The sequence below is a fragment of the Pinus tabuliformis genome, chromosome 1_2, assembly GCF_031772625.1.
Source record: "Pinus tabuliformis cultivar Carrire ecotype Pingquan chromosome 1_2, CPIR1, whole genome shotgun sequence".
NCBI lineage: Eukaryota > Viridiplantae > Streptophyta > Pinopsida > Pinales > Pinaceae > Pinus > Pinus tabuliformis.
The window spans coordinates 97,992,226-98,064,314 of record NC_142298.1 but is presented as its reverse complement, the minus strand read 5'-3'; positions in this window follow the sequence as shown (position 1 = coordinate 98,064,314).

The window sequence follows — 72,089 nt, the reverse complement described above, 5'->3', positions numbered from 1 at the left end:
GTTTTTAGGCGCAAAACCCGCGCACGGGGGTCCGCAGGTTTAACATTGCGGACCCGCGGACCCCGACTTTTTCTCCATTGGGAAAAAGCTCGAGGTCCGCACCTTCCGTGTAGACAAAGTGCAGACCCACGCACTGTGTCTAACTCGAAGGGTGCGTACCCCGCCGCAAGCGTTTTGAACCCAAAGATTCTAAAAAATGGACCAATCAAAATATTTTCTAGCAATTTAATTAATATTTATACTTGATGCAGAGAGTACATCATGCTAGATTGGCGTGAACGAGAGCATGAGGACGTGGATGCTGCCGCATGGAATCATCAGCCTTCACTTGATGCTTTGAGGGCATGCGGATTGTACAAATTGTGGACCATTCCTGGCATGAGGGCTCAGGTGGATTTCTTACAGTTGCTGGTTGACAGATGGAGCATACAGGACCAATGATTTTTCATTGGCGGCCACCAGCTCGAAATCGAGCCGGCGGACATTTATTTCTTGACTGGTTTGCCTAAGAGAGGCGAAGACTTGACTCTGCACGGGACTAGGCCAGGTGGCCAGTCTGTTGATAGCCTCCGGCTAGAGTACTGCAACAGCGAGGCTAGAGACAAAGGGATAGACATAAAGACCATATCCCGTCCTGAACTCATGGTGATTGCGTTTACTATCACCAGACTTTGCGGAGCTGCCGCATTACATATTGCCACCGGATCCTAGATGCGTATGGCAGTTGATTGCTTTCGAGGCACCATCTTCAACTGGTGCAATGCTGTGCTGGCCAATGTGAAAGGCCAACTGACCAGGGCCAAGAGCGGACGACTAAAGACCTTTGGTTATGGGGCTTTGGTCGTGAGTTTCGGCCTGGAGAGGGTTCCTATGCTGATCCCACAGCACCTTACTGTTGGAGCTGGGCTTCCTCGAGAGCCCAAACTAATGCGATGGGTCGCAGTCATGGCCCGTCACCCGGACGAGAGGACAGAGGTTGCTCGGTTCAAACCTGAGTATTTCCAATGGTTGGAAAACCAGGTCTTTTCCATTCAGGACTTCCCTTACGCTGGGATAGATTTTCGTGGTGACCCAGATATGGCTCTTCCACCAGGAGAGCAGTGGGACGAGTCAGGTAAAATCCTTTTCAACGTTTTCCTATTTTAATTTTTTTTATTTTTCCATCGTCTCAAAACTGATAGTAAAAATTTCAAATGCAGATGTGGGTCCACAGCGACCAGCCGCTCTCCGGCCTTTCGAGAGGAGGCAACCAGTTGCACCCGCGCCAGCCCCACAGGACGAATCAGCAGAGGTTTTGGTCGAGTTGGAGGGTCATCTCAAGCACTTGACAGGAGATATTCCTGAGACCACTATAGACCACATTCCTCATCGACTTCAGCGCTACGTGATTGGAGTCCCAGGACCTTTTAGGAGGTTCCTTTGCAAGGTGGCCTGTGCAGTGGTTTCTTATAGAGAACATCACCAGTGATAGGATGATCGCCTATTGTGGGCACATGTGACATTTTGTTTTTTTACTTATCATTTTTGCTGATCATATGGTGTTTTTCAACCTATGATCGAGGACGATGTATTTTTTGACACACTCCTATATATATATCACTATTACCAGCTTATCTTGTAAATCATGTTATGGAATGGTTTTAAATTTACATGTATGATTATTGCAAATGTCTATTTAACATTCGAGAAGCAATTGCATCTGCTAATGTATTTAAAGACCTTGGAATATGTTGATATTCAATGTAATCAAACTCACGTTCTAAGAGACGCACTCTCAAAAATAATCTTAATAACACTGGATTTCTAATGGCATACACTCTATTAAGCTGTAATACAACGAGTTCAGAATCTAACCTCACTATCAAACTCTGAATCCCAAATGAAATAGATTCGGACAATAACTCAATCACTGCAATATACTCTGCAATGTTGTTTTTTGTTTGACCGAGGCTTACCCCATGCATAGAAACTAACTCGTCAGAGGGTGAATAGATAACCCAGGCTGCGGAAGAGATGTTCCGTGTATTACGACAAGCACCATCAGCAAATCCAATGTATGTTTGGAGACGCATCGGCATCTGCAATATCAAGACTAAAACCAAGATAAGCAGAAATAATGACGGAAAAACACTCTCTAAGCTAAGCACACTTTTTAAACTAAAACACACTAGCTAGAAAGAAAAGCTAACCTAACTAACAAATCTCCATATCCATTCTTTTGAGCATAATACCTCTTCAGGTAAAGACCATTTCTGGGTTTACCCAAAGAGTCCCCATCAAAGTCTACCAATTCATAAGCCCCTTTGGCTAGCTTTCGCTTGACAACATAGGGACCATGCCACATAGGAACGAATTTTCCAGTTCCTAATTTATCATTAGCTTGATCATAAACTAAGACTAGATCCCCTTCCGAAAAATTTCGAGGGGTCACATTTCGATCATACTGAGCTTTCATTCGTTTTGCGTGAGTCTCGATCACCAATGCAGCATCACGTCGATTCTCATCTAATTGAGCCAAGTATAACAAATGCTTTTCCTCTTCAGAAGTGGCTGGAAGTAACTCGATGGCCATTTGCAGTGACGGGATTTCACATTCAATGGGTAACGCGGCTTCCAAACCATAGACTAGTTGGAAAGGAGTGAACCCTGTTGATGTTTTTACTGAGGTTCAATACGCCCAAAGCGGTGAAAATAGCATGTTGTGCCAATTCGACTGATGAATCCCAATGATTCGTCAGATCATGATAACTAAAACTTTGTTGATGGATTCAACCAGACCATTCGCTTGTGGATAATAAGGGGTTGAACTATCGTGACGTAAACCAAGCTGGCCTGTAAGTTCGGTCATCATAACGTTTCGAAAATGATTCCCATGATCAGTGATTATCACTTGTGGGACACCAAACCTAGCAATTATATGATTGAACACGAAAATTGCAGCTGTTTTGCCATTTGCCTCGAATGTAGGCATCGCCTCAGCCCACTTAGTAAAATAATCTACCGCAATGATGATATACGCATGCCCCCCAGCCGAGTGAGGGTTACATGTAATAAAATCGATACCCCATTTGGCAAAAGGACCAACGGAAATTATAGGGTGGAGAGGAGCAGGTGGAGTGCGCATCTTACGATCAAAAATCTGGCAGTTGTGGCATTTTCGGACCGCCCTAATGCAATGTTTAAACAATGACGACCAGAAATAGCCAACATGCAATATCTTTTGGGTTGTGGCATACCCAGACATATGACCGCCACATGCTCCAGAGTGACAGTCATTTAGAACCCTTTCAGCCTCTTCGTGAGTTAAGAAACGTCGAAAAATAGAGTCCGCCCCACGGCAATAAAGAGTATCTCCAATAATTTTGAATTGTTGGGACTGGAATCGAATTTTCCGACTTTCCGACCTTGAAATTTCTGGCCGAAAGGATTGGGTCTGGAGATAGACGATGATATCCCCATACCACGAATCTAAAGTGCTGATTAGAAACAAATATTCGTCCGCAATGGGCTCTTCTACCACAGTTTCCGTGTCAGCACGCGGGAAGTCACACATTAACTCCGCAAAAACTAAAGATTTATTAGACTTAGATTTCTCAAACTCCAAGTCGAACTCCTGCAGGATAATGATCCATTTAGAGTACTTGCCCCCTAGCAATTGTTTGGTGAAAATGTAGATCATAGGGTTGCAATCCGAAATTACCGTAGTTTTACGTAGTAAAATGTAGTGACGAAAATGTTGGATAGCTTGAACGGCTGCCAATGCCAATTTCTCCACATGTGAGTATTTTAGCTCAATTGGATTTAACGTTCGACTAAGGTAATATATCACATGTTCCGTTCCAAATTCATCTTCCTGAACTAAGACCATTCCAATGGTGGAATGGGAGGCGGCGAGATACAAGAAGTAATCCTGGTTGTAGTTGGGAGGATGCAACAACAGTGCATGGGTCAACGCATGTTTGAGTGCATCAAGAGATTTCTGAGCTATCTCATCCCAAGAGAATTGAGTGTTTTGCTTCAACAACCGGGTAAAACCCTTTGTAACCTCGGCGTAGTTAGGAATGAATCATCGTAAAAATTTTGCTTTCCCCTGCAAACTTTGGAGTTGGCGAAGACTCGAAGGAGGAGGCAATTTGATGATAGCTTCGACCTTTGAGGGATCAACGTGAATGCCGGCTTTCGAAACTACAAATCCCAGCAATTGACTCGTTTCTATACAGAAGACACATTTGTGTGGGTTCAACCGAATACGATAATGCCTACACCTCATAAATATTGCTTGTAAATGGATGAGGTGATCAGCTCGATGTAATGAATGAGCAGGCAAATCATCGAGATACGGTTGCACAATGTGTTTGATGTCATGAAATGCATAAGACATCACCCTTTGAAAAGTTGCTCCGGCATTCTTAAGCCCAAAAGGCAATTTGCAATAAGCAAATGTCCCCCATGGACAAATGAAAGCCGTTTTTGGTTGATTGGCAGGTAGAATGTTGATTTGATTGTATCTGGAAAAACCGTCCATAAAGGAAAATATTTCGCTGCCGACACAATCATTAATGATTTGATCGATATAGGGAGTTGGGTAATTGTTCTTTGGATAGGCTCGATTAATGTCCCTATAGTCGATGCATATTCTTATTGTTCCCTATTTTTTGTTAACCGGAACAATATTCGATACCCAATCCGTTAGCGGGATTGGATAAATGAAACCTGCTTTCAATAGTTTTTTAACTTCTTCTTTAATTGCAGCAGCGTTTCGTGGGTGAATCTGACGCAAACATTGCCAGACGGGTTTAGCGTCCGGGTAAGTCTTGATCTCATGAAAAACAATCGCGGGATCAATTCTTGGCATTTCCTCATAGGACCAGGCAAACACGTCGCGAAATTCTTGAAATAGGGCCTTATATAATTGAATTTCGTCATCTGTACACGAGGCACCTATATGAATGTTTTCAACAATTTCGGGCTTAACCGAAATGTCAATAGGAAGAGTTCGAGAGATGTTTCCCAAATTTAACTCTGAATCGGGATGTTTCATTGGATTCTGAGGTTCCTTGACATATTCAGTTGTAAAAATTGATGAGAAATCATTTTCTAAACGATCATCCTTAGGTAAAAATGAAGATCGGTGATGGAGATCTTCCCATGGTAAATCATCTACACATAGGATTTCATGAATTTTCTCATCAGAGTGAACAAGTTCAGAAAATGTAGTTAAATCCGAGGTTGATGTGAAAAGTGATTCCTCATGGACCACATTCATTAAGTCATTTTCGTTTGAACACGAATCGGCAAAAGACTGCACCGCTTCATAGGCAATTCCATATGGACTCAAAGGCATGGAATTACCAAATGAGTCTATCTCAGATTCAGAAGGAACGATCCAAGGGTCTTCATAAAAAATTGTGTCTGATGTAATCATATGAATGGTTGCAAATGAAGATGATGCATTTATTGGAGGAAAAGGAAAAGTTCCCAGTAAACCGACATCTTTAACTAATCCTACTCCAACATCCTTATATGGGATAGTCGTTTTACCAACATGCTGAATACTCTCCGAAGAGGCTAGGTCGGATGAAAAGTAAGCCAGCTGGTCTATTGTTACGATCTTTCCATTATGTGGAAACTTTATTACTCGAAAGACCGATGAAACGACCGTTGTCATAGCGTAAGACCAACTTCGACCCAAGAGAAGGTTGTAATCTAGAGGGGCATCAACCACCTCCACATCTAGACTAACAGTTTTTCCTTCAACCCCTATAGGCAAATCCTGTAGAATGCCGAAAGGATGAAACCCACGGCCATCAAAGGCCTTAAGAATTGTCGGGGATTGATTTAGTGAAGGAGAACTAAGCGATCTCCAACACTGTATCAATATGGGTTCTTCATTGGCACTCTAGGAAGAACCTATCATCTTGTTGTCTTGACTTTGAAATGGATCCTTCAAAACAGCAGGAGTTCAGGAACCTTTGACGATCTTCGCAACCTCTGCACGATGAGGGCAGTCTCTTGTAAAATGTTCTTCGTAACAAATGAGACAAGGATAACGAGGTTTGCGCTTTTCATCATTGGATTCCGCCTTTTCAGGTTTCTCCTTTGAAATTTTGTCCGTTTTATTCTTCTTCTTTCCTTTCTTCTTCCCACCGGATTTTGATTTAGCCGTAGATGACTCTACAACGTGAATATCGGCGGAAACCTCTACAGAAGAATCTCCTGTCGGGGAATCAGGCAAGGTTATGATAGGAGAAGAATTCTTGGAAGACTTCTTCTTACTTTTAGTGTTAACCGTACCAATCATACCGTCAGCAGCATGCGATCCCGAAGGAGCTGCAGCGATTTGATTTGACTTGGGAAGATCGGGGATCTTTTCGTGTAACGTACCTGACTGAGTATAGACCAAGTCAAGGTACTGTGCTTGAGCAATCACTTGCTCCTCAGTAACAACTCTGGCTTTAGCAACATCTTCAGTGATCCTTGGCAAAAAAGATTTTACAAACCACTCAGCCAAGATTTGATCCGGAATAAATACCTTCACTAAACATCGTCGACACTCCACTCGTGAATATGATCTGAAATGTACGTGGATGTCGATTGTTTTAGTGAAGTTAACAATTCCGTGCCATTGTCATATCGGACTAGCAACTGGAAATGAGTTAAAAACGAGGTAGATAACTGACTAAAATTATAAAAAGTGCCTCGCGATAACTCAATGTACCACTTGGCCGCGAGACCAATTAGAGTGCGCTGGAAAAGTCTAAGACTGATCGAATCATCAGTGATGGAGTTAGACGCACACCAGACGTGGTAAGTCATCACATGGTTTGACAGGTCCTCTCCAGATTTACCTTCGAACTTGGGAATGTCACTGGGCAACTTATTCGGCATTGGCGGCCAAAACAGAAGATAATTAATTGGATCGTTCGTTAGGTGCGACAAGTCAGGTAAGTCCAAAGTTGCGATAAATGGTAACTGCCGATTAGGATCCCTAAAACTCTGGTTCATGAGACCAGCCCCAGGAGGAGGATATCAGGGATAACTAGGAATAGGAATCGCGTTCGGGATATTGTATCCTCCTGGAAAGCCAGGATTAACCGGACCGTACTGGGGTTATTGATAAGTATACCCAGGATACGGTTGATACTGATAAACTGGCTGCTGGGCAGCAGGACCGAATTGGTACTATCCCTGCTACGGTTGATAGGTGAATTGTGGTTGACTTGTGACAACCGTACTTAAACCAGGTTGTCCTACAGGCATCTGAACCATAGTTTGAATCGTGGATCCAGACGGTGGTAAAGATGTCTGAGGAGTAGATACAGGAACAGTAGAAACCAAAGCTGTCGATACTCCAGAAGTAGGTGGGGTAGATTGAACAGATGTTGCGGCAGTTGCAGCAGTCGTTTGAGATGGAGCACGAGGCGCAGTAGGCCCAGACTGAGAAATTACCGAAGGTACAGAAGTTTGAATGTTAGACTGGACTGGTTGCTGGGGTGTACCAGAAACTAAGGGTTTTCCAGTTTGAGATGACAACTGTACACTTGGCTGCAACACCTGTTGGGTTTGCGATGGATCCCACACTATGCTCATTCCGGGGTACTGACCCATAACAGGTTGAGAATATTGAGGACCATAACCGGGTTGAGGGTAGGATTGATAATTGAAAGGTACATTTCTCGTTCCTTGAACATAAGATTGACCTTGGGGTGGTTGGAAACCTTGGTTCGAGTACTGACCTTGGGGTAGATACCCTTGAGGCACGTACTGATATTGGGGTTGACCTTGAGGTATAAATTGATACTGGGGTTAACCTTGGGGTACATATTGAGTCTGGGGTTGACCTTGAGGCACGTACTGTACTGTAGGTACGTACTGTCCTTGAGGTTGTCCCCCAGATGCAAATTGTGTACCTTGAGTGTTGTCGGGAAAAGTATCCAATACGGAATGACCCTATCCCACTCTAAGGGTGATAGTTCCTTAGCAACAATCAAAGCAAGGCTATCCGAGATTACTTCTTTATGAGATGTAAGAGAGGGGGAGAAAGAGATCCACTAACCGATGTCTTCCGCTAATGATTGATCCAATCTTCTCTCTTTGTTGCTTGCCCTCAGTTCCTTGCTCTTCCACTGGCCCAGCTACACCAAGATCCTGCAAAATGGAAAGAGAGGGAAACTACAAGAAGCATACATTCATAATTGATTCAAGGATTAGAATAAATCAAATATACAAGCATAACAATACAATTGAGACACATGCATATAGAAGAACCTCAAATGCTTTATTAATGGAAGAAGTAAGGTTCAGGAAGTGATACAACCATAAAAGGCCCAATCCAGCATCACCTTCCCAGCAGAAAGAAATCTCCTCTTCACCTCCTTCAAAGCAAATCACCCAATAGTTCTAAACTCAAACCAACAGCACTTCCTTACATTCACAAGATTCCAGCCTCCCTAGACCTCATGAGAGAGATCTATATATAGGGGTTTTGGAGAAAGGATGAGTCAACTTGAGGCTGGCATGAAGCTGACTAGTGTCCTCTCCCACTTCAGTTATTCTTCAGTTCTTGAGTCCACTTGGAGGTTCTTGCTTCCACTTGGAGATCCAGCCCCTCTTACTCATCACCAGTCGAATTCCTTGATCCAAGTGTCATTTTGGAAGCTTCCTGGGCATTGACACCTTGAGGAATGACTGTGCCACATGTCCAAACTCGCCCAGCGCAGGTAGCCTTCTTTGCAGTTGACATTCAACACAGGTAGACAGTGGAGCAGTTGACATTCAGCGCAGATGCTCAGTGGAGCAGTTGACATGATCCATAATTGCCTTGTTTTTGAGTGCTTTCAGGTGGAGAACTTTTATTCAGTGCTGTGGTTTGCTTACCTTGTTCCTCTAGGGGTAGGAACAACATGTTTAGGGACTTTGGATCCCTTAGATTATGGACATTTAATGCTTCATTCTGTAAGGCACAAAAATGTCTATAACAGTTGCCCCCTAAAGTATGAGGTCGTTTATCAGGTGAAATGCTTTATCAAGAGGATCCGAAGTTCATTCAATTGCTGAGAGGTGACCTGTAATAAAATACAATACAATACATTATTTTTCATTCTGCTTTCATGATCTAGCTGAGGCGGGCATTCCCATGCTCAACTTTATAAATTCATTTTGGTACATAGAACAGACGATCGTCTGATGGTAGACTGATAATTCTCTGCTGAAATTATCATCCTTTGAGTAGGATGATCATCTGCTGCAATGATGTACATGTCAAATGTCTTTATATTTCCTGAATATATATCGCAGCCTGGATGGATGAAACTAGAACCGGGGTCTTCAAACTCGTTCGATCTTCACTCTAAGTACAAGTCGATCCATGTGAGAATTGCGCTGAAGTCGAACATGGAAAGACATCGCTTGATTACCGGTCAATGATGTAAACCGTTAACAAGCGCGAGAGGAATCACCGATAATGATAATGACCCTCAAGGTACTGCAGTACAATTTACGTGGTGTGAATAAGGGACTTGGCGTCGAACACCATGCAAAATCTTTCGGTCGAAGGTCATTGATGTATACCTGTCACCGGAAGTGAGAAACTTGCCATTGAGGCATGCAAGCTTCAAAGTACTGAGGGGTTTGTTCCTAGATCAACTTCTTGGATAATGAGCTGAAGTCGACAAGAAGTGATCCGTCAAAGGAGGGCCTTAATGAATCCCACATCAGTGACACGGAACGGAGCTAATGATTTTAATGGAGGTGAAAACAATCTGTGAAATATGATTCAGGGTGGCGGTCATGGATGGATGAAGGATAATGTATGGCAGTGGATGGGACACGGTTGACTCTTTCTGAACAACATCTCTGGAACATATAACGACACTGATGCGATGGATCGGTAGCATTACCCCAAATGTGGATGGTTTGGCGAGACCATGGTGATGAGACCGGTGAATGAAACAACCCAACCCGATGTGGTACGGAGGAAAAGTGTCATGTTCAAGAGCGACTTGCTACCATTAAAGCTTTGAGGTTCTCCCAATTTTTCCCCAGTCATTTCTGACCAGTACCTCTTTATTTTTGTCAAGCTTGAGGAGGATAACATATGCTTGTTCTATAACCTACCCTTCGGGCAAGCCCATCGCTATGTTTTAACGAGCCTAGCGATAGGGAAACTCGTTCTCGTCTAAAGACAAGTTTGTCACTATTTAATCATTTTAACGAGTCTAACGACAAAGAAAACTCGGTCCTTTTCATTTTTAGAGAGTTTGAAAAGGTACATAAAGTCAACTCCAAAATTCCTTTTTCATCATCTAATCCCTTAAGTCCGAAAAAGTATAAAATAATACAGAAGGGATGAGTTTTCGATAACTTTAACGAGCCGAATAAAACAAGCGCTCGACCTTTTTGTGCAATAATCCCTCAGGTCCAAAAAGATTAAAATCTAGAGGAGGGATAGCTCTTCTGGTCCTTTAACAAGCTGGAAGGCCAAAACTCGGCAATATTTTCATATTTTACGAGTCAGTTGAAAAGAGCTCAAAGAAGACTCGTCTTTTGAGGAACGAGTGATAAACAGGGATAGCAACTGATTCCAGGTACAGGTTGGAATTTTCCAATCACGGCAGTGTCACAAGGATGGCTAGGTGAAATCACTCTTCGCAGCTGTTCCTCAAAATGGGTAAACAATCATATGGAGGTGAACGATCGGCCAAATGAAAGTGGAGGTGGTAGGTGCAAAACACGACCAAGGCTTTTATGGCTGATAAATTTACGATCACAGCGGTTATCTACCGGGATAGGTTCATTTTTTATTTAAAAATGAGCTTAAACTCTGGAGGAAACATTGCTCACTGCTTTTATTTATTTTTTAACGAGCATGAAGACCGCGTTAAAGCTGCTCGGATCTTATGTTTATTTTTTAACGAGCATGAACTATGTGCTAAAACTGCTCGAATCTTATGTTTATTTTTTAACGAGCATGAACTATGTGCTAAAACTGCTCGATATACCAGTCATAAGATAAGAAATGTCCCCTGTGAGATCTCTATTTTCTAAGGAGTTTCATCTTCACTAAGCTTTACTCCATCTCATCCTTTCTTTATGCAAGTTCGGAAACGGCTAATCCTACGAGTTTAAAGGGTTAGACCTACAGGTTTAAAGGGAGGACCTAAAAATTTAAAAAATAAATAGTCGCCCCTTGCTTGCACTCCAAAAGGTTGCATGCCCCCAGGTATAAAGCAGAGTTTCAAGGTTACCTCTACTTCTCTTCCGCCAAAACATTTGTTTTAACGAGAGAGGTTTACCTCTTTCAGGTTACCCAAAGATTGTCTTGTTAGTAGTTTAAACAAAACACTTCCTTAGCAATGTCTATCGGAATAGACAAAGGTGGGTGAAAAATAGTTTATTTCACTCACATAACTTTGACAAAAGAATCCTGTTCCAGAACAACCCCTCTTCCTCTATGGACGGGGTATGGACTAGTCATATTCTCTCGTAGAAATTCTATCTTATACCCAAGGTTTTCTCTGCCCAAAACAGACTAGGATGCATGCCCTGTTGGAAAGGAGTGAACCCTGTTGATGTTTTTACTGAGGTTCAATACGCCCAAAGCGGTGAAAATAGCATGTTGTGCCAATTCGACCGATGAATCCCAATGATTCGTCAGATCATGATAACTAAAACTTTGTTGATGGATTCAACCAGATCATTCGCTTGTGGATAATAAGGGGTTGAACTATCGTGACGTAAACCAAGCTGGCCTGTAAGTTCGGTCATCATAACGCTTCGAAAATGATGCCCATGATCAGTGATTATCACTTGTGGGACACCAAACCTAGCAATTATATGATTGAACACGAAAATTGTAGTTGTTTTGCCATCTGCCTCGAATGTAGGCATCACCTCGGCCCACTTAGTAAAATAATCTACCGCAATGATGATATACGCATGCCCCCCAGCCGAGTGAGGGTTACATGTAATAAAATCGATACCCCATTTGGACAAAGGACCAACGGAAATTATAGGGTGGAGAGGAGCAGGTGGAGTGCGCATCTTACGATCAAAAATCTGGCAGTTGTGGCATTTTCGGACCGCCCTAATACAATGTTTAAACAAGGACGACCAGAAATAGCCAACGTGCAATATCTTTTGGGTTGTGGCATACCCAGACATATGACCGCCACATGCTCCAGAGTGACAGTCATTTAGAACCCTTTCAGCCTCTTCGTGAGTTAAGCAACGTCGAAAAATAGAGTCCGCCCCACGGCAATAAAGAGTATCTCCAATAATTTTGAATTGTTGGGACTGGAATCGAATTTTCTGACTTTCCGACCTTGAAATTTCTGGCCGAAAGGATTGGGTCTGGAGATAGACGATGATATCCCCATACCACGGATCTAAAGTGCTGATTAGAAACAAATATTCGTCCGCAATGGGCTCTTCTGCCACAGTTTCCGTGTCAGCACGCGGGAAGTCACACATTAACTCCGCAAAAACTAAAGATTTATTAGACTTAGATTTCTCAAACTCCAAGTCGAACTCCTGCAGGATAATGATCCATTTAGAGTACTTTCCCCCTAGCAATTGTTTGGTGAAAATGTAGATCATAGGGTTGCAATCCGAAATTACCGTAGTTTTACGTAGTAAAATGTAGTGACGAAAACGTTGGATACCTTGAACGGCTGCCAATGCCAATTTCTCCACATGTGAGTATTTTAGCTCAATTGGATTTAACGTTCGACTAAGGTAATATATCACATGTTCCGTTCCAAATTCATCTTCCTGAACTAAGACCATTCCAATGGTGGAATGGGAGGCGGCGAGATACAAGAAGTAATCCTGGTTGTAGTTGGGAGGATGCAACAACAATGCATGGGTCAACGCATGTTTGAGTGCATCAAGAGATTTCTGAGCTATCTCATCCCAAGAGAATTGAGTGTTTTGCTTCAACAACCGGGTAAAACCCTTTGTAACCTCGGCGTAGTTAGGAATGAATCATCGTAAAAATTTTGCTTTCCCCTGCAAACTTTGGAGTTGGCGAAGACTCGAAGGAGGAGGCAATTTGATGATAGCTTCGACCTTTGAGGGATCAACGTGAATGCCGGCTTTCGAAACTACAAATCCCAGCAATTGACTCGTTTCTATATAGAAGACACATTTGTGTGGGTTCAACTGAATACGATAATGCCTACACCTCATAAATATTGCTTGTAAATGGATGAGGTGATCAGCTCGATGTAATGAATGAGCAGGCAAATCATCGAGATACGGTTGCACAATGTGTTTGATGTCATGAAATGCATAAGACATCACCCTTTGAAAAGTTGCTCCGGCATTCTTAAGCCCAAAAGGCAATTTGCAATAAGCAAATGTCCCCCATGGACAAATGAAAGCCGTTTTTGGTTGATTGGCAGGTAGAATGTTGATTTGATTGTATCCGGAAAAACCGTCCATAAAGGAAAATATTTCGCTGCCGACACAATCATTAATGATTTGATCGATATAGGGAGTTGGGTAATTGTTCTTTGGATAGGCTCGATTAATGTCCCTATAGTCGATGCATATTCTTATTGTTCCCTATTTTTTGTTAACCGGAACAATATTCGATACCCAATCCGTTAGCGGGATTGGATAAATGAAACCTGCTTTCAATAGTTTTTTAACTTCTTCTTTAATTGCAGCAGCTTTTCGTGGGTGAATCTGACACAAACATTGCCAGACGGGTTTAGCGTCCGGGTAAGTCTTGATCTCATGAAAAACAATCGCGGGATCAATTCCTGGCATTTCCTCATAGGACCAGGCAAACACGTCGCGGAATTCTTGAAATAGGGCCTTATATAATTGAATTTCGTCATCTGTACACGAGGCAGCTATATGAATGTTTTCAACAATTTCGGGCTTAACCGAAATGTCAATAGGAAGAGTTCGAGAGATGTTTCCCAAATTTAACTCTGAATCGGGATGTTTCATTGGATTCTGAGGTTCCTTGACATATTCAGTTGTAAAAATTGATGAGAAATCATTTTCTAAACGATCATCCTTAGGTAAAAACGAAGATCGGTGATGGAGATCTTCCCATGGTAAATCATCTACACATAGGATTTCATGAATTTTCTCATCAGAGTGAACAAGTTCAGAAAACGTAGTTAAATCCGAGGTTGATGTGAAAAGTGATTCCTCACGGACCACATTCATTAAGTCATTTTCGGTTGAACACGAATCGGCAAAAGACTGCACCGCTTCATAGGCAATTTCATATGGACTCAAAGGCATGGAATTACCAAATGAGTCTATCTCAGATTCAGAAGGAACGATCCAAGGGTCTTCATAAAAAATTGTGTCTGATGTAATCATATGAATGGTTGCAAATGAAGATGATGCGTTGATTGGAGGAAAATGAAAAGTTCCCAGTAAACCGACATCTTTAACTAATCCTACTCCAACATCCTTATATGGGATAGTCGTTTTACCAACATGCTGAATACTCTCCGAAGAGGCTAGGTCGGATGAAAAGTAAGCCAGCTGGTCTATTGTTACGATCTTTCCATTATGTGGAAACTTTATTACTCGAAAGACCGATGAAACGACCGTTGTCATAGCGTAAGACCAACTTCGACCCAAGAGAAGGTTGTAATCTAGAGGGGCATCAACCACCTCCACATCTAGACTAACAATTTTTCCTTCAACCCCTATAGGCAAATCCTGTAGAATGCCGAAAGGATGAAACCCACGGCCATCAAAGGCCTTAAGAATTGTCGGGGATTGATTTAGTGAAGGAGAACCAAGCGATCTCCAACACTGTATCGACATAATACACGTTGAGGCTCCTTCATCAATTACAGTCCGATGAATAGGCCTGTTTTTTACTATCACTGGGATCTGGAAAGCCATTTGATGAGGGAGACGCGGTGTACTATTTTCTAGATCGAAAATTATTAGGTTCGGGTCCTGAACGTCAACAGCTCCTATAGCCGACAAAAGTAATTTACGTTGTGCTGGACATGATTGCAGCACTTCCAAAGCCAACATTGTTGAGGGTGAAACAGCCAAATCCTCAACAATGTTATAGTTCTGAGCCGCTCTCACATGTGGATTGAAAGCTGAATTTCGAAGTATACCCTTAGCGGGCGGTTTGATTACCAAGTCTGGATTAGGTTTCTCGATCTGTAGTGGATCAGAACCGGGAGCTGAGGCTGATGGATTAGAATGAGAAGATTCTGCTTCTTTGCCATCAACAGGACTTTTACTACCATAATCTTGTGATCGAGTCGCAATCCTTACATGGGACATCATCAATATGGGTTCTTCATTGGCACTCGAGGAAGAACCTATCATCTTGTTGTCTTGACTTTGAAATGGATCCTTCAAAACAGCAGGAGTTCGGGAACCTTTGACGATCTTCGAAACCTCTGCACGATGAGGGTAGTCTCTTGTAAAAGGTTCTTCGTAACAAATGAGACAAGGATAACGAGGTTTGCGGTTTTCATCATTGGATTCCGCCTTTTCAGGTTTCTCCTTTGAAATTTTGTCCGTTTTATTCTTCTTCTTTCCTTTCTTCTTCCCACCGGATTTTGATTTAGCCGTAGATGACTCTACAACGTGAATATCGGCGGAAACCTCTACAGAAGAATCTCCTGTCGAGGAATCAGGCAAGGTTATGATAGGAGAAGAATTCTTGGAAGACTTCTTCTTACTTTTAGTGTTAACCGTACCAATCATACCGTCAGTGGCATGCGATCCCGAAGGAGCTGCAGCGATTTGATTTGACTTGGGAAGATCGGGGATCTTTTCGTGTAACGTACCTGACTAAGTATAGACCAAGTCAAGGTACTGTGCTTGAGCAATCACTTGCTCCTCAGTAACAACTCTGGCTTTAGCAACATCTTCAGTGATCCTTGGCAAAAAAGATTTTACAAACCACTCAGCCAAGATTTGATCCGGAATAAATACCTTCACTAAACATCGTCGACGTCTCCACTCGTGAATATGATCTGAAATGTATGTGGATGTCGATTGTTTTAGTGAAGTTAACAATTCCGCGCCATTGTCATATCGGACTAGCAACTGGAAATGAGTTAAAAACGAGGTAGATAACTGACTAAAATTATAAAAAGTGCCTCGCGATAACTCAATGTACCACTTGGCCGCGAGACCAATTAGAGTGCGCTGGAAAAGTCTAAGACTGATCGAATCATCAGTGATGGAGTTAGATGCACACCAGACGTGGTAAGTCATCACATGGTTTGACGGGTCCTCTCCAGATTTACCTTCGAACTTGGGAATGTCACTGGGCAACTTATTCGGCATTGGCGGCCAAAACGGAAGATAATTAATTGGATCATTCGTTAGGCGCAACAAGTCAGGTAAGTCCAAAGTTGCGATAAATGGTAACTGCCGATTAGGATCCCTAAAACTCTGGGTCATGAGACCAGCCCCAGGAGGAGGATATCCGGGATAACTAGGAATAGGAATCGCGTTCGGGATATTGTATCCTCCCGGAAAACCAGGATTAACTGGACCGTACTGGGGTTATTGATAAGTATACCCAGGATACGGTTGATACTGATAAACTGGCTGCTGGGCAGCAGGACCGAATTGGTACTGTCCCTGATACGGTTGATAGGTGAATTACGGTTGACTTGTGACAACCGTACTTAAACCAGGTTGTCCTATAGGCATCTGAACCATAGTTTGAATCGTGGATCCAGACGGTGGTAAAGATGTCTGAGGAGTAGATACAGGAACAGTAGAAACCAAAGCTGTCGATACTCCAGAAGTAGGTGGGGTAGATTGAACAGATGTTGCGGCAGTTGCAGCAGTCGTTTGAGATGGAGCACGAGGCGCAGTAGGCCCAGACTGAGAAATTACCGAAGGTACAGAAGTTTGAATGTTAGACTGGACTGGTTTCTGGGGTGTACCAGAAACTAAGGGTTTTCCAGTTTGAGATGACAACTGTACACTTGGCTGCACCACCTGTTGGGTTTGCGATGGATCCCACACTATGCTCATTCCGGGGTACTGACCCATAACAGGTTGAGAATATTGAGGACCATAATCGGGTTGAGGGTAGGATTGATATTTGAAAGGTACATTTCCCGTTCCTTGAACATAAGATTGACCTTGGGGTGGTTGGAAACCTTGGTTCGAGTACTGACCTTGGGGTAGATACCCTTGAGGCACGTACTGATATTGGGGTTGACCTTGAGGTATAAATTGATACTGGGGTTAACCTTGGGGTACATATTGAGTCTGGGGTTGACCTTGAGGCACGTACTGTACTGTAGGTACGTACTGTCCTTGAGGTTGTCCCCCAGATGCAAATTGTGTACCTTGAGTGTTGTCGGGAAAAGTATCCAATACGGAATGACCCTATCCCACTCTAAGGGTGATAGTTCCTTAGCAACAATCAAAGCAAAGCTATCCGAGATTACTGCTTTATGAGATGTAAGAGAGGGGGAGAAAGAGATCCACTAACCGATGTCTTCCGCTAATGATTGATCTAATCTTCTCTCTTTGTTGCTTGCCCTCAGTTCCTTGCTCTTCCACTGGCCCAGCTACACCAAGATCCTGCAAAATGGCAAGAGAGGGAAACTACAAGAAGCATACATTCATAATTGATTCAAGGATTAGAATAAATCAAATATACAAGCATAACAATACAATTGAGACACATGCATATAGAAGAACCTCAAATGCTTTATTAATGGAAGAAGTAAGGTTCAGGAAGTGATACAACCATAAAAGGCCCAATCCAGCATCACCTTCCCAGCAGAAAGAAATCTCCTCTTCACCTCCTTCAAAGCAAATCACCCAATAGTTCTAAACTCAAACCAACAGCACTTCCTTACATTCACAAGATTCCAGCCTCCCTAGACCTCATGAGAGAGATCTATATATAGGGGTTTTGGAGAAAGGATGAGTCAACTTGAGGCTGGCATGAAGCTGACTAGTGTCCTCTCCCACTTCAGTTATTCTTCAGTTCTTGAGTCCACTTGGAGGTTCTTACTTCCACTTGGAGATCTAGCCCCTCTTACTCATCACCAGTCGAATTCCTTGATCCAAGTGTCATTTTGGAAGCTTCCTGGGCATTGACACCTTGAGGAATGACTGTGCCACATGTCCAAACTCGCCCAGCGCAGGTAGCCTTCTTTGCAGTTGACATTCAACACAGGTAGACAGTGGAGCAGTTGACATTCAGCGCAGATGCTCAGTGGAGCAATTGACATGATCCAGAATTGCCTTGTTTTTGAGTGTTTTCAGGTGGAGAACTTTTATTCAGTGCTGTGGTTTGCTGACCTTGTTCCTCTAGGGGTAGGAACAACATGTTTAGGGACTTTGGATCCCTTAGATTATGGACATTTAATGCTTCATTCTGTAAGGCACAAAAATGTCTATAACAGCTGCCCCCTAAAGTATGAGGTCGTTTATCGGGTGAAATGCTTTATCAGGAGGATCAGAAGTTCATTCAATCGCTGAGAGGTGACCTGTAATAAAATACAATACAATACATTATTTTTCATTCTGCTTTCATGATCTAGTTGAGGTGGGCATTCCCATGCTCAGCTTTATAAATTCATTTTGGTACATAGAACAGACGATCGTCTGATGGTAGACTGATAATTCTTTGCTGAAATGATCATCCTTTGAGTAGGATGATCATCTGCTGCAATGATGTACATGTCAAATGTCTTTATATTTCCTAAATATATATCGCAGCCCGGATGGATGAAACTAGATCCGGGGTCTTCAAACTCGTTCGATCTTCACTCTAAGTACAAGTCGATCCATGTGAGAATTGCGCTGAAGTCGAACATGGAAAGACATCGCTTGATTACCGGTCAATGATGTAAACCGTTAACAAGCGCGAGAGGAATCACCGATAATGATAATGACCCTCAAGGTACTGCAGTACAATTTACGTGGTGTGAATAAGGGACTTGGCGTCGAACACCACGCAAAATCTTTCGGTCGAAGGTCATTGATGTATACCTGTCGCCGGAAGTGAGAAACTTGCCATTGAGGCATGCAAGCTTCAAAGTACTAAGGGGTTTGTTCCTAGATCAACTTCTTGGATAATGAGCTGAAGTCGACAAGAAGTGATCCGTCAAAGGAGGGCCTTAATGAATCCCACATCAGTGACACGGAACGGAGCTAATGATTTTAATGGAGGTGAAAACAATCTGTGAAATATGATTCAGGGTGGCGCTCATGGATGGATGAAGGATAATGTATGGCAATGGATGGGACACGGTTGACTCTTTCTGAACAACATCTCTGGAACATATAATGACACTGATGCGATGGATGAGTAGAATTACCCCAAATGTGTATGGTTTGGCGAGACCATGGTGATGAGACCGGTGAATGAAACAACCCAACCCGATGTGGTACGGAGGAAAAGTGTCATGTTCAAGAGCGACTTGCTACCATTAAAGCTTTGAGGTTCTCCCAATTTTTCCCCAGTCATTTCTGACCAGTACCTCTTTATTTTTGTCAAGCTTGAGGAGGATAACATATGCTTGTTCTATAACCTACCCTTCGGGCAAGCCCATCGCTATGTTTTAACGAGCCTAGCGATAGGGAAACTCGTTCTCGTCTAAAGACAAGTTTGTCGCTATTTAATCATTTTAACGAGTCTAACGACAAAGAAAACTCGGTCCTTTTCATTTTTAGAGAGTTTGAAAAGGTACATAAAGTCAACTCCAAAATTCCTTTTTCATCATCTAATCCCTTAAGTCCGAAAAAGTATAAAATAATACAGAAGGGATGAGTTTTCGATAACTTTAACGAGTCGAATAAAACAAGCGCTCGACCTTTTTGTGCAATAATCCCTCAAGTCCAAAAATATTAAAATCTAGAGGAGGGATAGCTCTTCTGGTCCTTTAACAAGCTGGAAGGCCAAAACTCGGCAATCTTTTCATATTTTACGAGTCAGTTGAAAAGAGCTCAAAGAAGACTCGTCTTTTGAGGAACGAGTGATAAACAGGGATAGCAACTGATTCCAGGTACAGGTTGGAATTTTCCAATCACGGCAGTGTCACAAGGATGGCTAGGTGAAATCACTCTTCGCAGCTCTTCCTCAAAATGGGTAAACAATCATATGGAGTTGAACGATCGGCCAAATGAAAGTGGAGGTGGTAGGTGCAAAACACGACCAAGGCTTTTATGGCTGATAAATTTACGATCACAGCGGTTATCTACTGGGATAGGTTCATTTTTTATTTAAAAATGAGCTTAAACTCTGGAGGAAACATTGCTCACTGCTTTTATTTATTTTTTAACGAGCATGAAGACCCCGTTAAAACTGCTCGGATCTTATGTTTATTTTTTAACGAGCATGAACTATGTGCTAAAACTGCTCGAATCTTATGTTTATTTTTTAACGAGCATGAACTATGTGCTAAAACTGCTCGATATACCAGTCATAAGATAAGAAATGTCCCATGTGAGATCTCTATTTTTTAAGGAGTTTCATCTTCACTAAGCTTTACTCCATCTCATCCTTTCTTTATGCAAGTTCGGAAACGGCTAATCCTACGAGTTTAAAGGGTTAGACCTACAGGTTTAAAGGGAGGACCTAAAAATTTAAAAAATAAATAGTCGCCCCTTGCTTGCACTCCAAAAGGTTGCATGCCCCCAGGTATAAAGCAGAGTTTCAAGGTTACCTCTACTTCTCTTCCGCCAAAACATTTGTTTTAACGAGAGAGGCTTACCTCTTTCAGGTTACCCAAAGATTGTCTTGTTAGTAGTTTAAACAAAACACTTCCTTGGCAATGTCTACCGGAATAGACAAAGGTGGGTGAAAAATAGTTTATTTCACTCACATAACTTTGACAAAAGAATCCTGTTCCAGAACAACCCCACTTCCTCTACGGACGGGGTATGGACTAGTCATATTCTCTCGTGGAAATTCTATCTTATACCCAAGGTTTTCTCTGCCCAAAACAGACCAGGATGCATGCCCCCTGGGTTCCAGTCCCATCTTTCCGAATCACTCGCACTCATCGGGAAGAAGGACTGGGGGTGGAGACATTTCTTGATTGAATAGACCATTCAGGGTTGGTATGTGACTATTTGCGATGCGTGATCCCGGAAATGAAAGTTGGTCTATGAGCTTGACCATTATTCCTTCGTGTGGAAAACACATTACTCTAAAGAGTGAGGAGACTATTGCTCCCATGCAATATATATAGTCTCGTCCAAGGAGTAGGTTATAATCCAAGGGTCCTTGAACGACCATCACGTTCATTTGAACGGCCTTCCCTTTCAATGTAATATGCATATTGGGGAGGATCCCTAATGGTCGACTGGTTCCTTTATCGAAACCCGAGAGATTTCTTATCTCAGGCAAAAGCGCCGGGGAACCCAGTGCTTTCCAAGCAACAGAGGAAAGGATACTCACAGATGCCCCCTCATCAATGATAGTTCCAGCCATTACCATTCTGTATATTTGGACTATGATTCTGAATGGTATACTGGTTGGCAACCGGGGTCTGCCTAGTTCGTTCCAATCAAAGGACACAACCAGGTTGCTTGGTGGTGGGACCGAATACACGGCCGGATATGACCCTGACGATGTTCCTTCCTGCGATAAAGGAATGGGCACATTGCCCTGATGCTCGTCAGAGTCTGTGCTGATGAAAAGAATCTGGATGGTGTCATCCTTATTCTCTTCAGTGAGGGTGTCATTTGAAGATAAATCTTCAATGACAGTGTCATTTGAAGATGAAACCTCTGAAGGGAGAACCGGGTCAACTGCCGTTTCGACCTTTGGACTTTCGTCCGGTCTGGATTCAGTAGGTTCATTTTCAATGACTGACTCTTCAGCTGACCACTTGAGCGGGCCAGCTGTATTCTCAACCAATGAAGGACTTGGCACGAGTTTTTTGTATCCAGGAGGAAGTCTCAACGGTGAAACCGGACGATCTTCCAAAACTCTCTTCGCTTCGTCTAAGAAGGGACAACGGTGGATGGCGTGATCGCCTTCACACAGTCTGCAGGGGGATCTTGCTCCCCCTCTTTGTCTTGAACCTTCACTTTCGTTGGTTGACGGTAAGCATTCAACATGGCTATCAGAGGTTGATGCTCCCGAATTGTGCAAACGAGGGGACCAGTCCCTTAGTATCCGGGGAATACAGGGACAATCTCTATGGAAGTGGTCTCCTCTACATATGACACAGGGCGATTTAGGCCCGGTCTGTGCTGTGTGTGGATTTTTGTCAGATGTCTTTTGCTTGCCCCCAGTCACCTTAGGCTCCTTCTTCTTCTTCTCTCTCTTCTTCTTCTCCTTCTTCTCCATGGGAGCTTGGCTTTTGCCGGCTCTACCTTGCGAAGATGAAGGATTGGAGGAAGAGTTATAGGAAGTAGAAGGCTGGTGGGCAGCTCTAGACTGATCTAACTGTTGACTCGACTGTTCAGGAACCATGGTGTTCTTAACTACATTGGTTGAGAATAGCCATATTGGCAGGCCAATTGTCAGTCCTGGAAGTGACAACGTGGCCATGTGGGGCGCACCAACTTCTCCCCAAGAGGAGAAAGGACTAGGATTCCCATCACAGGGAATTCCTTGGTTAGCGCGTTCCATGTTCTCAACCTACAGATCAACGCAGGAATAGGAGGTGATTATGTTCCGTTTAAAATAAATTTTATAACGACGCTTTAGACACAACTTTCTTTTTCACTTTTTAAGAGTCGAGAAAAAGCTAAAGATGACTCTAGTCTCCTTCGATGTTTTAACGAGCCCGAAGTGACAAATGCACAGATGGACTTTTTCAGTTATAGAGTTTGAAAAAGGCAAAAATAAACTACTCTGGAGTTCTAGGCAGAGGGTGTGCCAAACTTTTCGCAAAACCACAGAATACGCTTTACGGTACGAGTGGTCAATCTTCGTGAATGCTGTGTTCACTGCATTGTGATCAGTAGGGCGGCCGACACGGCTTCCTATGGATAAAGGCTTTGTTCCTATAGGGGTCTCCCAATATATACGCGACGGTACGTGGGAGCACAAGTCCGTATTAGTGCCACCGACTCTCAGGAGGAATCACCCACCTTCTTCGAGATCGACAGTCACTATGTTTAACGACACCGGAACACGTCTCTACCTTAGACCTCTATGTGTTTGCGTTATGTTTCAAAGCGTTGTTATGTAAATTCAATTTATTTTAAGTTGATCTTGTTTAGCAGTTTGCCTTTATGGATCACCACGAGATGTATGGTACAACTCCTAAATGCAGTCTAAGATGATAAGCAAGCTTTTCAATCTTTCAACTTTGAAAATCTTAACTACTGAGGGAAAAGAAAGACATCATCTTTTCACACGGATCATAGAGCACACACTAATGCACTTTTTCCTAAATCAACATGCAAACTGTCAAAATGCACATGCACAATGCAAGTATTTCTTTTCTCTTTCTTAATGTTGGTGTGCTACAAAAAGAAAGTTGTTGTATAACTTTGAATTCAATTTCAAGTGAAAGCAAACAAGCTTTTGTCCAAAATCAAAAGACACCTTAAGATTTACTTATTTCAACACTAGAAATACATAAATTCAAACCATATGACGAAAGAAAAAGCTCAATCAGCTATGAACAGCAAACAAACTAACTCTTAAGATCAGAACGACACTTATCACAGGTCTAGATCTAAGAGGCCACAACAAGACTAGTTCACTTTCGTTATGGGAAACTGCAAACGACGTAAGAAATACACAAAGAACAAATACAGTTTCTTTATACAACCGAGGCGGAATAGTGGCAAAGAAACGTGGTTTCAGATAGGTACATTGACTGATAACAGGCTGCAAAAACAAGGATGAAAACAGGGCAATAAACAGCAGGGAACCCTAGTTGCACAAGGTAAAACTGATTCAGCGCAGGTAGTACACTGTCAGTTTGACATTCAGCGCAGGTAGCCCCTTCGGGACCTGCGATGAAATGCAGACTGCCTTCACAGTGCCTGCAATGAAGAGAGCAACTCTCGTTTCTCTTGGTTTCCGAGTTACAGATTGCTCAAAAATTCACAGTTTTTGGCCAAATCAAAAGCTATCAATCAAGTACACACTAAAGGGTAACTAGGAGGATGAAAAGATATCACTAAGAGCTGTTCAGAGTCCTTGTGGATCAACTCTTCAAATCATAAACATGCCCAGAAACTGAGCTAGAGTAGTTGCCCTCTACTTTGCATTTGAAAGATCCAATTGCAGTTCGATTCGGTACTCCTTGTGTTTAGGAAATGAATAGCAAAAACACAAACAACCAACAAGATAGGAAGTCCCCAGCGGAGTCACCAATTTGATGTTGGGAAAATTATCCAATACGGAATGACCCTATCCCACTCTAAGGGTGATAGTTCCTTAGCAACAATCAAAGCAAAGCTATCTGAGATTACTTCTTTATGAGATGTAAGAGAGGGGGAGAAAGAGATCCACTAACCGATGTCTTCCGCTAATGATTGATCCAATATTCTCTCTTTGCTGCTTGCCCTCAGTTCCTTGCTCTTCCACTGGCCCAGCTACACCAAGATCCTGCAAAATGGCAAGAGAGGGAAACTACAAGAAGCATACATTCATAATTGATTCAAGGATTAGAATAAATCAAATATACAAGCATAACAATACAATTGAGACACATGCATATAGAAGAACCTCAAATGATTTATTAATGGAAGAAGTAAGGTTCAGGAAGTGATACAACCATAAAAGGCCCAATCCAGCATCACCTTCCCAGCAGAAAGAAATCTCCTCTTCACCTCCTTCAAAGCAAATCACCCAATAGTTCTAAACTCAAACCAACAGCACTTCCTTACATTCACAAGATTCCAGCCTCCCTAGACCTCATGAGAGAGATCTATATATAGGGGTTTTGGAGAAAGGATGAGTCAACTTGAGGCTGGCATGAAGTTGACTAGTGTCCTCTCCCACTTCAGTTATTCTTCAGTTCTTGAGTCCACTTGGAGGTTCTTGCTTCCACTTGGAGATCTAGACCCTCTTACTCATCACCAGTCGAATTCCTTGATCCAAGTGTCATTTTGGAAGCTTCATGGGCATTGACACCTTGAGGAATGACTATGCCACATGTCCAAACTCACCCAGCACAGGTAGCCTTCTTTGCAGTTGACATTCAACGTAGGTAGACAGTGGAGCAGTTGACATTCAACGCAGATGCTCAGTGGAGCAGTTGACATGATCCAGAATTGCCTTGTTTTTGAGTGTTTTCAGGTGGAGAACTTTTATTCAGTGCTGTGGTTTTCTGACCTTGTTCCTCTAGGGGTAGGAACAACATGTTTAGGGACTTTGGATCCCTTAGATTATGGACATTTCATGCTTCATTCTGTAAGGCACAAAAATGTCTATAACATTGAGGTTGCCCCCTAGGCGTTAATTGAGGCTGCCCCCCAGGCGGTAACTGGCCACCTTGAGGTTGAGAATTGGGAATAGAACCTGACATCATAAGAATGTCTTCTACGCTCAATGGCTTTGTACCATTGCTTCCAGTTAATAACCCTTGCTCAATGGGTTGAGGAGATGCTCCCGAAAAAGTACCAGAAAGTCAGTGATACCCAGAGGGAACAGAAGGACCGTCGTACAATAAAGATTCAGGCGATTGAGTAAACATGGACGACTGACCTGACATATTTACGGGAGTATAAAAACCTCTAGGATGATAAGGAGCATGAGGTGGTGAAAAACTTAACCCTGGGTTTTCCAAATAATTAGTCAAAGAAAGATACCAAGTAGTACTCCTAGGCAGACTGTAAAAAATTGATTCACGCTCCCTTAGATCAAGAATAGGTTGATTTTCAGGGATAGGGATGCCTACTTCTTCTTCCGGAGCAAGTTCTTCAATAGCAATAAGTCCAGAAGGAAGATCTTGGGTAATTACTCTTTCTACCCTAGGTGAATCAGGACCACTAGAAGTTGGAGAGACAAACCCTGATGTTGGAGTAACAGGTTCAGATATCTCAGGTTCTTCACCTATATCACTAGTAGATGAAAAGCTACCAGCAAGTTCGGAAACTGAAATTGATTGCGGATCGTAACCTGTTACTAAAGTTTGGTAATCAGGATGTACAACCAATGAAGACTCTCCTTCTTCAGGTGACCCAACTTTACTACCACTAGGAGTTACGAGGACTTTCAAGCCTTCAAGCTGGCTCGGGACTTCTTCAGGAGGTTGGCCCTGAAGTCTACGGGACTTCCTCAATAAATCAGCCACGGTTACAAACTCAGGAGACTGGCCCCGAAGTCTACGGGACTGTCTTGGTAATTCAGCCACAGTTAAAAACTTTTAACTACTTCACACGCAAACAAAGTAAAATCTTAATGAAAAACACCTAAAGCCTCTAAAGAACCAAACAAATTTGAATCACATACCTAAAGAATCTAGAGATCAAACACACACAAACAGTAACTTTCCGGACCGAAAACACTAGTTGGTGATGAAATCCAATGTCGCAGAATTCAGTACAGAAATGGCGGTTGGAACAGTTACCCCGGCAACCTGCTTAATGAATAGACTAGACCAAGTTCCTCCACTTAACCGTCTCGAGTGAAGTGAACCCCCCAGAAAATCCAAGTGAGTCTAGCCGACGTCTGCTCCAGGTACAGTGGGATCTTCCCACCACTGTCACCTCAGGAAGAATCCTAAATAATATGGCCACTAAGGTTACCAATTGAGACAAATACACCTGGGGGAACAATCTACGATCCGATACGCACGCAAGGGCAGAGTAGCAAGCTCAATCCCCTTGAAGGCTCCTTGACATAATCCAAGGTTTACCAACAAGTGACCCTAGGCTCCTCGACAATGGTTAATCCGAGGTTTACCTTTTTTAATACGTGAATATCTGGCGTCGTTCCCAATGAGGAAGGATTGATTCCCACACTGGTTCGGACACGATCTCGTGCTTCTCCTTTAAGAGGAGCTTTCCAGAGCATAAATGCAACAATCGGATTTCTTCCTACCACAAGATATAGCTACTTGTTTGTTTTTACTGTCATGGAGAGTTAATTACTCTCCTACTCCAAGACACTAGCCTAAGCTAAGTTGGTGTATCAGAGCCCTAGAAATAAAATGTTACTAGATGAATTTTACTTTAAGCGTTAATTTTAGTGGTTGTTGTTTAAGTCAAGAGGTGGCGGAGATGAAACTCGTGGTGTAAAGACTCGACTCGAAATCACTAAAAAGATGCACCTAAGATGATTTAAACAATCTTTTCTCTTCGATGAATTTCTAAACTAAGAAAGAGTTTGAGAATGCAAATACTTTGTAAACACAAATCTTTCTCAATTAAACAAATTTAAATAAGAGCTTTTTCCTTTCCAAAGCACTCAAAACGAGACAACTAGTTATTTCACAAAAATTTCCCTTTTCTTTTCAAAGCACTCCACCACTACAAAAACAAACTTTTTCCAAAAGAGATTTTTTTTTAATATTTTGTAAATACAACACTCAAAACTAATGAAAATGACTAACTTTGAGAGCTACAAACTATAAAAAGCTACTTGAAGTCAAAGCCTACTAATTTGAGGATGTTTTACTTAGCTAAATGTGAGCTAAGGACTAATTTATGCAGAATCACAATTAGTCAGAAAACAACCAATCTTTCGTTTTCTTTTTTAAAAATGAAAATTCCAAACTTTCAAATACAAGTTTTTTCGAAATTTTGAACTGAGAAAACACAAAGCGAATTCCTCAACAAGGGGAGATTTCATAAATGGTCAGACTCATAAGAAGACTGGTAGACACCAAGGTAATCTGAGGTCCCTACAGCTTCTAAGCTCAGAGCCACTACACAACCAAAAACGAAAAACAAACCCAACTAGCAAAACTCCTAGGAATTCCACCTAAAACCCTAACACTAATGAAATTAAACCAAGGAAAGTTTTTGACAGGGAACAAGTAGGTCTGGGCAATGGCTAAAACCTATAAACAAATTCTAAACTGATAAAAAAGAGAAAAAATTAAAATTTCTGAAATTTTTGACAGGGTACGCAGACAACCTGTTTACACAGGTGCATTCACGCTCTGTGTACAAAGAAAAAGTGCGTACAGGTACGCACTGTGCTTAACTCAGAGGGTGCGTACCTCTCCCAAAACTATGAAAAATAAAAACTGACTCAAAATTAACTAAATTCACCCAATCCCACAATCATCAAGTCAAAAACAGAAATAGAAAATACAGTTTCTCAGGTCAAAGTATAAACAAGGAAAACAATCAAGTCCCCAGCGGAGTCGCCATTTTGTCACACGGAATGAGTCGATCTTGCGGACAAGATAGACCTTCCTAGAATCTAAAGAAGACCTAATGACAAGCAAACCAACCAGACACTATCTTTCTCTAAATATGCTTTAATAAACAATAGCAAACAAGTGTTTTTAGGGCCTACCTTTGGTCCAACGCAAGCTTGTGGATGCCCTCGCTCCTTTGATCCAAATGAGCTCCTTTTCGCGAATCTACAAACACAAACAAGGCAAACAAATTAAATATCACCTGAAAAACCAATTGCATAAAACATATTTAACATGAAAGTCAAGGAGTCCATGAAACAAATAACATAAGATACTTGTTGAGAAAAATGAGTTTGATTGTATTAATTCAAAAGAAGAAGAACTTTACAACCTTCGCCTTGACGTTGTACAAGCTCCTCCCAGGGTCCAACAAGAAGTCTCCTTTACTTTGACAAGTTTCACTCACTCCCCAATGAAGCCAAAAAGGTATGTGATCTCTCCTCTTAAGCTCAACTAGGAAGTCTTAATTTCACCAGCATTTACCCTCAAAATGTTCAGCTTCTAACCTCTCTAGTCCTCACCCCAATGCCTATATTTATAGTGCAATGGAGGGAAGTTACTAGGTCCTCCTTCAAAGGGATAAAGCCCTCCTTCAAAGGGATAGCTCCTTTAGTCAAGGGATTAGCTCCTTCTCTTTTGGGATGCATGAACCACCTCAGAGCGAACAATCCACATCAAAATCCCTTCTAGAAAACTCTAGAATTAACCCAAAGTGAGTTTTTTAAGATAAAACTTGCGCCTTTTGACTTTCACAGGGGTCCGCACCTACACCGTTAGGGATAGAGCGGGTAGGTACGCAGCTTTTGTACACAGAAGGTGCGGGACCGCAGGTGACCATGAGAGAAAGTGCGGAACCAGAGTTACATTGATTTTTAATGTCTTTCTCCCATTTCCAAGCTTGATTTGAAGAGCTGAGGTCTTAGACTTGCTTAGGAGGACAGTACAAGTGATGATAGACCCATACTGACTGTAAATAATCATAGTGACGATATTTTTGTGTAACATCTTGTTCCATGGAATCATCTTCCAGGATAAGTATTGTTTCGTCTACTAGAAGTGATCTATTCAACCGTTCTACTAAAAATGTAGAGCACCTAATAGATTTACTTGCCCCTTTTCTCCCTCGGTTCCCATTGCACTGAAAGTGTATTTCAAATTTTATGAGTCTACCTCTTCTATCTCAGAGAGTATTGACCTTGCACGAGACTTGATATGAAAACTAGTTAGTGAAACACTGACTAAGAATCCCATTAAAAGTAAAAAGTATAGAGAGTAGACGTAATGCATCATTTCACTTTATCGCCTCAACTTTGTATGGTCAAAACAATTTCCAAATTCTATTTTAATTCTCAAGCAATTTGGAATCCATATTTTAGTATTTTCACTTTAATTTTTTCTTTAATTTGTGGGTCATATTTGGTTGCCTTTCATTGGAAATATTGTCTCATAGCTTGTGTCACAATGTCATAATGTATATGGGTTTTGACCTATGTGAGACCATGTCACAAGTGATGAGTGAAGGGTGGGTCGGTGGTAGTCCATTGAATCGATTGATTCCTTTTAGATCGAGGGTTGAGGTTTAACCATGGGTGCAACGTCATCTAAAAACTCTGAGGGACATCCAATTAATGGGAGATCAATGACCCACAAAACAAGTCAAACTAAGACATCTGAATAATGGGCTATTAATGACCCACGAAGCAAGTCAAACTAAACTATACTAAACTATATAGGTATCTTTAAAGTACTAGTGAATGTTTCACCTTCCCTCCGTCACAAAATACTATAATATCCTACATTCATTTTAATTTCCGAGGTACTCACCACATAGAGGGATAGGTTTTCCATATTTAATCTCTCTTCTTGAGTTAAAATAGATCTAATCTAGTTTAACACTAGCATTTGCACCAGGAGGTGCAAAGGGCATGCCGATAGCGGTGTGGTTTTTTGTTTGACCTCTTGAATATACTCAAAAAGACATTAGAAACAGAGGTGTAAGGATATATATTCCCAAGCAATGAAAACAATAATGTTTAGAGAAAAATAATTTGTCAACTTTGGAGCTCCTTTCTTGCGGTATTTGTATAGTTTGATATAAATAAATCCATTGCCACGCATTCATAAATGTAGTAATAAAGCAAAACTTCATTAGATTCCTTACTGTAAAATGACAATGGTGTAAAAAGTTCATACAAATTGTTTTAGATTGTATGTGAACTATACTAGTGGACCTGCCTTGAAGCACAGTAATATTTAGCTCAAGGGAACTGAATAATGGTAATTAGAAATTCTAGTGTGATGTTTTGTTTGCATATATGCATGTGTATTTCTTGTTTTGTTTCCACCATCAACTTTTTCACCTATTGAACCATGACGAAGGGAATCTTGCCAATGTGATCTCGAAGAGGAAAATCTCATCATAAGAACATGCAAAGTTGGAGTTAGGGATTTTAAATGCAACATAATGGCATGAATAATAACATCCCCTTAATATATTAAATAGTGCTTTTACAAACTACATACTCATATGCATAATAACATCCTTTTAATTTTTTAAATAGGCCTTTTCGATCATCAAAAAATAAATTACTCTTAGAAATAAGAAAATTTAGTAATACTATCTGTTAGAGCCTAGATTTGCCTCAGGCTGAAAAGAGAAGGTTCTAGGTCCACATCAAACCACGCTCAGCCTCATAGCTAGCCCTATGAGGACAGGAGAGGGCTCTCTCCGTGTCGATCTCGCAAAAGACAAGCGATGGGGCTCGAGATGACTGCAATAAAATCTAATTTTAGGATAGGTATAAAGTACAAGGGTTTGTTTTGAGTTTTTGGGGGTTTTGTGTTGGAAACAGGGAAAGGCAAATTGGGCTCGGGGATGAGGCACAGTTTCTACAGAGTTTTGATTGGGGCAAGGAAGGCAATCGTTTTGATGCTTTAAATTGAGTGAATGAATAGATCAGACTGATGAGGAGCTAAGGAGAGCAAGAGAGTCTCAAGAATTCTCCTTAAACTGGTGAAAACATGGAAATTTAAACAAATTCAAAGGCAGAGCATAACAGTTAATGAATTCCACCTTAATCACTCATTTGTTCAAATTCAGAAGAAAAGAGAGGAAAATGATACACATAAAACTAATGAACTTACAATTACTCAGAGAAGCACACCATCAAAACATAAAGCCACATGGATCCCAAACAGTGCTGCAAAACCCTGGTCTTTCCTTAGCCAAAAATGCAGAAATAGAATGTACAATGATATGCCAAAGCAATCCCTAGTGTCCAACCCTGAAAATGACTTATAAATTACATGATATAGACTAGCCCAACCCATTCCCTTGCCTCTAGGGGTCGAGCTCATCATTCTAGGAGTTGTTTCAACCAATTCTAAATAAAGCACTAAAATCTAGGCAATCAAAACAACTTGCCTCTATAAGGTAGGAAACTGATTCATTCATTAAATTTTCACTTTTTAGTGAATGAATCCTCTAGAACAAGTAAATAAGTACCAAAATTACATCATGTTTACCCAATTACATCAAGATATATCAAAAATTACATCACAAAGCAAAACTAGTCAAACTGGCCGAATTTCTGAGCTGTAAGGTGAAAAACTGAGAAAAAATCCTCTGTGCGTCGCACCAATTTGAGGCTGAGTTTTAGGCACTTCCTAAAGTACAAATTGAGCACAAGTGTGCTTGTTGGAAATCCCTGCCTGTCTAATTTGCAACCCAAGTGGAATTTCTGAATTTGGTGCCTATTTTCCCCTCCAAAACTTCAATCTCCCAAGACTGCTTCCTGTGTGTCAAAATAGGGGTAGAGAGGTCATTTTTTGAGTGTTTTTAACCTCCTGAGGACTCAAAACTTGCCCAAAATTCTTGGCAATGCACCATCAGTCATGATTTTTCATGAAAAATCCAAAAATATAAACGTTTTTCCATTTGGAGATTCCTATCAAAAGCACGCGCCACGTGGCGCGACGCACAGGGAGAAAAACATTGTTTTTTGTACAAATAATTTCCAAAATGTCAAAAATGCCCCAAATTTCTTGAAATTTGGGCTGGAGCTTCTTCATTAAGTGTTACGTTGGGCTAAAGAGGCTTTGGCCAATATCTGAAGATGATCAAGCTCCCTTTGCCTCTTTTTCTTCCTTATTGCCTTCCTCAATTTTGCCTTCAAATTCTTGTTTCGGGCCTTGCAGACCTTGTTCCATGCCATGTAGTGGAAAGCCGTGTGTCTTAGCAATGCATGGTATTTGTTGGCCTTGTCCAACAGCCTCTCTAACTGCATGTTAACTCTCTCGAGATTAGCCTCCTAATCCTCATTAATCTCTTGCTCTAATGACGTGAGCTCAATTCTTCTCCTTTGTGCAGCTTGGCGATGCTTGCAAATGTTTTGTAGCTCCATGATTGCTTGTTGATCCTCAAGTTGTTTGTTCCTCTACTCCAAGTACTTCATGGTCCACTTAGCTCCCTCCAAGTCAAGGGATAAGCTTGGATCTCTGTTTTCTGCTCCTGGATGATCTCCCTAAGCTTGGCACTTTGTGGGCCCGTATCTGTATCATCATCATGAATGAAAATGAAATCGGTCTCTCTTTCACCTGAAGGCCCCTCATCCTGCATTCGCCTCTTACCTCTGTCCTATACCTGTGATGCTGATGGAGGAAGTGAGGCCCCTTCCACCCTGGGTGGAAATAACACTCGCTTTTCCACTGCAAACAAATGTCTGGTGCCTCTCTGATATGTGATGAATACTGGCAGACTAGCGGTCTCATGGTGCTCATACTGATGAGAAGGTTGACCTTCATGCTTGACCTTTGATAATCCCTGTGAAGCTCTAAAGAAGTCACGGGAGATAAAATCATCCCATGTGATGCCCTTTACTCCAAGCTGATGAACCACCAAAATCTTAATAAGAGCAAAATGATAGACACTGTTAAGTTGTTGTTGAGGGGTTTTATGCTGCACAAGGGTGGTCATCCTCTCTATGTTCCGGCAAATGAAATATGGAATGTTCATCATCTGTACCCTGGTGAAATACATGAGCAACCTGATGTGATAAGCACAGAGACGAGAGAACTGTCCCTCACAGCTGAAATATTTCATGATCAACTTCATCAGTGAAGCATATTCATCTTTCAAATATTGGAATGGGAACACTCTCTTGAGCTGTCTCAAGAAACCAGTTTTAATGTATGGCTCATAATGCTGCTGGTCAATCTTCTGCTTCTTGTGCCATGGTTCTCCAATGTTCGGTATGCCGGTTGCTAATGAGACAGATTCTGGTGTAAGTGTGAAGGTGACACCAGCTAAGATAGCTTGATCTCCATGTAAGTGTAGCACAAAAAGATGAGCCAGCTCATGATGAAATTGAACACTAGCCACCTTTTGACAAAACTCATAGCATGACTGATGCTGAAAACAAAACATGGCAAGAGGGCAGGCCTGCAATTCTATAAGGGTGGTTGGTTCTTCTCTAACATGTCTGCCACCTTTATGAGGCCTCCGGAGTACCTGTTCTTCCAAGGGTGAGTCACTTTGGGTTTCCACTTCATAGTCCGATGAATGCTCAGATGCCATGACTGCTATTTTTCAACTGCCTTGGAGAAAAAGATACTGTTGTATGAACACTGTGCTGAACTGCTCTTTTAGTGATGTATTCAAATTCTGCCACCAAGGGGAAAAATGCAACAAGGGACTGTTAGGAAGGGGAGGGAAAATATGAAGCATTTGGGGAATATTAGGATACATTTTGTTTAGGGAAATGTAAGAGGGTTTTGGAAATTTTATCTAAGGTAGGGTTTGGGGATTTTACATTTAAAGGTGTGGAAGGGAATTGGGAATAGGATAATTTTTAGGGATAGGAAAGAATAAAATTCAGGAGAAATGGAATAAGGAGAAGGGAATGATGGAAAGAAGGGAAACATGGGATAGAGGGGAAACCTTGGTAACAAAACAATGAATTTGCAACCCTAACAACAGTTGCCTTGAGGAATTTTAGAGGTGGGGTTCAAGAATTTTTATTTCAACCAATAGCAGCTATAAACCACCATCACATTGGCACAAAAATGAATGAAACATTACGATGGCAGTCCTACCTGGCAAATCCAAACAATTAAATGGCAATTTGGTGAAGTTTTGAACGATTTTTGGGCTTTTAGGTGTGTGCACCACGCCGCATACCCAACGCACCGCGCTTTGCCAGTGCACCGCGCCCATTAAGATTTGCACTGGACAATTTCTCCCCGTGCGCTGTGCCTCTCTAGTGCGCCACACCACCTGTTCTGTGTGCCGTGCCCGCCAAGCTTCCTCCAACTTCACCCAAAACGCGCGCTTGCTCGCCCAATTGCTTAGAACTGTTACCTCTTTACTCTTGGCATTCAAAATGACCTTGACCCTCATGGAGAAATCTTTATAAAGACATGGAGACATGGTTTTGATTTTTGATTCTCCAAAACCCATTTTTATAATGTTTGACATTGGCACTTTTTCACACTTTAATGTAACTCTGTTTTTCACACTTCCTTTTTGATTTTTTTTACTGAAATGATGAAATTTTTGGCAAGTTTTGCAGGGACAACTGACATGGAATTTGGCAAAGGAGACCAGGGCTGCGCCTGAAGATTTGAAAAACTGAAAACTTTGAAAATTATTACAAAAGGACAAAATGTTTGACTTTTCTTCAAAATAGAGTTTTGAAGAACAGTCATAATCCATCCATATGATGATGAAAATATTTAAATGACAACTTTGAAAGAACCTCCCCTTGGCCTGCTGACTTTATTGGACATTGTGAAGACACATTTTGTGAAACCCTAGACCTAGTGACTGAAAATAACTCTTGCTGATCAAAAGACATGAAAACTTGATTTTGATGAACAGACCTGAGCCAGCAGTGCAAAGCATGAGGGGGATGAATGACAAAAGCCCTTCTGACAGAGTTTATGGCATGCCCCTAGTGGAATGCAACTGAGTGAAACAAGCGAGACACCTAAAAATGAAATGCAAAAAGAGTTTTGATCTCTGACGGAGGGATGACCAGACCGACTCTAACACTATCATCATACATCTTATCATATGATCCATCAAAAATAGCAATGGGTGCCTAATCAGGTGCTCAAAAATTTTCTAAAAATTAAAAGTTGTTGGATTAGTGTGGAACCTGAAGGACAACATAGTGCTTGTCATCCTGAATCTGACACAACTTGTTCCACGTGAAATGAACTTTGTATGCTCCCAGAAACATATTATGTTTGTTTTCCTAAATACACAAATTAAAAAAAATGTAGACAACCGAGTCAGTAGTCCCTACTACTGATAGACACTGACAAAGCATGCCTACGTGGGAGGTTGACTAGGCAAGTGATTGTTTGACCTCTAGTGAATGGTGTGTTGCCAAGTGGCATGTTTTTATTGGTGCTGATTTGGACGAGTTTGATTGGATGGTTGGTGGCCAACCATAGGTTACCATGTGGCAACCCAAGGCCACCAAAAATCAGTTAAGGTTTGAGTAGTAGTGACGGGGGTCAAACCTGCGACCTCCAAACACCAAGTCCAAACCAATTTCCATTGTGCCATACGTTTATTTCTTATTAAACTATGGTTGTCGCATTTATTCAAATTTAATGTGTTGCACCATCTAGGGAAAGGGCCAGCCACGAGGGCTAGCCCTTGGGTGCGTGCCACCCCATGGGACCATGACAGAGTGGAGTGGGGGCCTGACAGACGGGGATGGGATGTTGGCCTTAGACCCAGGAAAATGGCCCGCATGTGACTTAAAATTTTCGGATTAAAGGCCTTATAGGGAATCTAATATGTCCAACAATTTCTCCTAGAATTAGGTGAAATCAGTGCTTGGTTAGCAAAATTGGGGATGAATTTGTAGGATGGTACTAGATTTTGGGGAAATTGAGGTTCGATTAGGAGAAAAACTTAGAGAAGCCATAACTTGTTCAGGTTTTGTCCAAATCAGGAGAAAAAAGAGGCTAGATAGGTGTTTTTGGGCATTCTGGAGCCATTGGAATAGGTTTCAGAGCTATATGAACATTGTAAACTAATGTATTCACACTTTTGAATATAATAGAGAGGGCCAAGCCATTGGAAGCTGGACCAAGGAGACATAGCCGAGGTGGGGTGAACTCCTTCATCATGTGCTATTGTGATGTTGCTTTTGTGATGTTCATGTATGTTATATGTTGTTGTTCATTCATTTGTTTATGCTAATTTGTACATGAAATTTACATAAAAGAACTCAAAAACTCATGTTTAAACTTGCAATTAACCTCATGAATCCTTAAGCACTTTTAACATATTTTGAAAAGGAATTTAGCACAACAAAACTAATTTTCCAATTCAGATCAAGTTTGGTATCATAGCTCTTGGTTTTCTTTGTGTAGGGGGATTTAACTGTTTGCAAGTGAATGTGATGTGTACAAGATTGAAGCTCAAGAGAGGAGAAGGAAAGCTAGTTGAAGGTCCTGAAGTTGGTTCAAGGAAAAGGAGTGAAAGATTGCCATAATATCCACCACCATTTCTACCTCAAGTTGCAGTTGAAGCTTCAGTGAGCATGTCACATGAGGGAGAGCCTACAAATATGACAGAGGATGAGAAGGTTTCTAGGAAGGATTTCTTTGACATGATAGAGATGGTGAAAGTCCTCTATGAAGAGAGGAATACAAGACTGCATGTTGAAAGCTCCAAGCCTCCAAAAGGAGAAGGTTCCTCAGGTGGAGGAGGTAATGGAAATGGAGGTAAACCTCCACCCTCTCCACCATCATCTTCATATTCACCCTCTTCCACTAATACAACCCTTACTCATACTCATCAACATACCTCAAAAGGAATTGGTAAAAAACCCCTATTAAAACTTGATGTTAAATTTGAACTACCCATGCATAATGGTGAAGTGAATGCAGAGAAGCTTGACAATTGGGTTCATCAGTTGGAGGTCTATTGTAGAATTCATAACCTTCAAGATGATGACATAAAGATTCAACTAACTGCCTTGATACTGGAGGGTGTAACATTAGTATGGTGGGAATCCAAGACATAAAAAGAGACAAAAAAACATGGTAAGATCTCAATTTCTTAGTCTAATTTCATTACTACAATTAAAAGATAGTTTTACCCTCTAGCATATATCTAGAAAACCACCATGGATTGGCAAAACTTTAGACAACTTAAAGGTCAAAATGTGCAGGTTACACCCAAGAATTTAGAAGAAGGTCTCTAATGTTAGGTGTATATTTGCAATCACAAGAAACGTTGTTGAAGTATATAGGGGGTTTACATAGTTACCTTAGGCACACTATCCTTATGTTTAATCCTAATAATCTATATGAGGTTGGTGTGCAAGCCACTCATCTTGACGAAAGAGGGAAAAATAATCCAGAAGAGGGTAGTAAAAATCCATTAAAGGGTAAAGGAAAAGAAAAGGGTTTCAAAGGGAAAGGAAAGAAAAATGCCTCCATTAAGAAGGAAGGATAGAAATTAACATGCAAGCATTGTTCCGAACAGGGTCACGATGAAGCTCATTTTTGGAAGCTTCATCCTGAGATGAAACCAAACCAATTCAACAACAAAGGAAAACAAAAGATAGCTACAACCACTCTAGAGGATTTTGGATCCGATTCGGGTGATGAAACTAAAATTACAACCATGGGTATGAAAAGAAAATAATCCATTGTGTTGTATCGGCTACAAGTACCCTCCAAAAATTTTCCTTAGCTTCGTTTTGGAGCCTCCCTACCAACCTTTCATAGCAGCAAGTCTTTCTTTGCCAAGTACACAACCTCCAATGATTTTATTATAGAAAGGAAGCCTCTCTACCAGAGCTTTATGAATTCCCCTCACAGGTTGTTTCTCCAGACTTAATACAGCTACAGGCTGATAATATCCTTTAAGAAATTGCACAATTATGGAGTGAAACTAGCCTTCCCTCCACAAATTGTGCAATTCAGTCTGGCAGCCTTCTAGGCTCCAAATTGCAGAATTTTTCCAGTCACACTTCATCCAGAAAATTGCACAATTCTTCCCAGTGGGGCCACTCAGCTTAGGAATTACACAATCCTAGGCAGCAGTAAGCTTCTCTTCCAAAAAACTGCAAAAATCTCCTAGGCAGCCAGCCCAACTCCCATCAAGAAATGCGCATTTTCTCCCAACAGTTGAGAAACCACTTGCATGTATAGTTGGGTTGACCAATTCCACCGGGGACCAAGCAAAGTTGACTTACATGCATGGCTTTCATTTCCTAGAATAGAAAGAGGCAACATGCAAAAAGCATCCCTTGATTCAGGGAGCTATTTTTAGTAGCTGGAGTTTACATGCAAAGATTGTTTTAGAATCTTTCCTCCAAGTGTTGCTTTTTCCTAGATTTCTGGCATGTGTGTCATGAGCCCAAAATTATTTATTCGATGCATTAGATCTCATTCTTTCACATCAATCTAGGAGCTATGACATCCCACAACACATCCAGGATCCTTCGACACATCTTCCTCAACTATTCAAGGGTAAGTGGTCTTAACTTGTCTTTTTCAGCATTTCTATCGCTTTTTGTGTTTTTGCTTGTGTGAGTGTTATTTGCTTGATTTCTTTGAATGCTTGCTATCATTTACACGCATACTATCTTATACTAGCACCATTTTTGTTTTCATTGCTATCTCATTGTTGTTGCATACATGAATTTTTTTGCACGAACGGTTGCCGATTCGGCGACTCGCTTCACCGACATGCATGTTTTTGTGTTTTCTAAATCTTTCATTCAATTTTTGCATGCATGATCATTTGCTACTATTTAAACTCATTATCACCATGAATTCACTTCCACATTTGCATTTAGTTTCCCATCGGCGGGTCTGGGGCTGGCTCGGACTCTGCCTCACCAAGACAACATTGTGTAATCCTAAGAGGGAAGGCTTTGCCTTCCTCTCTAGAAATGCACATTTCTACCTAGAAGTTGTTCCCCAAGCCTGAATTTCATAATTCTGAGGGACAGTGACTGCTGGCCTAGAAAATTGCGCAATGGAGTCATTGAGCCTACAGTCATTGCCAGCTAGAATTGTGCATTGCGCAATTTCAGCAGTCAACAGTTAGCCTAGATTGTGCATTGCGCAATTCCAACAGCTAGTCATGCCTCTTAGACAGCCTATACTGCTTTTTGCGCAAGTCTGGTAGTGAGTCACTTAGCCTCCTAAAAGAAATTGTGCAATCTTTACCTATCAATCCCCAGGTATGTGTTATGTCATTCCCAAATTTTCTTTGTTTTTCGCTGATAGATTTCTTGCCATGCATGTCACTTTGCCTCCATATCTAGCAGGTGTTTGTCTGCCTCTTACAGTTCAAGATCAATGGCCTCCAAGAGATCAAGATCAAAGGACACTGATGGAAGTGCAACTGGAGCAACAGTTGAGTGAGTGTCCGCTAGTCTACCGATCTATGGAGATACCAAGCTGATTCTAGACAAGGACATCCAAATAATATGTTAAGAGGTCAATGATGCATTTATAGGCACATTCAAGGAAGACCTTAAACATCGCTAGGTATACGTGAACATTCACAAGTTTGGCTTGTATTGGATTGCATGCAGATACCCTATTCTCCCATGCGCGAACATGATACAATGGATCGCCGCACATACTGATCCTGAGATGATGACCTTGAGTAGTGTCAGTGGGATGAATATTGCAACCTTCAGGGTAGAAGATTATGATGAGATGTATCAGATGTTGGAGCCTGTAACTATCATCGAGACTCCCTTTAGCTTACTTAGCAATAATTCCAACTCCAGGGACATTCTGAAGAACTGGGTAAAGGAGTTAGCTAAATTCAGGATGACTCGTAACTAGATCTACAAGATGAAGATACTGCAAAAGGTGTATCAATACTTGGTCATATTTTCATGTTGACTGTATGGCCAAGAAAGCACAAAAACCTTCCCACAGAGTTAGGTGATCGTGTTGGAACAACTAGCAAGCGAAGGAAAAGTTGAAACTAGTCATGCATGTTGGCTCATCAGTTGAAGGAACAGGTAATGAGGGATTGACAACCGCCCAAAGGTATGTAAGTAGAAATCTACATATCTTCCTACATCTTGGATGTAGTCTATGCCTGATAGGAGTTTCCAGGCTTGAAGTGGGCATGGTCACCAGCGGAGACTGCTGTGAACACTTATTGGAAGTTGTTGTCCGAATGCTACTTCAAAGGAGTTATCACAAGGCTATCCAATCATTTTGTCACCCTAATTTACAAGATGATATTCGAACAGGATCAACCCTGCATGTCGAAGGAAGTAATGGAGGAACTGATAGGCAAAGATGATTTGTATGCCTCACCATCTAACACCTTCATACATATGTACACCGTGGAAAGCCTCCGCATGTTCTACCAAAGTTTTCCTTGGACATACTTATCATGCAGGAAATAGCATATCACATCTCTGTAGGATTGACAGCTAGACAACATTGGAAGAGGAAGGAACCTTGGCCCACTCTTCCACTACACATTGGGTTATATGAGATCTAAGTTTTAAGGATGTGGACATTGAACTAGAGTAGATGAAGAAGTATCCATTCAACCTCTGAAGTTACAATCCATATGAACCACATTGTCTTGTGAAAGATCACTGCATGAGAGTACAGTTCAAATAAATCCATGAAGAATTTCATTGGGCGGAGGAGGACCCATGGAGATATTTCTATAGTTTCTCTAGACCCAATGAATAGGTTAGATTCATTATGGAGTGGTTAGTGAAGCAATGTGAAGGATCATCCTGGAGAGCACCAGAAGTAGCAGGAACAGTAGGTGAACATACCTATGTGTGACAACAACAAGGGAAAGATTGTTGATCGCATGGAGGAAGAGAAAAGTTGCAAGTTCCGAGCATATCCACTTGTAGAGAAAGTAGCTATTGATATAGAGGCAAAGAGGAAACAACGTGATAAACAAATCACACAAAGGCAGAGGGAGAAATGAAGGATGGAAGAAATAGAGAAGGAGTTGCATGAGGTGAAGGAGCAACTATGAAAGGAACAAGAGCCGCGCAAACAAGAGAGGGAAGCACAAAAGAAATAGGTACAACAGGGGGTGCAACATGAGCAAATAGATGAAACAACCCTTGTACATGTAGTGGACTCATCAGAAAAGTTGGCATCAGGCAGACAAGGTGAACCATTGTAGGAGCAAGACTTCACTCATGAGATAGAGAAAGCACTTCAACGGTTGGATACAGATATGGTGTACCATGAATTGGAACAAGACATAAAACTCATGCCTCATCACAAAGAGGTTGACTTACCCACTTCACCACATACAAAAGATGAGTAGTTATCGAGTGAACAAGGAGGCAATAAGATCCCTGGAGACCAGCCAGAAGGAGATACGCACAACATCTCATTCGACGAGTCTCAACATAGAGTTGTGCAGTCTCACAGAGTGTTGACTTGGGATGATCATACATCTCCTGTGCAATTTGAGAAATGAGTGATCATGTCTAGCGTGTGAAAACATCTAGTAGACTTGGCTAATGCTACCAGAGAATATGCCAAAGCCACTAGATCAAGTGTTTTCATTCTGATAACTAAGAATGAGTGAATAGCTAAGGAGGTATAGACGGCCAAGCAAGGAGGAGAGTTGGTGACAACATCCACCTGAGAAAAACTAAAGAAGGAAATATTAGATGATGTACTATCCCTTGACACAGTTATGCGGGCATTGTATTCCAAGTTTGGTATTGTGCACAAGGCAGTTGTCCATCTCAACGGATGGCATCAATGATGTGTTAAAAGAGAACGTATCTTGGAGAATGTGCAAGCTGTTGTTGATTACATGCAAATGTGGATGATGAGATACAAGGGAGACCCACTTCACTTGCCTAAGACGATGAAGCCCATACCAATCGAGTTGAAGGCATGTATTTGGAGTCAGATCCGGAACTATGAAGAGCTCTCGCAACTCATCAATAGTATACAAGCTTCCCATGAATGTGTATTAAAGAGTATGGATGTTGTGGTGCACGCACATGTGATCCCACGTATCGGACTCTCACCCAGGCAAAGACAAAGGCACATGTCTGATTAGAGCTTGACTCGTACTTTGACAAGTTGATGCGCATTGCGACCAACCAAGAATTGCCCATCAGTGCAGACATCATACAACAATATGTTGCTAGTTCGGCTACATTGAAGACAATGATGCACATTCTTTTAGATGAGTTTAACAGAGGAACCCGAGAAGTGTACCCGGATGCTATGGAGGCAAGAGTCAAGTTTTAGAAAGATGTCACCTTGGAGCACATAGACACCATTGTGGACTACTAATCTTGGCATCAGTACGCTACTATCAACCACAATGAAGATGTCGATGAGTTGGTCTTCCAACAGTTGTCTGAGTCATAGTGATGTTTACCATGGCTTGCTCAAGCCATTTTTGTCTCACATGGGTACTTGTGCATTGTAATGTACCATCTTGTCAACTCTAAGTTTAAGTGTTGATAGTGGACCTAATAGTCATAGAGTAGATGAAGAGTCATGAGGGTAGATGAACTGTCACAAATGGGAATGTCAAGGGTCACCCCACCCTTTGCTATAAATATTCCATCATAACTCACTGTAGAGGCTTTTGGTCAGCCAAGCTTCTAATAAGAATATATTGGAGAGAGCTTGGACAATATTGTAATGAGCCTTGGCTTCTCCATTGCGCAAAGCTAGTACATCTCTTTGGAGGAGCCGGCAGTTGTGACTGTAACGTTCCACTGTCGGAACTAGTGGTTGGACATGGATATATTGTATGACTTGAACTTACACTTTCTAATATAACAAGATTCAACACATTTCATGCATATGTTCTATTGTATTCTATGCTTTCTTGTTTACTCTAAATCATATATGTATCTGTTTGCTTACACATGAATGTATATCTTTTTGTGTATGTATGTATGAATCTTTCTGAAATGTGTTGTTGTTATAACCATCACTTTGGATGTCTAGGTAACTTTCCTTCCATGTTTTGATGCATATTTTCTCGTGTGTTCCCTTCTTAACTTCGTGTTATCACAGGTTTCCAAGGGGCGCACTCATCCCAACCCTTGTGTGTTAGAACCTCTCATGCACCTTCCTTGGCTCACTGCATATGTCACACCTTTGCTACCACCAGAGTTATCTTACTTGCCTCTGTGCAAAATCATGGTCAAGGCATGCATTACCATACGACCCACAACTCGAACTCCTACACCAAATTGTCTGAGGCCTAATTGGGACTTTTTACTGGCGAGATCCACTGATGTGTTGGCGGGTCTAGCACCGTAAACATTTCTGGTGCTCGAAGGAGGGCCAGATGACAGGCCATGCCATCTCATCATGATTTGAACCTTTGCATATCTATCATGGATTCTTACACTCTTCTCCCTCCACGATGTTTTTCGAATCACGAATATGTCACCATCACGAGGGAGTTTTTCGATCTCTTGTTTACTTACACGTACGATGGTGAAGGCAAGGTGGCATGGCCTGAGTTCTTACATGAATTTCTTTCCATGCTTCATGAGGAAGATGGATGTTCTAATGAACAGGCCATCTTTCTACTTGCATACACACTTCGTGAATCTCCACATCGATGGCTATGCAGCCTACCAGTTGACATCATGCACTCACTTGAGCACTTCTGTGATCTCATTGAAGACACTTTCTATCATTTTCATCGATACCATCTTGACCAAAAACTATTGCAACAATAGAAGGCCCCACATGAATTGACTATGGATTTTTGGTAGCGCTTCTGTGATTTGCAGTTTCAAGCTCCGAAGGGCCAACTAAATTTTTTCTATCTTTGGGACTGATTCGAGTACTATGTTAAGAAATATGTTCATCACAAAAAGAAGTTTCAAATAAAGCCTTGCTCATTATTCTTTAGTGATGGAGCTGCGCAATCAAAGACATATTCTGTCAATGTCACAAGTGACTGTCGACCATCCCCTCATCAAACAACTCCACCATTGCAGAGTGATGTGGGATATCATGCTCGCACATCTATTCAACTGTCACATTCTCCCAACATCACTTCGCTTAATTTTCGCAAAGATTTTGTTTTGAGTCCTTCAAGTTGTCACATGAATTTTGTTCCACAACCTCTATCTTCGTACTTAGCTAATCCTCCGGATGATATTATCTTGTGTTCTTCCATTCGGACTCTACACTTGTTGTGAACAAGGAACAACATATTGACGGAGTTGGTGTTGCACAACTAACATGCATATTCATTCATGAAGAGTATGAGTGGAAGCTTGATCATCAACACTTGACGAAGGATGACTCCCTTCCGTCTGAGCCTCCTCTATTCTTTCCTGACATTTTTGATGAGCCTGCCATCCATGATTTCATATTTGTATCTTCATCCACAGATGAATCCATTTTTGATCACTCGCAGGATACACCAGATGTCAATCCATCATCCGAAAATAGAGAGGATAAGTTATTCATCGAAAATCCACTTGATTTTTCATCTGCCTTTTCCAAAAAAATAGAGAATGAATTTTTCCGTTTTTCATCTACCCCCCTATTTGATTCATCAGATCATGAGGACACCGATGAAATCATTGGTTTTTTATCGTGGCTATCATGATCCATTTACTCCCATATTCGATCATGATCATGTTTCTATCACAGTTTATTTTTCGAACACATCAGTTTATGATGACCTATCTAATGATGAAGTTGAAACAACCAAGAATGTCGAGGCACTTCAACCTGAGCTGATGGTTATGTCAGGCCCTTTCTCTCTTGGGGTTAGTTTCACCTCCGACCAGGAAATTATTCAATCACCCGAGGCTCCTCATCACTCATCTGTCTGCATTGAAAATAAATCTCACAAACATAATGTGCTTCGTACACTCGAATTACATGATCCCATCGCTCATGCATTGGAGGAATCTTACATTGCAAGCATGTGTGCACGATGCAATTTGTCTTTGTTTCTTTTGTTTTCTTGCATGTCATAGTCAAGAGTGTGCATATGCTTCAAAACTGCATGCAGTGTCGCACAACACCATGATAAGTCCACGGAATACCTGTCATGCACTTGCACTCACTTATGTCCCCTGAACACTTTTAAACATAAAGTGTGTTTGTCTTAATTGCTATATCTTTCTTGTTTGCTAGTCTACACAACTGGGTTTCTCACGGACCAAGCCTTCACCAACATGGGTCAACCAATCTGGTGGCTACATTGGAAATATCACTTCACGCGATCAGACCCATGCACCGTTAGTTTAGGAGTAGGAGTAGTGTTTTCTTTCACTTGGTTTTCTTACATGATTCTCTACTTGCTTTTTTTGTTTGTTTTTTTTGCTTGCTTGTTTGCTTGTTTTGTTCGTAGGTTAGTTTTGTATGAAACCATGTGTGAGTCTTGAGACAAGTTGGGTAAAGTACAAGAGGCCTTGTACTACTATCACTACTTGGTTATCTTTCATCCTGCCTCTATATGATGAACTTGTTATCTTTAGTCCATCATACATTGAAGGAAAATACATACTGTTTGAAGCGAACCTTGGTGAAAACAATGCCTGCGCGCTAACTAGTGTCACCTACTATAGTTGGTTGTTTTTGGGTTAACCCTTGTTAGCTTAGTCAAGTAGAGTAAGGTGAGGGGGAAAACCTTAACATGCACATCAAAGGTATATAAAAAACTACGTCTCTAAAGGAATAACCTCTTATGTTGTCAATAACTTGGGATCCCTCTTCCACCTCTGAAATGAATGTGCTATGCACAATTGTGAAAATGAAAAATTGAAAATTTCAAAAAAATGAAAAATTAATAATTCAAAAGAAGAGAAAAGCTTCCTGCACAGAGAGGTGATGCAAGTAACTCCTTTGAGGTACTGACCAGGCTCGTTGGAAGTGGAGCCATGCTTGTGTTCTTGCGTGACTCCATTGTGGTATTGTCTAGGCCTGCTGGCAGTGAAGCAACACCAAAGATGAAACTAAGACTCTGACGATTATATTGCTTGTGCACCAATATACCCCTCAACACCAATAAAAAAAAATATGTTTCCTTGGCTTGGAATGTGTGTCAATCGACCAAGAGTTTGGTAGTTTCTACCTCTTATAATCAGGCTAGTGTGAAACCAAGACAAACTAAGAACTGAAAAATACTTCTGGAGGTGTTAGACTTGTTTTTCACAAACAAGGTCCATTTAGAGAGCTGGAGTTCTACTAGTGTGTCGCCAAGTGTTGTAGCAGCTACAACCACCCTCCAAAATTTTTCCTTAGCTTCGTTTTGGAGCCTCCCTACCAACCTTTCACAACAGCAAGTCTTACTTTGTCAAGCACAAAACCTCCAATGATTTTCCTATAGAAAGGCAACCTGTATATCAGAGCTTGATGCATTCCCCTCATAGGCTATTTCTATGGACTTGGTCTAGCTGCAGGCTGAGAATATCCTTCAAGAAATTGCACAATTCTGGAGGGCAACCAACCTTCCCTGCAGAAATTGTGTAATTCAGTCTAGTAGCCTGCTGGGCTCCAGAATTGCACAATTTTTCCAGTCAGGCTTCATCCAAAACATTGTGCAATTCTTCCCAGCAAGGCTGCTCAACGCAGGAATTGCACAATCCTACACAGCAGTCAGTTTCTCTGCCCAGAAATTGTCCAAATCTCATAGGTAGCCCGCCCAACTCCCATCCAGAAATGCACATTTTGTCCCAACTTTTGAGCAACCTCTTACATGTGCAGTTGGGTTGACCAGTTCCACCCGGGACCAAGGAAACTTGACTTGCATGCATTGATTTCATTTCTTAGAATAGAAAAAGGCAACATGAAAAAAGAATCACTTGATTCAAGGAGCTATATTTAGTAGCTAGAGATTACATGCAAAGATCGTTTTAGAATCTTTCGTCCAAGTGTCGCTTTTTCCTAGATTTGTGGCACCCACGTCATGAGCCCAAAATTATTTATTCGATGCATTAGAGCTCATTCTTTCACATTGATCTTCAATCTATGACATCCCACAACACATCCAGGACTCTTCGACATATCTTGCTTAGCTATTCACGAGTAAGTGGTCTCAACCTGACTTTTTAAAGCATTTTTTTCACCTTTTGTGTTTTCACTTGTGTGAGTGTTGTTTGCTTGATTTCTTTGAAAGCTTGTTGTCATTTACATGCATACTACCTTGTGTTAGCACCCATTCAGTTTTCTTTTCTATCTTACTATCACATGCATGAAATTGTTTTGCACGAACGGTCACCGATTCAGTGACTTGCTTCACCCACATGCATGTTGTTCTGTTTTCCGAATCCTTCATTCAATGTTTGCATGCATGATCATTTGCTTCTTCTTACAATCAGTATCACCATGCATTCACTTTCACATTTGCATTCAGTTTCCCGTCGGCGGGTCTGGGCAGCCTTGGCCCAAACTTTGCCTCGCCAAGACAACATTCCGCAATCCTGAGAGGGAAGGCTCTGCCTTCCCCTCCATTATTGTGCATTTATGCCCAAGAGCTATTCCCTGGGCCTACTTTGTGCAATTCTGAGGGACATTGACTACTGGCCTAGAAAATTGCGCAATGCATTCATTGAGCCTACAATCATTGCCAGTTGTAATTATGCATCACACAATTCCAACAGTTAGCAGTCAGGCTGGATTGTGCATTGCACAATTCCATCAACCACTCATGCCTCCCGGATAACCCAAAATGTTTTTTGTGCAAGTCTAGCAGCTAGTCACTCAGCCTCCTAGAATAAATTGCGTAATCTTTGCCTACCAATCCTTAGGTATGTGTTATGTCATTCCCAAATTTTCTTTGTTTTTCGCTGATAGATTTATTGCCATGCATGCCGCTTTGTCTCCATATCTGGTAGGTGTTTGTTTGCCTCTTATAGTTTAGGATCAATGGCCTCCAAGAGAGCATGATCAAAGGTCATTGATGGAAGTGCAACTGGAGCAGCAGTTGAGCGAGTGTCTACTAGTCTACCGATCTATGAAGATACCAAGTTGATTCTAGACAAGGACATCAAATTGAAATGGCAAGAGATGAATGATGCATTTACAAACACATTTTGGGAATACCTCAAAGACTGCTAGGTATACGTGAACATTCACAAGACCAGCTTGTACTGGATTGCACACAGATACTCTGTGCTTCCATGCATAGACATGATACACTCAATTGTCTCACACACTGATCCCGAGATTATGACCTTGAGAAATGCCAGTGGGACGAATATTGCAACCTTCAGGGCAGAGGATTATGATGAGAAGTATCAGATGTTGGAGCCTGTAACTATAATGGAGACTCACTTCATCTTACCAAGCAACAATGCCAAATCCATAGAAATTTTGAAGAACTAGGTAAAGTAGTCGGCTAGATTTAGGATGACACCCAACTAGGTCTATAAGACGAAGATACTGCGGAAGGCATATCAATACTTAGTCATATTTTCATGTCGACCTATTGAGGGCCCGAAATCGGGTCAACAACAAGGGGGATACCCACCCGGTTCGGAACTTGGTTGGCAGCTCCTTGTCCATTTGGTATAGCGGGTCCGACTGGGGATAATGGGACCAGTTTCCCAATGTAAGGGGTGTGTGTGTGTGTGTAGAGTTTGATGATGCTGATCTAGAAGTAATTTTAGAGCTAATTCAATTCTAACTCCTAAACTGACTCTATGCTATTGTAATCTAATGAAAACAACACATCTAATCTACGCTAACCTGGGGTGTATTTCTTCTATTATGCGATCTAAAAAGATTTCGAACAATAACTGGTAATAAAGATCATTCAGCTATCATAAGAATATAAATCAATTAAGATAAACCATTCTGCATAAAAAGTTAGGCAAAACAGTTGTGAACAGCATATCGCATAATAAGTTATTCATATTTCAAGCACAAATAAATGACTCCACCGTACAGAAGTGCCAAATGGTAACCCACACATTCATACATTAACATATAAACAACTAAAACTGTATATCACTCTAAGAATATAAGCAGAAATTGGTCAAGAGATAAAAGTACCATTTATGACTGATTTCACTCACAAACTTCAAGCAATAACGATTTATCTCTACTTGTTCTAACATCTACTAAGAGTATAGAAGTGCAACATTAGTAGCAGACATTAAAATGCAAACATAAATAAATCTCGATCCATCCATTTATCAAAACCTCTTCTGAGGGTGCAGAAGTGCATGTTCTGAGGACAAGTTTTTTGACAAATTTCTGGACCCTTCTCCAAATGCAATGAGAAGGATTAAAATACTACATCCTAATTCTAATAATAGTATTATTACAAAATTTAGGATGCGGTTTTCAAATGACCGTCCTTTTTCTAATCTAGTTAAAAGAAAAAAACAACATTCTAAATAAAGTCACTTATGAACTTGGTCCTTAAAGTTGCAAGTGTTAAGCATGGGCTTAAGGAGAGTCGGTTGATTGATTTCTGCGCTGAGCTAGGCTGCGAAAACGGCATCTACGAGAGTTGACGCTACTTTTTCGGCCGTGTTTGTAATGCATTTCATCGTCATCCATTGGCTGTGTGGTTTAACCAAGTACATCCAGTAACATTCCCAATTCAACCTGGCCAATGCTTGGATTGCTTTCCCTTTTGCCTGTGCTTTCTGCCTCCATTCTGTTTCCAGTTGTGACTTATTTGGTAGGTATCCCGGGGTGGTCTCTGCAATTAAATTGGCCCTGTGTAAATTCTCATTTACACAGTCGATAAGAATACTTGCCTGAGTTGCCGCTGTCTCTGCTGCTTGCTCCGCCTGCCTGATTTGATCGTCCCATTTATTAAAGAGCAACTCTTTATGATTTTCGTTTATCCTGGGTGCACCTGCTCTTTTTCCTTCATCATCATCCTGCCAAGTCAAATATTCTGTCACCCTCTTGTCATTCTGATCATAGTCACTCCGCAAGTCCACCACTTGACTGGTGATTTTATCGCTCAGCTCGCAATAGTGACTCCACTGTGATATTTTTCGTCCCAACTATTCCTGCTGCTACAATAGTTGCTCGTTCAAGCCAATAGATTCTGAAATGAATTCTGCCAGCTTGGGCTCATCTTTATGCATTTCTTGTAAAGTCTGCAATTGTTTTTCTTTCTCTTCGAGACTCCTTTGATAGCCTATCTGCATTTGTTGAAAGTCTTCCTGTAGTTTCTCGAGCTGTCTGGAAGCTTCAGTGTTAGCATTGGCTTGTTGTAACTGTTGTTGTAGTAGCTGTATATGATTTTTTTGTTCCTTCAATAGTTGCTGAACCTCCGAGGCCTTGTCAATAGTTGCAGAAGCATATGCTCCTGCAATCTGAGACAGCTTCGTGAGATTTTCAGTCGGATTATTATTGGGGTCTTTCCATAAGACGTCCAAATGTTCAGCATCTTGCGACAGTGTATTCTCTAGTTTTCTTTTCTTTCTCTGTCTCCTTACAACTGCTTTGTGTTGGGGACTATAGAATACATCCATTGGGGGAATTTCTTCTACGTTAAGTAGAAGCTCTGAAGGTGGAGCGATAGGAAGGTGTTCTGCTTCTACGGCACTACTGACTATGGTTGAAACCACTTCCTGCACCACCTGTGTATTATTCACAGGTGTTTTCGGGGCTTGCCCTTCAAGATTGATCAATTCATTGAAGGTTTCCCACTCTTTATCTAGCTCTGTTGTGACAAGTGGTGCTTCGATGACAGGAGGGGGGAGATTTCTTGGTGGGGAGGCGATAACTTGCTGTTGAGACATTGCACTTGACTGAGCTGTATCTTTGGTTGTTTCTTCGTTTTTTTCTTGGTCGTAAACAGACTCTTCAGGATGCTCAGATACTTCTTGTACGGCGTTGGACTTAAATTTGGAAGTGCTAGAGTTTTCACTGAGGCTGATGCTTGGAGTTGGTTCTCTAGCAGGCAGTCGCAGCTTCTCTAGCGGAATACTGGCCAGCCTTCTTTCTCTGTATAACGTGAATTTTTGGAGGTCACCTGGAGACAACCTCGACTGAGCTTCCCGCAAAATTTCTTGGAGCGAACTCTTATTCTGAAACAGATCATCAAACAAATATTTCTTTCCAGAGAACACTCTTATCTTGACATTCGTTGTGAACTCTTGGGCCACATCATTTGGGTCGAATGGCCTCGCTGGGAATTTAAATAATTGAAGACACGTCACATTCTCCACTTTGCCAAAAGCGTGTCCTACATCAAACAAAGAGAAGGCCCCACAAGTTATGGGAAATTGAGGCCATATGGCCTTCTTCTTGTCCTTTAGGTCTTTGGTCAGGCCGCCTTCAGAACAGGTTTGATAAGCGATTTCCCGAGCCAAAAGTTTATCAGGGACATATAGGTGTAGGACATGTGGAGGTACAGTGCTTCCAAAAACTCTAATGTAAGTAAACCATTCTTCCCCGAACCATCTCGTGATGGGGATGATGTCAATTTGGGCCTCGGGAGAGCACCTTGGGGGGTCTTTATCATACATTATTCTATATAGGGGCAAAATAAGCCCATGGAAAATCTGGTAAAAGTGAGGGGCAAACTGGGAATCCCATAATACCTTATGATAAACATGGATGGGCAATGGGTCTTGGGTAGTCCATTTCCAACCCATAGTAGGAAATTTAGATACAAGACAAACAGAATCCATAACATATGTAGCCAGATAAAAAGGAGGATAGACCCTTTGAGACAAGGATCTTTTAGACTGGTAATTGACAACAGCCGTGTATAGAGTATCAGAAAGGATTTTGGCCCAATCTATGATGTCAGCATTTGTGGTAGCATCAATTAATGGTAGCCATTCAGATGAAAACTTGTTGATATCCGGCATCCCAAATAACCTACAGAGCATGGCCGCAGCAAAACAATATGGAGAGGTGAGGGAACCAGTGCTGTACATACCGTTTTTATCCTTTTTTAGCGGCTCGTCTCTTCTAGACCATTCTTTAGTGGTGTCTGATAGATCTGGATTCTCCGCCGCGAACTTCTTAACAAATTGTGCGTTATAGGTCGCTTGCGGTTCTGGAAGATGATACATAAGCTTCAAATCTTGCGCAGCAAACGATCCGATGAGCCCATGTCCATGAACTTTGAATTGTCTGTTGTTCAAGTCTGCATCATCCAGTATCCACTTGATCATGTCTGTATATGGTAGAATTTTGGGTCTTGCCGCTATTCTGTGAAGGAATGAACATGCTAGGTCCTCTAAGGACGCCTCAAAAGAGCGTGGTGCACCCGCGACAGCAGCAACCTTCATTATTCTAGGTTTTTCCTCTTCTAGTAGCCTGTACATGCCTTCCCATGTTGATATCCCTGCGTCTCTGTTACAGGCTGTGTCTGTGTATAGAGGCGCCATCTCCTTAGTCTTCTCCCTCACTTCGGAGCCTTGAGCTTTATTTTTCTTTCCCATTTCTCTTTGCGTTTCTGTCTGAGTCGTCTTAGCTCTTTGTTCCTGCAGATTACGAGTGAAATGGAAATGACTGATCCAGAAAGGTGATGGGAGAGTTTTAAATGCAACAGATCAATCAAATATGCCACCTTACGTGAAGTAAATCTCTACCAAGGCACGCGTCTTTAACCCATTTAATAACTGACAACTAATTCATTTACTATCATTAAAAGCGCATGATTTCGGGTCAGATTATGGTAAGTGGCTTTTCTTTGAATGGCGTGCCCGGAGGATTCGTACTGAAGTGATTTATGATTTGCTGACGTAACCTTGCATATCGCGCGATCGCTAATCGCATCATCACAAATCGCAATGATGTAGCATCGCAGCGATCGCAACATCGCAGATCGCAGAAATTTGATGTTTTGCCAAACCTTGCCGACTCATTTCTGCGATATGCGATCTAGCGATCGGCGTTATCGCAGATCGGTGAATCTTTAAGTTTTTCTTTATGGGCACTACTTTGTTGCGATGCGATGTTATTGTTAACACGAGGGTCGTGCGCATATCGATTTTTTAAAGAGAAATGAAGGTATTTCCTATCCTTTTGCAACGCGACTTTAAAGATTTTCTCCTCATCATAAACTTAGGCTAAAAATATCCAAGAGGCTTTACCTAAGCATATGATTGTAACCTCAAAAGAACTTTTGCTTTTCCTAAAAATTTAACTAAGGGTCCCCATTCGTTTAGTATCTTGGTCGATATTTAAATGAACTAGGGGGGGTGTTGCTGGCCACAACAATTGGCGATTCACTTGGGAGAACCAGTTATCTCTGATTTTCTATTGACGCTTTCAAACTCCTGAAAAAAATTTTCTCAGAAAACTTGAACTTCATTATAAAAAGATAAAGCAAATGGCACTTCAAACTGTCAATGACGTTTTGTTTCAACCTCTTTCTATTTCAATTACTTGCATCCTCAGTTTGTCCTTGCATTTAAATCAGTCATTACTTGGTCTTGTAAAACATAAAATAAAGCCTTCCCTATGTAACAACCTTTTAAATATGCTCCTTTGTCGCAGGTAGAGCCTCTGCTGCCAGCAGGCGTCCATAGCCTCGACAGGGTTACCTATTACCCAGCAATGATCCTTTATCCTGCTTAAGGTTATTTACAACTTTTTCAGAGAAAAACCCTTTTTGACACTTTTTCCTTTTTTATTCTCTAAAGAACAATGTCTTGGTTTGGTGGCCAAATTATGACACAGTCATTCACTTGATTTACACTTTTGCTGAACAAGCTGGCTCGTGATGAGACCCCTTGTCTTTTGATTGCAACAATCTTGAGTCATTGCCCTGTTTTGATAGACAGTTTTGGCAAAGTCAGCAAGTTATAATATTTTTGATCATGATAAGTCGGCTCGTGATGAGACCTCTTATTCTTTGAGATATAGAGTCTTTTTGAATTGTTCCTCTGAATGCTGCATTTTCCTTTAGCAGGGAGGAAGTCAAATTTTCTTTCCTTAAGAAACATCTGGACGACAATGATAGAATTGTTTGGTTATGGCTGTTTCTACAGAGAACCTTTATTTTATTATTGATACCTTTCATTGTACTGACCTAAGACAATTTCTTCACCAAGATAGCTTTCTTCAAATTTCTTGGAGTTGAAACTAGTATCATATCTAAGTTAAAGTTCTATTGATAATAAAGATCAAGTTTCCCAAAAGATTTGTTGTTCATAGAAGCAGAAGTTCAAAATCTTTGACAGAGAAAAGTTGTCCTTAGTAAATGTCAAATGTCGTTTAACCATAGCAAATGTTATTATGGAGAAGAATATTTAAAGCAATGGGAGGTAGACATTTTCTAGGGTTATGTACAGAATAAGTATAATTTCTTTTCTTATTTTGCCTATCAATTATAAAAAACAAACCTAATAACCTAGCTAAATTACTCCTACTCCTATTCTAACTATATACAGAAAAATAGCTAGGTGAAATGATATTTCCAATGGAACCATCTCTTCATTTTTATTCCTAGCAGTTTGTAACTTCCAAACATCAGTATTAAGAACCAAATCTTCCTTGGACCGTGAATATTAGATGTGGAATAAGAATATATAACCTTAGTTGGAATTCTGTCTGATCTTCCTTTCTCATGAAAGCTTTTTTCCAACTGGATACCTATTGGATCATAAAAATTAGGATGAATTTCTGTTATGGATTGATGATCTTGTAATAGGAAGGATAACAGGCCAGGTTGTGAATATGATTTTTTAGTTTCAATGGCTTGTAACCCAATGTTTGTTAACGCTGAGCTTTTAGCGATTTCGTTTGAAATGAAAGTTCCCATATATAAATCGCTAAAACATAGTCTATCAAAAGTTTGAAAATTTAAAACGAAATCCGATTTTGTACAAAATGAGTGCAAGTGAGAAAGAAAGGAATGACTATTTGTACAGATAGTGTTACAGCACAACTGGGATTTACTTGTAACATCTTGCTCCTCACAAGAACTGGCCAGGTCTTGTGAATCAGGAGATGAGTTATGATTGCGAACAGGTATGGAGCTTTCCTCATGATATGAATCATAGATCGGGGTATTGTCTTGGATAGTAAAATCATGCAAATGATCTTTTACTTTGAAATGAGGGTCGACTGATATGATTTCTGATTTAGGATGTTTCTCATTATCTGAACCTAGTTGAGTTACTTGGGATAACTCAACAACATCATCGTTGTCAAAGTAACTATCACAAATGATTTTACAGATTTCCCTAGGCTTCTCTTTTTCATTATATATTTTCAGACAAGGGAGGTCAAGCGGCTCTTGTTTGACATTGGTCAAAGGATGTGCTAAAGCTGTCTCTTTATCTTGAAAACCTAATGATGAGTCGTTTGAATAACCCTCTGTGTTTTTTGAGATATCTTTAATATTGAGAGGGGAAAAATTGTCATCACTGAAAACATCAGGATAAAGAGAAAAATGCAAATCTGGAATAATGCATTTGAAAACATCATGAAAAAAACTTTGTTCATCAGATTCATCATAAACATCGGGCTTTAGATCATACCTTTGTGCGCTGATACTTTTTGAAAGAGAAATAGTTCGTTGTTCTAACCTTGGCATCTGCATTCGTTGATTTGTAATGATATTGTCTGACTTTGTATCCGAGTCATCTCCTGGTTCCAAGGTAGTTTCTCTTTCAGCATTCTCGTTTTTGTCTTCTGGTATTAGAGCATGCATGACTCCTAGGCTTTGCAGATTTTCTTCATTATGGATGATTTGTGTATTCAACTTGGAATCCTCATTCATATTAGAAGAAAATGAAACAAAGGTTGAACTAATTTCTGCTTGATCAGACATAGGAGGTAGGGAATACTCATCATAATCTGAAGATTCTTCATCTGTGAGCTCACTCTCAAGATCATACTTTAGACATTTAAGATGAAATCGCATATTAAAATCCCTTACGGGTTCATCTTGCTTCCGTAGATAATCAATTTCATCATATACCCGGTCGTAGTCATAACAATCAAATTCCAAAATGAAAGTCTTGACGAATTGGTCCCAGCTGTGAATTGATGCAACTGGGAGGGTTCTGCACCATTTTCTAGCTTCCGCTGTGAATGTAAGAGTAAAAATCCTGCACAAAACGCCTTCATCAATTCTCTGAATATCAGAACCTGAAACTTTTTGAATAAACTGAAGGGCATGATTAAAGGCAGAAGAATTATTCTTACCGTTGAATTTTACCTGAGACAAGAGTCTTACCACATCTGGTGGAGTGTTGGAAGAGGTAGGAACATGGATGCAACTCCAAATAGGAATTTTATGAGCAGCCATCCTGATTCAAATTTTACAATTTGGAAATCATTCCAACAGACACTATGTTCAGGCCCTCCTTCTAGCGCCAAATATGTTGAGGGCCCGGAAATCGGGTCAACAACAAGGGGGATACCCACCCAGTCCGGAACTTGGTTGGCAGCTCCTTGTCCGTTTGGTATAGCGGGTCCGACTGGGGATAATGGGACCAGTTTCCCAATGTAAGGGGTGTGTGTGTGTGTAGAGTTTGATGATGCTGATCTAGAAGTAATTTTAGAGCTAATTCAATTCTAACTCCTAAACTGACTCTATGCTATTGTAATCTAATGAAAACAACACATCTAATCTACGCTAACCCGGGGTATATTTCTTCTATTATGCGATCTAAAAAGATTTCGAACAATAACTGGTAATAAAGATCATTCAGCTATCATAAGAATATAAATCAATTAAGATAAACCATTCTGCATAAAAAGTTAGGCAAAACAGTTGTGAACAGCATATCGCATAATAAGTTATTCATATGTCAAGCACAAATAAATGACTCCACCGTACAGAAGTGCCAAATGGTAACCCACACATTCATACATTAACATATAAACAACTAAAACTGCATATCACTCTAAGAATATAAGCAGAAATTGGTCAAGAGATAAAAGTACCATTTATGACTGATTTCACTCACAAACTTCAAGCAATAACGATTTATCTCTACTTGTTCTAACATCTACTAAGAGTACAGAAGTGCAACATCAGTAGCAGACATTAAAATGCAAACATAAATAAATCTCGATCCATCCATTTATCAAAACCTCCTCTGAGGGTGCAGAAGTGCATGTTCCGAGGACAAGTTTTTGACAAATTTCTGGACCCTTCTCCAAATGCAATGAGAAGGGTTAAAATACTACTTCCTAATTCTAATAATAGTATTATTACAAAATTTAGGATGCGGTTTTCAAATGACCGTCCTTTTTCTAATCTAGTTGAAAGAAAAAACAACATTCTAAATAAAGTCACTTATGAACTTGGTCCTTAAAGTTGCAAGTGTTCAACATGGGCTTAAGGAGAGTCGGTTGACTGATTTCTGCGCTGAGCTGGGCTGCGAAAACGGCATCTACGAGAGCTGGCGCTACTTTTTCGGCCGCGTTTGTAATGCATTTCACCGTCATCCATTGGCTGTGTGGTTTAACCAAGTACGTCCAGTAACATTCCCAATTCAACCTGGCCAATGCTTGGATTGCTTTCCCTTTTGCCTGTGCTTTCTGCCTCCATTCTGTTTCCAGTTGTGACTTATTTGGTAGGTATCCCGGGGTGGTCTCTGCAATTAAATTGGCCCTGTGTAAATTCTCATTTACACAGTCGATAAGAATACTTGCCTGAGTTGCCGCTGTCTCTGCTGCTTGCTCCGCCTGCCTGATTTGATCGTCCCATTTATTAAAGAGCAACTCTTTATGATTTTCGTTTATCCTGGGTGCACCTGCTCTTTTTACTTCATCATCATCCTGCCAAGTCAAATATTTTGTCACCCTCTTGTTATTCTGATCATAGTCACTCCGCAAGTCCACCACTTGACTGGTGATTTTATCGCTCAGCTCGCAATAGTGACTCCACTGTGATATTTTTCGTCCCAACTCTTCCTGCTGCTGCAATAGTTGCTCGTTCAAGCCAATAGATTCTGAAATGAATTCTGCTAGCTTGGGCTCATCTTTATGCATTTCTTGTAAAGTCTGCAATTTTTTTTCTTTCTCTTCGAGACTCCTTTGATAGCCTATCTGCATTTGTTGAAAGTCTTCCTGTAGTTTCTCGAGCCGTCTGGAAGCTTCAGTGTTAGCGTTGGCTTGTTGCAACTGTTGTTGTAGTAGCTGTATATGATTTTCTTGTTCCTTCAATAGTTGTTGAACTTCCGAGGCCTTGTCAATAGTTGCAGAAGCATATGCTCCTGCAATCTGAGACAGCTTCGTGAGATTTTCAGTCGGATTATTATTGGGGTCTTTCCATAAGACGTCCAAATGTTCAGCATCTTGCGACAGTGTATTCTCTAGTTTTCTTTTCTTTCTCTGTCTCCTTACAACTGCTTTGTGTTGGGGACTATAGAATACATCCAGTGGGGGAATTTCTTCTACGTTAAGTAGAAGCTCTGAAGGTGGAGCGATAGGAAGGTGTTCTGCTTCTGCGGCACTACTGACTATGGTCGAAACCACTTCTTGCACCACCTGTGTATTATTCACAGGTGTTTTCGGGGCTTGCCCTTCAAGATTGATCAATTCATTGAAGGTTTCCCACTCTTTATCTAGCTCTGTTGTGACAAGTGGTGCTTCGATGACAGGAGGGGGGAGATTTCTTGGTGGGGAGGCGATAACTTGCTGTTGAGACATTGCACTTGACTGAGCTGTATCTTTGGTTGTTTCTTCGTTTTTTTCTTGGTCGTAAACAGACTCTTCAGGATGCTCAGATACTTCTTGCACGGCGTTGGACTTAGATCTGGAAGTGCTAGAGTTTTCACTGAGGCTGATGCTTGGAGTTGGTTCTCTAGCAGGCAGTCGCAGCTTCTCTAGCGGAATACTGGCCAGCCTTCTTTCTCTATATAACGTGAATTTTTGGAGGTCACCTGGAGACAACCTCGACTGAGCTTCCCGCAAAATTTCTTGGAGCGAACTCTTATTCTGAAACAGATCATCAAACAAATCTTTCTTTCCAGAGAACACTCTTATCTTGACATTCGTTGTGAACTCTTGGGCCACATCATTTGGGTCGAATGGCCTCGCTAGGAATTTAAATAATTGAAGACACGTCACATTCTCCACTTCGCCAAAAGCGTGTCCTACATCGAACAAAGAGAAGGCCCCACAAGTTACGGGAAATTGAGGCCATATGGCCTTCTTCTTGTCCTTTAGGTCTTTGGTCAGGCCGCTTTCAGAACAGGTTTGATAAGCGATTTCCCGAGCCAAAAGTTTATCAGGGACATATAGGGGTAGGACATGTGGAGGTACAGTGCTTCCAAAAACTCTAATGTAAGTAAACCATTCTTCCCCGAACCATCTCGCGATGGGGATGATGTCAATTTGGGCCTCGGGAGAGCACCTTGGGGGGTCTTTATCATACATTATTCTATATAGGGGAAAAATAAGCCCATGGAAAATCTGGTAAAAGTGAGGGGCAAACTGGGAATCCCATAATACCTTATGATAAACATGGATGGGCAATGGGTCTTGGGTAGTCCATTTCCAACCCATAGTAGGAAATTTAGATACAAGACAAATAAAATCCATAACATATGCAGCTAGATAAAAAGGAGGATAGACCCTTTGAGACAAGGATCTTTTAGACCGGTAATTGACAACAGCCGTGTATAGAGTATCAGAAAGGATTTTGGCCCAATCTATGATGTCGGCGTTTGTGGCAGCATCAATTAATGGTAGCCATTCAGATGAAAACTTGTTGATATCCGGCATCCCAAATAACCTACAGAGCATGGCCGCAGCAAAACAATATGGAGAGGTGAGGGAACCAGTGTTGTACATACCGTTTTTATCCTTTTTTAGCGGCTCGTCTCTTCTAGACCATTCTTTAGTGGTGTCTGATAGATCTGGATTCTCCGCCGCGAACTTCTTAACAAATTGTGCGTTATAGGTCGCTTGCGGTTCTGGAAGATGATACATAAGCTTCAAATCTTGCGCAACAAACGATCCGATGAGCCCATGTCCATGAACTTTGAATTGTCTGTTGTTCAAGTCTGCATCATCCAGTATCCACTTGATCATGTCTGTATACAGTAGAATTTTGGGTCTTGCCGCTATTCTGTGAAGGAATTAACATGCTAGGTCCTCTAAGGACGCCTCAGAAGAGCGTGGTGCACCCGCGACAGTGGCAACCTTCATTATTCTAGGTTTTTCCTCTTCTAGCAGCTTGTACATGCCTTCCCATGTTGATATCCCTGCGTCTCTGTTACAAGCTGTGTCTGTGTACAGAGGCGCCATCTCCTTAGTCTTCTCCCTCGCTTCGGAGCCTTGAGCTTTATTTTTCTTTCCCATTTCTCTTTGCGTTTCTGTCTGAGTCATCTTAGCTCTTTGTTCCTACAGATTACGAGTGAAATGGAAATGACTGATCCAGAAAGGTGATGGGAGAGTTTTAAATGCAACAGATCAATCAAATATGCCACCTTACGTGAAGTAAATCTCTACCAAGGCACGCGTCTTTAACCCATTTAATAACTGACAACTAATTCATTTACTATCATTAAAAGCGCATGATTTCGGGTCAGATTATGGTAAGTGGCTTTTCTTTGAATGGCGTGCCCGAAGGATTCGTACTGAAGTGATTTATGATTTGCTGACGTAACCTTGCATATCGCGCGATCGCTAATCGCATCATCGCAAATCGCAAGGATGTAGCATCGCAGCGATCGCAACATCGCAGATCGCAGAAATTTGATGTTTTCCAAATCTTGCCGACTCATTTCTGCGATATGCGATCTAGCGATCGGCGTTATCGCAGATCGGCGAAACTTTAAGTTTTTCTTTATGGGCACTACTTTGTTGCGATGCGATGTTATTGTTAACACATGGGTCGTGCGCATATCGATTTTTTAAAGAGAAATGAAGTATTTCCTATCCTTTTGCAACGCGACTCTAAAGATTTTATCCTCATCATAAACTTAGGCTAAAAATATCGAAGAGGCTTTACCTAAGCATATGATTGTAACCTCAAAAGAACTTTTGCTTTTCATAAAAATTTAACTAAGGGTCCCCATTCGTTTAGTATCTTGATCGATATTTAAATGAACTAGGGGGGGTGTTGCTGGCCACAACACGACCGTATGGCCAAAAAACACGGAAACCTTCCAAAAGATTTGGGTGATCATGCTAGACCAACTGGCCAAAGAAGGAAAACCTTGCAACTGGTCCAGCATATTGGCTCGTCAACTAAAGTAACATGTAACAAGGGCTCGACAACTCCCCAAAGGTATGCATGTAGAAATCTACATGTCCGCCTACATCTTGGATGGAATCTGTGCTCGACAGGAGTTCCCAGCCTTGAAGTGGGCATGGTCACCAATGGAGACTACTGTGAACACTTATTGTAAGTTGTTGTCCAAATGTAGCTTCAGAGAAGTTATCACACGGTTGTCCAATCATTTTATCACCCCGATTTACAAGATGATATTTGAACAAGATCCACCCTACATGTATAAGGTAACAGTGGAGGCACTGATAGACATCACTCATTGGTATGCCTCACCGTACGACACCTTTATATGTATGTACAATGCAGAGAAGCCTCTGCATGTTCTAGTGAAGTTTGCCTTGGACATACTTGTCATGCAAAAAACAAAATATCACATCTCGGCAGGATTGACAGCTAGACTGCATCAGAATAAGAAGGCACCTTGGCATTCTCTTCCACTGTGCATTGGGTTATATGAGATCCGAAGTTTCAAGGATGCAGATGTCAAAGCATAGTAGATGAAGAAGTATCCATTCGACCTCCGAAGTTACAATTTGTATCACCCACATTGTCTTGTGAAAGATCATTGCATGAAAGTACAGTTTAATTGGATCCATGGGGCATTTCATTGGGTGGAGGAGGACCCATGGAGATATTGGTACATTTTCTCCAGACCCAATTAATAGGTCAGCATTGCTGTGGAGTGGTTAGCGAAGAAATGTGGAGTAGCATCCTGGAGAGCACCAAAACCAGTAGAGGTGAACATACTTGTGCACAACAGGGGAAAGAGAAATATTTTCGACTGCATGGAGGAAGAGCAAAGCTACAAGTTTCGAGAAGATTTAGTTGTAGAGAAAGTAGCTATGGCTATAGAGGCGAAGAGGCAACAACGCAATAAGCGAATTGTGCAAAGGAAGAGGGAGAAAGAAAGAATGGAAGAAATAGAGAAGGAGTTGCATGAGTTGAAGGAGAAAATTCGAAAGGAACAAGAGCTGCACAAATAGGAGAGGGAAGTGCAACATCAACAGGTACAACATGGGGCACAACATGTGCAAACAAATGAAATAATGCCCATACAAGTAGTGAACTCATTAGAACAACTATCATTAGGTAGACAGGGTGAACCATCGCAGGAGCAAGACTTCACTCATGAGATAGAGAAAGAACTTCAACAGTTGGATATAGATATGGAGCAATAGGAATTGGAACAAGACATCGATCTCATGCCTCTTCATCAAGAGGTTGACTTACCTGCTTCACTGCATCCAGAAGATGAGCAAGTCTCAAGCGACCAAGGAGGCACTAAGATCCTTAGAGACCAGTTGGAAGGATAGATGCAAAACATCTCATTCGACGAGTCTCAACATAGAGTTGTGTAATCTTATAGAGTGTCGTCTCTGACTGATCATACATCTCCTGCGCAAGTTGAGGAATGAGTGATCTTATTTGAAGTGCACAAACATCCAAAAGCCTTGGCTGATGCTACCAGAGCATATGCCAAAGCCACTAGCTCAAGTCTTCGCTTTCTGATAGTTGAGAATGAGCGAATGGTTAAGGAGCTACAAACGACCAAGAAAGGAGGAGAGTTGGTAAAATGTCCTCTCGAATAGAACTGAAGAAGGAAATAATATATGAAGTACTGTCCCTTGACATAGTTATGGGATTGTTGTATTCCAAGTTTGGTACCGTGCACAAGGCAGTCATCCATCTCAATGGATGGCAACAACGATGTGTTAGAAGAGCATGTATCTTGGCAAATGTGCATGTTGTTGTTGATTACATGAAAATATGGACAATGAGATACAAGGGAGCCCCACTTCACTTACCTAGGATGATGAAGCCCAGAGCACTCGAGTTGAAGGCACGTATCCGGAGTCAAATCCAGAACTTTGAAGAGCTCCAAAGCTCATCACTAGTATACAAGCTTCCCATGCATGTCTATTCAAGAGTATGGATGTCGTGGTGCACGCACATGTGATCCCACCTATTGGGACTCTCACCTAGGTGAAGACAAAGGCATAGGTCTGACTAGAGCTTGACTCGTACTTTGACGAGTTGATGTGCATTGCCACCAACCCAGACTTGCCCATCAGTGAAGACATCATGCATAAGTATGTTGCTGGTCTAACCGCATTAAAGACAATGATGCACATGCTTTTAGACAAGTTGGACAGAGGAGCTTGAGTAGTGTACCCAGATGCTATGGAGGCAAGAGTCAGCTTTACCTTGGAGCACACAGATACCATTTCCAACTACTGATCATGGAATTAGTACGCTATTATCAACCACAATGAAGATGTCAAAGAGTTGGTCTTCCAATAGTTTTTTGAGTTATAGTGATGTCTAGCATGGCTTGCTAAAGCCATTTTTGTCTTACATGGGTAATGCGCATTATAATGTAACATCTTTTCAAGTGTCAGTTCAAGTGTTGATAGTAGAGGTAACATTCATAGAGTAGATGAAGGGTCATGAGGGTAGATGAACTATCACAAAGGGGAATGTCAAGGGTCACCCCACCCTTTTCTATAAATAGTCCCTCATAACTCATTGTAGAGGCTTTCGGTCAGCTAAGATTCTGATAAGACTATCTTGGAGAGATCTTGGATAGTATTGTAACGAGCCTTGGCTTCTCCACTGTGAAGAGCTAGTACATTTCTTTGGAGGAGTAGGTGGTCGTGGCTGTAACGTTCCGCTGTCAAAACTAGTGGTTGGACATGGATATATTATATCACTGGAACTTACACTTCTTAATATAAAAAGAGCCAGCACATTTCATGCATATGTTGTATTGTATTCTATGCTATCTAGTTTACTCGAAATGATATATGTATATGTTTCCTTACGCATGCATGTATAGCTTTCTGTGTATGTATGTATGAATCTTTCTGAAAGGTGTTGGTTGTTCAAATATCACTTTGGATTGCTAGCGAACTTTCCTTCCATGTTGTGATTCATCTTTGCTCGTGTGTTCCCTTCTTAACTCCATGCTATCATAGGTTTCCAAGGGGCACACTCATCTCAACCCCAGTGTGTTAGAACCTCTCATGCACTTTCCTTCACTCACTAGATATGTCACACCCTTGCTACCAACAAAGTTATCTTAGTTGCCTCTATGTGAAATCATGGTCAAGGCATTACCATACGACCCACTACTAGGACTCCTACACCAAACGGTCTGAGGTCTAATTGGGAATTCTTACTGAGGAGATCCCCTGACATGTTGGCGGGTCCAGCACCGTCAACACATTTCTAGCACTAGTACTTCAAATTTACGCAATGAAACTCCAAATTAAAATAAGAGGATAGAATGTCTTCACATAAGGGTAATATCAAAACATAGAAAAATTGTTACTCTGCTTGATAGTGTCTCTCAAGCCAATCTCATATTTGAAAACATTGTCAAAATTTTAAATGTGGAAACCTTTCCACATCATAAGCCATATCCATTAGGATGGGTGTTTGACAATGCACAATTACAAGTAACTAGAAAGTGTAGACTGAAATTCACAATTACTACAAATTTCATAGATGAAGTGGAAGTTGATGTTGTGCCATTAGACATATGTGGTATAGTTTTGGGCAAACTGTATCTCTATGACAGAAAAGCTATCTTCCATAGAAATTAAAACAAATATCATGTGTTCAAAGATGGAGTAGAATACATTGTAAGAGCCCATAGCAAGAAACTAAATCTTTCACTTGTTAATGTGGGGCAGATGAAAAGACTAGTGAATTCTAGCAAGAATTTTGAGCTTCTAATGATAAAACCCAAAAATGATATTCATAATGAAGCTTTTCAAGGTTGTGACTCAATATTGAAATATGAATTGGTTGATGTTGTTAACTAATATGATGAGATGTTTGAGGAACCAAAAGGATTGCCTCCCAAGAGAGGAATCCAACATGAGATAGAGTTGCAACAAGATAGTCCTCTTCCTAACATTGGCATGTACAGGATGTCAGAGATGGAAAGTGCAGAAATTAAAAAGAAAATTCAAGAGTTGTTGGATAAAGGGATCATTAGGCCAAGTTCTTTGCCATGTGGGTCACATATTGTTTTGGTGCCAAATAAGGATGGAACATGGTGCATGTGTGTGTACTTTCATGCATTGAAGAATATTACAGTAAATAATTGTTACCCACTGCCTGGAATAGATGATTTACTTGATCAGTTGAAAGATGAAAAGTAGTTTACTAAGTTGGACTTAAGGAGTGGCTACCATCAAATTAGAATTCTTGAAGGAGACATTTGGAAGACATCATTCAAGACAAAACAAGGTTTGCTTGAATGGCTAGTTATGCCTTTTAGTTTGTGTAATGCTCTTGCTACCTTCATGCGTGTGATGAATGGTGTGTTGAGGCCATTTCATGATGAGTTTGTTATATTCTACTTAGGTGACATTTTAATTTTCATTAAATATCGTGATGAAAATGTCATGCACGTGAGAAAAGTAATTGATGTCTTAAAGAAAGAAAAAATGTATTTAAAGATGTCAAAGTGTGAGTTTGGAAAAACTTCTTTAGTTTACTTGGGTCATATTGTGGGAGGAGGTGAGCTGAAAATAGATCCCTTGGCCAAGGCCCAAAATAGTTACTGAGGTAAGAAGTTTTTTGGGAGTAGCACAATATTGGAGGAAATTCATTGCTACCCTTTCTTCTATAGCGGCTCCTTTGTGTGCATTGACAAGTGTGAAAAATGTTTTTTAGTGGGGAGGAAAACAACAAAAGGCCTTTGATGCGTTGGAGGAAAAAAACCATTTCAACCCGAGTACTTGCACTTCCAAAATTTGAGACAGTCATTTCAGATCCATAATGATACTAGTGACTACACCATGTGTGCAGTCCTCATGAAACATGGCAAGCCTATCTAGTTTCATTAGGAAACTTTCAATGGTGCAGTGATTAATTATCCTACATATGACAAGGAATTGTATGTATTGGTGCAATGTGCGAAAAAGTGGAAACACTACTTGATGGTTAAGGAAACAATCATTAACACTGATTATCAACCATTGCAATACTTATAATCTCAATCTAAGTTGGAGCAATCAAGGTACTTCCAATGGATGGGTTTTCTTCAACAATTCCACTTGGTAATAAGGTATAAGAAAGGTATCTACAGTAACATTGATGATATGCTTTCTATGCCTATTATTAGTGCAACTAATTTACTCAAGCATAATTCTACTTTGCATGAAAGTTATATTGATCAGTATGCATTAGACAATGACTTTCAAGATGTTTATGCAAGATTGAGTCAAGATAACCAAGTAGGGGAATTGGATTATCATTTGCATGATAACTTGTTGTACCGTCTTGGTAAGATTTGTAATCCACAAGGAGAAAGAGTCAACATCATAAGAGAGGACAATACTTCTCTTATTGCTGGTAATTTAAGTGTAAGTAAGATGGTGGCACATCCACAGAGGTATTGTTATTGGCCTCATATGCTTGAAAGTGTGTCACATTTTATTAAAGGATGTTCATTATTTGCAGTCCGTAAGCCTAGAAATAGGAAGTTAGGATTGTACACACCACTTCACGTACCTTCATGACCATGGGAGAGTGTTGCTATGGATTCTGTAGGAGGTATTCCAATGTCAAAATGAGGTCATGCTTATTTGTATGTAGTTGTGGATAGGTTCAGAAAAATGTGTATTTTTATGCCATGTAAAAAACAAATTACAGCTGAGAAAATTGCTCAGTTATTCTTTCAGAATGTATGGGTGAATTTTGGATTTCCTACATCTGTTATTAGTGATCAAGATTATCATTTTGTTGGGAAATTTTGGTCAATATTGTGGGGATTCATCGACAACAAATTGAAAAAGAGTACAACATTTAATCCTCAAACAGATGGTCAAATCGAGGTGGTGAAGAGAACAGTGATACATCTTCTTCCTGGGTATTGAAACAAACATCCTAAGTTGTGGGATGAACATTTTCATGACATTCAACATGCTTACAACTAGGCCAAGCACTGTTCAACTCAAACATCACATTTTGAAGCATGTTTGGGATACGTGCCTAAATCACCTTTGGATTTAATTTTTGGAAAGGATGTTTCTATTGATGGTCATAGTGACATAGACAAAGCAAGAAGGTTCATTGAAAAAATCCAATTGGTACACCAAAGAGTTCAAGAAAAGCTAGAAAAGAGCCAAGACAAGTACAATTCAAGGCATGACAACCATCGGGTAGATCAGAAGTTCGAAGTTGGTGATGAATTTTGGTTTCACATTAGCAAAGAGTGGCTCCAAGGAAAACATAAAAAGCTGAAACCAATTAGATAGGGTCTCTTTAGAATTCTAGAAAAGATTGGTGGAAATTCCTTCAGGTTGGATTTGCCTTCATATATGAAAATTTATGTTGTTGTTAATGTTGAGAAGTTAAGGTTGTATGAGCCTCCTTTGATTGAAGATCAAGGAGAAAATACCAGATACCTTCCTTTGAGGATTTTTCTCTTGAATACCTTGATGAACTAAAAAAAGACACCATTCTTGATGGAAGAACAAGGTCTTTAAAATGAGGGAGTGTGGAGTACCTTCGAGTGGGGCTCAAAGGAACAAATCCTTCCAAGGCCAAATGGATCGAGATTGGAAAGCTAAGGAAATTGTACCCTCACTTGCTGAACAATTGAAAGTGATATTTTGGGGTACAAAATGCTTCTAGTGGGGAGGAATGATTAGGTGCTCAAAATTTTTCTCAAAATTCAAAGTTGTTGGATCAATGTGGAACCTAAACGACCACATAGTTCTCGTCATCCTAAATCCAACACAACTTGTTTAGCATGAAACAGACTTTGTATTCTCTCATAAACATGTTATGTTCATTTTCCTAAATAGGGGAATTTAAAAAAAAATGTAAACAACCTAGTCAATAGTCCGTACTGCTGATGTGGCACTGACTAGGCATGCCTATGTGGTAGGTTGACTAGCAAAGTGACTGTTTGACCTTTGGTGAATGGTGTGCTGCCAAGTGGCAAGTTATTATTAGTTTGATTTGGATGAGTTTGATTGGATGGTTGGTAGCTAACCATAGGATGCCATGTGGCCCAGCTAGGGGCTACCTAGCAGCCCAAGGGCCACCAAAAATTGGGTTAAGGTTTGAGCAGCAATGGCAAGGGTCAAACCTGTGATCTCCAAACACTAAGTCCAAACCAATTGTTGATGCGCCATACATTTAGTTCTTATTAAATTATGGTTGTCCCATTTATTTAAATTCAATGTGTTGCACCATCCAGGGAAAGGGCCAACCATGGGGGCCAACCCTTGGGCACGTTCCACCCGATAGGACCATGGTAGATTGGAGTGGGGCCCTAGCTGGTGGGGGCGGGCCATTGGCCTTAGCCCCAGGATTGTGGTCCCCATGTGGCCCAAAATTTTCAGATTTATGGCCTTATAGGGCATTTAATCCATCTGACAAGTTTGCCTGGAATTAAGTGAAATTGATGCTCGGTTAGCGGAATTGTAGGCGAATTTGTAGGATGGTGCTGGATTTTGGGGAAATTGAGGTGTGATTAACATAAAGACTTGGGGAGGCCATAAATTATTCGGTTTTTTACCAAATCAGGACCATAAATAGGCTAGACATACATTTTTGGGCATTCTAGAGCACTGGAACAAGTTTCAGAGCTATTTGAGCATTGCAAACTGATGTATTCAAACTTTTGAGCATAATAGAAAGGGTCATGCCATTGGAAGCTGGACCAAGGAGACGTAGCCTAGGTGGGGTGAACTCCTTCATCATGTGCTATTGTGATACTATTTTTGTGATATTCATGTATCTTATATGTTCTTGTTTAGTCATTTGTTTATGTTAATTTGTACATGAAATTTACATAAAAACACCCAAAAACTCATGTTTAAACTTGAAATTAACCTCATGAATCCTTAAGCACTTTTAACATATTCTAAAAAGGAATTTAGCATAACAAAAATAATTTTCCCATTAAGATCAATGCCATGATTCTACACACTTGTAAGTTAGATATAGAATCATGAACATTTTAGTAAAGTTTCCCTTTCCAAAAGTAAGCCTTGCCATAAGCTCACATACGAAAAAAATTAAAACTTGAAATGTTGATATGGAAAAAGGTGTAACTGTGTAAATGTTTTTTTTATAACGGAGTATGAAATGAGTTAAAATTTACTAAGTAGTACAAGAGGGTTCACAACATGAAGCTCTCATACTGATCTCTCCATTTAGATGTGGTTTCCATGTAGCTGTGGTGTATGATACATTTTTGTTTTTATGTAATTGATAAACAAATATTTGAAATCATATTAAGTATATGTAATACAAGACAGACGTTGAATATAAATGCAAGCATATTTTACATTTGAGTTTGGACCCACAGAAATATTGTTGCAAGATATAATGGAAAATCATATAGCTCTGAGTGAAATTATATATAATTTTGGAGAAGTTCATCACCAATATTGGACCAGAAACTAGCCAGTTTGACTTTAAACCAATATAAACAATCCCTGCAACCATGTTTTTATATCAGGTGGATTCCATAGATATATGGAATCCAATTTGACCAATTATTGGTGCAGACCAAAGTTTTTTAAACTATGATTGAATCTTCTTACATTGCAACAAATCAAGCATAGGCACATAGTTTAGCGTTGTTGTCTACCATAATTCCAACAAGGATGCTCACTTTTGATGAATATCAAAGCATGTGGATCGACCTATGTTGTAGAAACCAACAAAGAAGCAATTGATAGCATTATATTAAAGCAACACATGAAAGACAAAGATTCAGAACTCTCTAGAACTATATATTTGAATGTAAAACAAGAGAAAATTTATCTTCAATGCGTTGGGTTCACATATAATAAGACATGAAAAATGGAAAAAAAGTACAGAACGTCCAAGTCTAAAAATAAAAATTGACAATGAGGAGGCTCAAATGATGACATAAGAATAGAAATGGTATGTAATACGATAAGAATTTATCACACAAGAATGACAAGAATCTATAATGTATGTTGAAATCCCAAAACCAAAAGCAAAACATATATAGGTTTGATTATGCATTTTTCATGTCCCTCAAATCATATACACACATCATTTTCAGTGATACACTACTGAATATCAATGTTTCCACTTACCACCGAAAGTTTATAACTCAAGCAAAGATAGCCCAAGAGAGATTGAATAGCAATGTTTCCATTGACCACGAGAAGTGTCTATCTCTAACAAAGATAGGTCAGGACATGGCATTGGCCTAGGTCTAATTCCCGACAAATGGTACTCATGCATTTTACCTAGGACATGGCATGGTGTGCCAAGAGTGTAGTTTTGTTAACTTCGACGTCAATGCGACCCAATCCTAGTAGATGGGGATAGGTCCAATAGTGATTTGTCTGATTTTGTATTTCACATTCTTTTGTCATTTTTCCTGTCTTCATTTTTCTTGCCTAATTTTTAACTTCTTTCCCACTTAACTATTTATATTTTGATCTATATTAGACCCATAAACACCAAACTATTCAGTTACTAAAATATTATCAAAATTTCTTTAGCTTCTTCACTACCTTTGTATTTAATTTGTCTGAAGTGGAAATAGCAAGAAGAATTTGAGAAACCATCAGTGGGGCATATAAATGCAGGCATCAATAAACAACTTTAGAAGATTAAAATAAAATGTATTGAATGTGAGAAATTGGAGCACCTTAATTTGGATGGCATCGCAGAGACTTGCTAACTATTTTTTGAAAATGAAGAACCATACATTCTCCAAACCAAGAACTAAGGAGGTTGAGATGTCAATGCTAGAAAAATAACTTAAGATGTTTTTCTTAAATACAACGGGTAATGAAAACTTTATATAAGTGGTATTGTAAAATCAATTTTGAGGTACATGCATTTCTTTAGAAGAATAACAATTTTTTCTACTGAGACATCTCTTTTGCCAAAATTGTTTCAAGGCTAGTGACATAATTAGATAGGAAACCCTGTATCAACTTTGAAAATAAAGCGTGACAATGAGGAGGCTTGAATCATGACATAATAATAGGTGTGACATGGAATACAATAAGAATGAGAAGAATCAGTAACATGTAGCAATCCAAGAATAAAATAAAAAAGTGTATATATGTGTTATCCTGCATTCTGCTTTCGCATAAAAATCATATCCACAAATCATGTGTAGTAAAATACTGTTGAATACCAATGTTAGAACTGACTACAATACGTTTGTAGCTAAAATAGAGATAAGGCAGGAGAGATTGTTTTTGTGGAGAAGATCAATTCCATTAGAATGATGAAACCCTCTATAACAAGATCTCTGTAGTTCTAAAAAAATTGCAACATGAAAAACATGGATTCAGAACTTTCAAAAACTATATGTCTAAATGTAAAAATAGGTCGAGTTTATGTTTGGTTTAGTAGGTTCACATACGATAAGACATGAAAAATTCCAAAAAAACTATAGACTAGACAAGTCTAAAAATAAAACATCAGTGGCATTTCAATGTTTGATGCATAGAAAGGAACACAAGACTTATGGACATGAGCGGGGTAGAAACACGAGTGGCATTTCAATGTTTGATTCATAGAAACAAAGTTCAAAATTTTCATACTTCCAGCACATGAAAATAGAATTAATTTCTCTAATTTCGAATGTAGTCTTGACTCCCCTCTAAAAAGAAGCACGACAGAGGAGAACAACAACAAAGATA